Here is a 72,089-nt window from a genome sequence, read left to right on the forward strand (position 1 = left end):
AAGCTTTATTTAGGTGTCTGGATATGAATATGAGAGACGGTACACAGTCCAGATATAAACTATGCTATGCAGTTGGAAAAAGTAATATGACTGTGTTAATCTGACTTCTTACATAGGCTATTGGTTCCTGAAGACAATACTTCTGATTGTATGACACTGTTTTTTTAGATACATCCTTCATTTTAGAATGGGAAAACAGTACATGGAATGTACTGTACAGATGTACTGTACACATGTAAAGGTATATGTGTTTCCAAAGTTTACTTTTTTTTCTGAAAATCCATTTTAAAAATATTGATTCAGTGCAATTAAGACCTTTTTTCTAATATTAATGTTGGTCTTCTAAGGCACAGGTTACAGCAACCTACCTTTTTGTTAATGCTGAGAGGAGTTATCAATTGCTGAGAAAATACTGCAGACTGGCTAAAGCTATTTCACTAAGTCTTACTGCTTTAACATTAGTGCACTCTCTACAGGTTTAATCCAAATTTCTCATGCAGCCATCTTTGCTGCTACTTACTCACTTCTGTATACATACTTTAGTACCCTCTACTGGTCTTAAATTTACTGTGGTGTTCAGCTAGTCTGAGGAGGTAAAGGCAAACCCCTAACAGACATCTGAATGATGAATACTTTCCCTTCTTCTGTTTTGATCAGGAGGTCATGATCTCTGCTCCAGTTAAAGGCACGACATTACTCGGTAATGTGGGGTGGTTTCTATCTGTCCTACAGTTCATTAAAATTGTGCATAAAAGCACGGATAGTGGAATCAACAATAAACCAGCACTGCTGGAAAAGACATAAAATATTGCACAGCTAATCACAGAGAAAATATGGCCCCTATAACAGTTCTTTGTTCTCTACATTCTTGCTGTCATCTGTTGCACTGTTTTCAAGAATGTCAGATGTGAATTGATTGGCAACATCTTTGCTTGAGGGGAGCAAAGCTATTTAATGTATAGGGTTTTAAAAATTCTATAGCAGTCTATGAAATGCCCTGGAAATGTGTAAATTCAAATTTAGTTCTAGGATGAAGAAAAAAGAACAGTAACAAAAATGGTCCACAAGGAAAATATGGCTAAAAGGAGCACCATGGACAAGAAAGCACTGAATTTCTCAAAAGGCAGACAAGTAATTGTCCACATAAGGAGTCTCATGAGCCACTTTGTACAGTTTGGCAAAGTTATAGCAAATAATGCAATCACCAGATTCTACCAAAAAGCCCCACATTTTTCAATACATCAAATGACAATTTTGATCTTAAAGGCTCCTAACACAAATATTCCCAAAAGGTTTCTAAGTAAGTGGCATGAACTCAGGCATGAACATTAACCAATAAATAAAGCTATTTTAAACTACAGTTTCCAGAAAATGGAAAAAGGAGATAATTCTTATCCTGAGACTTTGAAACATCCATGCCAATATTTCCAGTTTAGCCACTGAATAGGATGCTGGACTTCAGTAATATTTAATATAGCTTGATATTGTGCACAGATCCTACAGTTCCCCACGGCTGAGATCCTCTAAAAATAATAAGTTCTGCTTTAACAATGGCACACGCTGATGAACTTTTGAAGCAAGAGGTTGATAGGGCTTTCCAGTGCTAGAGGATTCTTGGAACCCATAACTAGAGCTGCATCACCAGATACTGTCACCACCAGGTTCAGCTGAACCTAGTAAAGCATGAGCACTAAAAAAACTGCTGTAGGTGGAGGGAGAGCTACACTGCATGTTTCATTTGGATTCTTTTTCTCTCTCTTATTTGTTTGGTGTTTATAGACTGTTACTTTGCATGAAAGAAATACATCCAGAAACTTTTTTGGTTTGGGTTATTTTTACTGAGCAAATGTTCTATATAATACTAAAGCCCTTAAAGAGATTTTGTTTTTCTATTATGCTTAAGCTTGGTTACCCATGGACTTTCTCTCCCTTTGGTTTCATGCTTGGCCTTGTTACAAAGGATCACAAATTTTATGCACACCAAGGAAACCTTTGAACAGTAACAATAAATTAAGAGACTGGACGACTTATTCTGAATGCTTGTTTTTTCAATTGTAAAATGAGAAGAATGATCTTTCCAAGGGAAAAAATTAAAAAAGAAAATACTTTCTTTTTCTCTTGAAAAATGCTAAATTATTTCTAGCAACTTTTCTTATCTGACTAAGTGGAAATTACCTTAACTGATTTCCTCAACCTGATTCTCTGAGAAAGATCTAAATAATTTCTAAGATCTAAATAATTCCCATCTGCATGTCCATCTGAATGTGCCCCATCATTCTCTTTATTTCCCCTGTCCCCTTATCCAGTAACCTATTAAATTCTTAAGCCATTAAAGAATATGTTAGAGGGAGGTGAATTATCCAAACTCCAGTACGTTCTCCTATTGCCATGAAAATAAGAGGGTAAGAAGATTAGAGTTCCCTGTGTGCCCCTTGAAGGAAAAGGGAAGGAACATTAAAGAGGTAGTGGCTGGTAGGCCAGTCAGTAACATGCATCTCTAAACTACTGACTTGGCACACTACTTCTTGCTCAGCTAGAGAGCAATAAAATGTGCTTAGGGGTTATGGTACTAAGCTGAAAATACTGTGATTGCTTGGATCACATGAGGAAGCGAAGTATTGTGTTTTAAGCAGCAGGAAATGTAGGGAGAAGGGCTGTAAGAGGAGACTGGTTTGCTTAGTTCTGCTTCTCAGTGAGCCATTAGAGGATACTTTTAGTTGTTTGTAGTTTTATTTTTTTTTTAATTAGCCTGATTGCATCACATTTCTTTTCAAGCATGAATTAAAGATTATGAATATTTCATTTTCTATTTTATTTCCAGATTTGCCTGTTTGGATTGCACCTTAGACTAGCGGGTAAGGTATGTTATAAGGACAAACCAATTCATGTAAGAGGAAGAAACACCCTTTTCCCAGTTCTTTCTGAATAATCAGATACAGAAATCATAGAATCATTGAATGGTTTTGCTTGGAAGAAGCCTTAAAGATCACCAACTCTCCTGCTATAGGCAAGGACACCTTTCACTACACCAGTTTGCTCAAAGCCCCATCCAATCTGGCCTTGAGCATTTCCAGGGACAAGGAATCCCCAGCTGTTCTAGGCAATCTGTTCCAGGGTCTCATTACCCTCACAGAAATGAATTTCTCTCCAATATCTAATCTAATCCTACTCTTTTGTTTTAAAGCCATTACCCCTTGTCCTATCTCTATATGACCTTGTGAAATGTCCCTCTCCAGCTTTCTTATGGGCCTCCTTTAGGCACTGGAAGGCTGCTGTAAGGTCATCCTAGAGTCTTCTCCAGGCTGAGAATCCAACTCTCTCAGCCTGTCTTGATAGGAGAGGTGATCCAGGTGCTCCAGGCCTCAGATCATCTTCAACCTTTCTTACACGGAATAGAAGGGACACTCTTCCAGAAGTAAAGAATAGGGAAAATAAAGCTAGAGAATAAAGCTTGGGACAGAATTTCATTCAACCCACTGTACAAATCTAAGCCAAATTTAAAATATCTTTTAAACTATTATTTTAAAAGATATGTTTGTTGAATTAGTCTCAAATCTTTTGATGACAAGTATCCAGTTCCACAGTCTTTCCTACTGTATATATTACTTAATTCAGGAAAGAAGAACTGACTCTTCTTCAATACCTTCATATGGTTTATAAATAAAAACTTTTGCATTTTGGGTTCATCCCAAGTCTAATGTGGGATATTTAATACCTTCTTCTATGCTTCTACTAAAACAAAATAAAAACAGAACCAAGACAAACAGAGAGATAAATGGACAGATAAATGGCAAATGTTTTAGTTCAGATAAAAGTACAAAATAATAGATAAAAGAAAAGAGGACAAGGACATAAATTAAACTACCATCTGCTAGAAATAACTTCTGGGAATATAGCCGTCAAGTCCTTTAAATTCTAAACAGTACTACAATTGTGGGCATTTTTCTGCCTACATTGTGTGTCTACAACTCCCTGTGTGTTTCACAAACACATAAGAAAATTTTAATCTTAATTAAATCAAGAGAGCAAAATGAAAATCAAGTTCCAACTATGAATTCTGGGAAACAACTTGAGATAGAGATCATGCAGGGATGATTCATTTGACAAGTTATCTAATTTAAGTAAATATTCCTGGGTTGCAAAAGTAATTTTAAAGAAAATGCAGAGTTGATAGTTACAGTTGCCCTAGGGAAAATATATATGAGTGATATTGTCTTCATACTCCTACTCAGTCTACCCTTTGTGAAAATATTTTTATTGCCTGTTTTTCAGTCTTGGTTCACATGATATATTTTTACTGTATTTTGTTGAAAATAATGTATTTTACAAAATATGTGGAACATATACACTTTAATTCACAAATATATACATATATGTGTAGATATTTTTACACAGAGATATAAAGAAGAAAAAGAGTGAATATGTGTTACGAAAGCAAAGACAATCAGCTTCCCTGGCTGATTGTTGTTGTTTCATTGGAATGGAAACAGCAGAAACATATTTTATCCTGAGGTCTGAAAAAAGTCTTCCTCCAGTTATTAATGTCTCAGCTGACTGTTTTCTGTGAATGAATGAATGAATGAATGAATGAATGAATGAATGAATGCCTAAACCGGGCAGAACCATAGGAAATTTAAACAGCTATTATAAACTGTCATGTGTAAAAATAGTTGAGATTATACATGGGTGGAAGATTCAACTTGACTACTATATCATAATTGACGCCCATCTTAACGCATCCACTTGGTAATGATTTTGTTTCTTATCAAATGTTTATATTTTATTTACTGCCCATCCCTTTTCCCTGTCTCCCACGAGAGCCATATCAAGTTTCAGGTGCTGAAACAGTTTCAGAAATTGCAGAAACTGTCCACATATAAAAAATGTGACAGAACTGTGACCTCTGAGAAAGAGAATTTATTTATGCTGATATTTAGCTTTTTTCAATCCCTTATTTCCCTTTTCATTCTCTGGAAATGATACTTTACAAATTTTAGATTGAGTCATCAATTTCAGCATCTGTATAAGAAACAAAGGATCTTTCAATCCAGCACTTGTAATAGAATCACAGAATTAATGAATTTGTAAGTGAACAACATATAATGCAAATAAACCTAAAAAGCATTTTTGTTAGGCTTATTTTTTCTATGCTGGTTCTGGCTAGTCAAAAAAAAGCTTAGATAGAAAACACTGTGCTATTGTTTCTATGATAGAAACTCTATTATTTTCAGAAGTTTATAACAGAATTATAATAAATTAATAATTCTGTTTACAAATTACACTGCAATTATTTGGTTTTTTTTAAATATAATAATCTTCAGGGCAAGAGATAGGATTACTCTAGGATACCATAAGTAAAGAATGGAAGAATCCCAAGTTGGTATGTATTTGAATCATTTTAAATGGCACAAAATCTCTACAAGACATGAACATTAACTTCATTTAATTAAATGATAATATTTGTATAATCAGCATGCCAAGGTAACTCAAACTGCTCTATTGTGTGGGCCCCATGGCCCTTTCATTCTGGTTGGGTCAAAAAGCTATAGACTATATTTTCTTTGAAAAGAAAATATAGTTTTATTTGATGAAACAAACAAATGTCGTTTTGTTTGATGAAAACTGTCCCAAAGCAATTAGTGTCACAGCTTCAAAAGAATCATAAGTAAAAATTGAAAAAGCAAAGGGAAAAGCAGCATTTATAAATCTGCCTCTTATGCCCATAAACCAGTGCAACGCCAAGTGTCCTGATCCAGTGAAGTAATCTTGTTGGAGGAGATCCTCACAGCAGAAGAGTGATTTCTGTCATGAAGCTACAAGCCTGCCTCCCTGGGGTACATGTGCCCAGACTGCCCAGTCTTTAACGTGGTTGTATAAATATGGAAAAAAATAGTGTTAGCATAGTGCTGGGCATGAGCTAACGTGCCCAGGCTTTTAATTCCAGGTTGCTCTACCTGGCTGTCCCAGGGCATGGGCAAAACAGATGCGTAACTGCCTCCAGCTGCTCGTGAACATATCCTGTATGTGAATTTCAGTGAAGGAGGGGGAAAAGGAGGAGAACACACCCTTCTCAGCAAAATTTGGCTGTAACCAATTTGCTTTGATTATCAGATCCCCTGTTCAAAATAGCTATCTAGGCAGGTCGGCGTTTGGGCAATACAAATTTGCACATCAGGCTAAGACCAGAAGCCTCAAGGGAGGCCCTGTTGCCACAGACCCAAGTTCCAGAAATGTGATGCCACCAGAATGCTTCTCATTAAAAACTACATAGCCTTGTATGCTGCCTGTTTCTAACATTCTAAGGCAAATAGATTAATATATTTAAAACGTTCCAGTCTTTCTAATCTTCTAAAAAAATATATCCTGGAATAGACAAGGTTTAATGTTTGATACAGGTACACCCATTCAGGGCTTTCATCTCAGACTAATTCTCCTAGAAGGAGGACATTTGGCAGAAAAGTCATGACTGTGTGCTCAAAAAGACTGAGGAAAAAAAAATCATTTTATTTTCACTTTGCTTTTGACAGCAACTATTTTTACAGATAATCCCTGTTCTGTGGTGCTCCCCATCAAACAGAAAAAGACATGTAGCTGGCAGCATTGGTCAAACTGAAAAGCAGAGTAAGCTTCAAAGTGCACATGAAGAAGGGAGGTTGCTGTAGGATAGGACAGGAGAAAACAGGAAAAGGTAGTGAAGGCAAGGCAAGTCATAGTCTGTTCTTTAATGTAAGTTATATTAGATGTCTACTTCCCACATTATTGTAATATACATTCCATCTTCCATTTGCAGTAAAAACTAAATTGCTTAGTTAATTTATTTCATATGAAATGCATTTCTATTGGAAAAAAAAAAAATTGTCAGGTTCATAGCTATGAATCTGACTTACCTAAGTGGCTGACAATTATGCCACTAACTTGAGTGGATAAAGAACCAGATCCTTATTAACATGTGCTTTCTTATTGACTCACTGCATTTAAATTGTGTCTGTTAGTGCCATCTATAAAATTGTTCTGAGGGCATTTTGTGATGCTATGTCACACTATTGCTTACAAATTGCTGCAAAAGTTATACTAAAGAGCAATATTAGGAAACAGTAGTAATATGTACCAAATAAAATCCAGACTGTATGCTAGAGAACTGCTTTCTTATTGTGAGACTAGTTTTTCCTCACAAGGAAACTAAAAAAGTCCAAAAAGTGGCCTAACCACAGTGCAGTTCTCAAGAAAGTCATAACACAGGGAGTTAATATACCTTGGAAGAAAACAATGTGTAATTCCACAACCCTCTGCATCTCATCTAGATAATTTAACTCTTTGTCTGACAATCAAGGAATGACACAATGAATCACTAAGATGGTTGATTGCTTTATAAAGTAGTTTATTTCTGGTGTATTACCTCTAGATACTTGGATAAAAATATTTCTTACTGAAATTATAATGCACCGCTGCATGGCCCACTGTTCCCAGATCCAGTGTACTTACAACACAGGAGCAAGACTTTGATCCACCACTTTATGGTGCCAAGTGGAGGTGTAGAGGAAACAAAAGTGTTTTTCCTCTACCCTCCTGTCAGCAGTGCACAGAGAGCAATCAAAGCTGGGTGCTGCACGTAAATATCACATGGAGGGTGAGTCTAGATTGGGAAAAAATGTGCAGGTTTTGCATCACAGTCCAAGTGCTGCCAGAAGTGGGTACCATGGAAGAGAGAATGCAAAATACCACTGTGATATCATTCAACAGAAAACCATGAGAAGATAATTACCTGATGTATGTCAAAATTTGATTCAGTTATTCCCCATATTTCAGCAATGTTCAATAAACACCCAGTGGTATCCTTAAACTTCATAATTCCTGATACTAAGCTTATTTTGGTTTCCATTAAATTTATGGGCTATTCACCTTTCCTATGCTGCCATCCCCTTGAAAAAGAGCATTAAATGTTAAAAAATCACAGCTGCACCCCTGTCATTTGTCTTTTTAATGTACATGTGTTTGAATGCAGCTTCCTTTCTTCCCCTACACTTCCCCATTGCCCAGTTTCCTCTCAGATAATGTATATTTCCTAAAACCATGAATCTGTACCTAACTAGACAGAAAAAGAGAAAAGGCTGACTGGATTGGATCCATCTGATCACTCATATTATGGCTACCTGTATTAAATGTTGAATTTAATCATTATACATACATTATACATATGAGAACACTGCAGCATTAAGCAATAGAAGAGATACACAGGAAGATCATTGAACAGATATTCCACAAGCATGGGTTTGTTGACAAGCTTAATCATGCCTATTATACCTGAACTGTATTCCCTTTTTTCTTTATTAAGATTAAAAATACCACAAAACCAGAAGTTGGGAGCTATTCAGCCATAACAACCACAAATCCTTAATTAAGTGAGGTGATCCTGGATGTATTGAAGTCATAATTGAATTTTTATTGACTTTAATGGGGACAAGATTTCACCAGCAAACATTCAGAAATCTGTAAGAGTTAAAAAAAAAAATTAAAATGAAGAAACTCAAGCTTCTTACACTCTTGAGTATTAAATAAAAGCAAACCATGATGCTAATCAGGTTTGACTTTTAAAATGTAGTGTTTATGGAAAGAAGTTTTGAGAACTTTGAGTAATCCACAATGGGGACTATTGTCTAACTAAAATACTTTATGAAGTTTTAATTACTTTGGGTTTGGTTATGATTTTGGCTTTTTTCTCAGGACTGTCAGCTGCAGTAGTGATGGATACTGCATAGCTGATAGCTCCCTCAGGATGAGGATGTGGAAGTAGGGAATGACTGATTTTTCTATATCACAAAAATATTTTAAGTGTTCTAAACATTACAGTTTGACTTTTCATTTCTGAACCATATCTCTTGAATAAAAAAATGGTACTTGACAAGGCAAGGAAATGGATTTACAAGTCCAAGAAAAAATACTGATTTTTTTTCCACAAATTTTCCAGTACCAATTTATAATAGCCAAAGGCTTTATGTTGCAGGTGGGCTGCGATAAGCCTGGTGAGCTTTGGACCTTTAATTGCTCTCAGAAACTCCAGAATAAAAAACCCCTGACATATTATCAAGTAAGCTGCAAAATCAAAGAAGTTTGGGGAAATTAGACCTCTCAAGGCTTCCATGTTTTTGGCTCATAAATATCCCTCCAGGTGCTCTGCTGATGATCCTGTAGCTTGAAGGAGGGACTCTACTAAGAAGCCAGGCAGGGCAATTTTAATCCATGAAATATGTCTTCATTCCTGCAGTTTCAGCAAATCAACATGTTTCATGGAAGCAATATTCCCTTAAAAAATTTCCAGTCATTCAGAATGCTGCTCTCACGTTGCAATGCAAAATCACATGGACGATTGTTGTCCTGCTGCTGTACACGTCTTTCTTCTCCATTTCTATGTTCTTTTTCCAATTTTGGTGAGTTTAAACTCATAATAGAATATACTCAGGTTTTATATTCTGTTTATTCTCCTTGAATATTATTCTTTACTGTCTCTGTCTCCAAACTTCTTAATCCAGTGTTTTGACAGAAAAAATTCTACAGACTTGGAATTTTGGTTATGTTTTAGTAAGATTCTTAGTTTCAGCATCCCTGAACTGCACTACCTCCTAACAGTAGTGTATTCTACCAGTATTTTCTTTACATTCACCGTATTGTCCAAAAATACCTGCTGTATTAAGGTACTTAATACAGTACCTTGCAAGTACTTGCAAGATACTCTAACAAAGGTTCAACTAAGTTGGCATGCAAGAAACTATGCCCATTTTTCCATACTGCCACTGGCATGTACCTTGGGCATCAGAAATGGAAACACCAGAAGCTTTATAAAAATCTTTGAAAATAGCTTTTTAAAGTTTTTTTTTTTCAGTTGTTCATAATAACTACATTATTAAATTTCAATCCTGTGCTTCATTAAACTACAGCGGTATTTCAATTACTTCTATGAAAGCTATTTGTGAACAACAAATTTATTGCTGGTTGGCCAAAATTGTTCCCCAGCTTTCCGAACCTCCATGAGAAAACTGTCAATATTTCTGAACAGGAAAATGTTAATTGACTCAGTTGTTGAGAGCATGGTGCTAATAACGCTGATCTTATGGGTTCAATCCCCACATGGGCCATTCACTTGAAAGTTAGGCTTGATGATCCTTGTGGGTCCCACCCCACTCTGAATGTCCTGTGATTCTGTGAAAAACTGAACAGAACAATGAAAAATAATGTGCTCATTAATTTACAAAAAGAACTTCATTCAGACAGCTTCAGTATGTTTTCCAACTTAGAGGAGACTGTTTAATACCTACATCATAGAAATTGTGTTTCTGTTAGAATCAAAAACAACCAAACAATTAAAATATCAGCTGTGAAAGAAAATCCACAGCTTCAGACATTGATGGTGTGAAGCTCCCAATCCAAAATGCTGTGTATCTGGTTTTCAAAAAAGGCTGAAGTCCAAAGATTTCCTTAGTTCAAAGTGGAAATCAACCTTAAAAAATGGGTTTAATTTCATCTGAATGTCTAAATATGACTTAAAAGCCTTGGCCAAATGTTTTTCCACTATGGAGACACTATAAGACATCTAACTTCTCTTCGTATATTTTAATATGCTAGAGACTATTTGATCCCTGGGCAGCAGCATGGAGCTCCTTTCAGTCACAAAAATTGGAAAGCACTAATGCTAGGCACCCCTGCTCCAGGCAAGAAACTTTGATATCAGGTCAAAATCCATCAATTCTTTATTAGCTCTTCTTTAAAAAAGAAACTCATTAGAAAGAAACAGTTCTTATGAAAATCTTAAAATACAACAAGCCTGTTTGGCAGCAAGGGCTCCTCAGAAGTGACTTCTATACTTGATATTGACAAGATGTGGAGTCGTTTTACTTCACAGCTAAAACTCATTAGACCCACAGGTCAAGCCCATTTCTCTCTTCAAAATTATTTTATTAGTTGACTAGTTTTTGTACTCTCTCTTCATTTTCTTTTAAGGAACTCAGTGAGCTTGATACACTCAACTGTTGATAGCTGGTTATCTAAAGCAAAGGTCACTTTTCAGTCCTCTTTTCTGTTGAGATAAAGTCAGTTTCTTTGCAAACATCTGAGGTCAGTCTTACCTTGCATTTTTTGCTGAACTTCACAGTCACATTGTCCTTGCCCATCTTCTCTCATTTTAAGGGTTTATTGGTCAGCTACAATCAGTAAGGTGACTTAAAAGCATTTGTATATTATTGTTTCAGTAGCTAAAGGTTATAAAATACAGCGATACCAGAAAGCTCCTTCTTTGCTCCAGGTGCAACTTAGTGTGTGCCAAGAGGAAGCAATTCAGTAGGCCAAGTGGGCTTCACCACCTTACTTAACTAGCACTGTAAAGAGGCAAAATTCTGATTTAAAGACACCTAACTGCCTCTAGGGCTAATTTTGTACCCTTGGAAAAGAGTTAGTTCCATGCCCCTGGGTTGTTTAGGCTCTACAATCCATAAAATAACTTGACAAGCTTTTGACAAAATTTTCACATTCCCCAAGTGTGTAGAAGTTATTCTTCACGCAGTCTTCAAACAAGCTGACACAAGAGAAGCCTGCTGGGGTTGGCTCAGTTTATCTGTAATGAGCCGAAAAAGACAGAAGCCAATATTCCACTCTATAACTGGAATCAGCAGCTTATCTCATTAACTACTCACAGTGGAGCTGCTATGCTTGAGGAAGCTGGATAATTCTCCCTTTCTTTAGGTGAAAACGTTACTCAAGCATTGTGAAGCTACAACTTACCCTTAGTGCAAGCCTGCCATGAAGTAACTACTTTACTATTTAGAAAAAAACTCACGACCACTTAGAGTTTTTATGGCATTTTTAGCTAAAAATGATTCTAACATTCCAAAACATATTGTGATGATTTCCATTTGCTAGTCAAAGGTATTTTAAATCTTTACAATGTCTGAAAGCATGGATAAAACTCTCAAGGCACATCTGTAAGTTCAAAAAGCCACATTGAAATCAAACTAGCAATAAGTGTTCCTTGACTGATATCTTAGATGCCAAATTGTATTCTGGAAGCAGTTTTATAACCAGATTCTAAACTTTGAAATAGGGTTTTAGGTTTATAACAGAAACAATTACAAAAGCAAGGCCAAGCCCCTGCATCTGGATTCAATGGTCGCGCCATTGGTCTTGGAAGTTCGAAATCTAAGTCTGTACAAATACATGTTAAGAACTTCTGTAGCGTAGATAAAGTGGAGGTATATTGTTTTTTTCTTTAAGAAAATAAAAGTAAGTGGTAGAAATAAGTAAGAAATATTCTAAAATGTATCTACCTTCCCAGTAGGAAAAATATATTTGTATTTCATTTTTCGGAACACATTTCTGAAAAGGTTACCCTAGTACTTTCAACTCAGCTTTACATCTCTGTTAACCCTTCTCCTAAATATGGCCTCTAAGTGTAATTTGTAGCAGAAAGGCTAGGTTTTGCTATGTCTGCCTATCAGAGCAGCCATATTAAAAACACTGATTTCTAATATTATGGCCATTAGATTTCATTTAGCCATTCAGATCACACAGACCTGTCTAATGCTGCACTACTAAAAACATTATAAAACTCAATAAAATACAGCAAAACATAATCTAAATCTGTACTTATCTGTCCGACATGCTAAGCATTAGGAAAACATATATTATCTTTGAACACATGCTGTTATGCTACTTACCAGCTCAGATACAAAACAATTACATTCTGCAAATCTACACATGAGTAAATCAAAAAAACCGTTCATTGCTAAAATCCTCTAATCTCTAAAATGATACATTGTTTTTGCTGTGTCCAGTTCAGTTCTTATGGAGGGCATTAAGGTATCTGTGGCCTATAGGAATATTTAAAAGATAAAGCAGAACACATCTCATGATTTCTCCAGGGTTTGTGGCATGTTTTGTTAACATTCCTAGAGTTTTGTTAATTACCTGGCACCAGCTATACAAAGCCCCTTTCAGTACGGCTAGTCTTACTGCTGAAATACATTCAGTGTCAAGTCACCTGGGCATCCTCTTCAGGATTAAAGTTTGCCTTTCACTATGTAAAATCCAGAGACTCTGAAGTGTTTCTCTGTTAGTTTTTGATGGAGAAATACACAGTGTGAGAATACCAAGAAGGGTAGGAGAAGCACTTGTTTCAGTCAAGAGAGTGTTTCTGAAAGCAGGGATAGATAAAAAATGGAGCTGGAATAGCTGCCTGGTGAAAGAGGGAAAATATCTCTAATAAGTGTTCCTGAGGATCTTGTTAAGTTTCTGGAAATAGCTGTACATCAGGACAGCCTCTGTTATTAGGAGGCTAAGTTCATTGGCTTAGAAGTCATACGTGCTTCCTAGTGAGGTAACAAGAAGTGACAACACATTGCAGTGTTTCAAGTGTGCACCATGAAAAGTGTAGGAAGTCTTGGAGCTTAAAGGGAAGAGCCAAGTATTTGGGGTCTAAGTTTTATTGGCAGACAGGACTTGAACAGCTGAGCAGGAGTTCGGCACCATTCTTAGGACAGAATTTGTTCTTCAACTTGAAATGTTGTTCTTCAGTATAAAAGGAACAACAGTGGCTGAGAAGGTTAAAACTGAGGAAGTGGAGAAACTTTTTGTAATTTTCAATGCCAAATAATATAGTGTAAACCACAGTAAAGTAAAGGAGACTCCAGTGGAGAATATTTCCTGCCCATTGCTTCAGGTTATTCTTTTTTTTTTTTTTTTTTTTTTTTTTAATAATACTGTAATAAAAGTTGAATTCTTAGCTGAGGAAAGAAAGCAAATGAGATAAAGTTCTCATCACCTCTTTTATTTCAGCTCTTTTTTTGAAGAAAGGGAAATATGTTTCTTTCCTTGGCTAATTCTTTAGCTGACAACAGAAAGCAGAAAATTTGGTTCATTTTATTATGAAATTATGCTTCATTTTAAAGATCTGGAAGTGGCATAGAAAATGCCCAACAACAGTTTCCGTGTTATTATTCCCACGTTATTAACTGGATGATAGAAGTAACCTATGCAGTTAAAAGAATAACTTATTCTTCACAACATTTCACTGGGAAAACAGAAATAAAATAAGAGAAATAAAGAGACAGAGGAGGAGGGGTATCACACAGTCAGAGGAAACTAAACCTATTTCTTCTAGCGGTATCTCTTATTACAGATTGAAGTAGATTCTTTCATTCATCCTTTTAATCACAGTACCTCTTTATTCCATCACTTGTTAATACTTTAAGAGGCTACACCATTTCCTGCCCTTTTGCTTTGTCATTTAGAACAAAGGTAAGGCAGCACTGAATCTCTCGAGGTAACAAGAGGAACAAACTTGCCCCATGGGTTTTCATCCAAGTCACCCCTCAGATAAGCCAAGTACAAATGGGCTACACTGGTTTGGGGGAAACTGAAGAGCCCTGTGTAGCTGTGGCAGTGTATGCAGCACTTGTCTGTCCTGTGCTCAAAGGTCTCCGGATGCAAGTCAATCCAGAGATACGTGATGGGCAGAAGTGTCAGCCCAGCGCTGTGCTCAAGCAAACAAACTCTGCGCAAAGGCAGACATGGGATCAAGCTAACACAGCTATACAATCCCCGTCTGGAGCTGCCCTGCAGACACAGCCAGTGGGCTCCAGCCACCCACCAGACATGCCCAAAGGCACTGGAAGCAAGGACAGCCGTGTGACATTTTTGTTTGCACTGGCACAAGAAACAGTTCTCTTTTGCTGATGGCAGCCTGAGGGCCCACCAAGGCTGTGGCAGCCCCTAACACCCTCTGTTACTAACTCCCTGACTCCTCTGTTGCCTGTGTTTGCTACATACCTCAGTGAGCCTTGACCTATCATTGTTTTCCCTCCCACACTGCTGACCCTCATTTTTTCTTCATTTCTTGTTAATCAGCATTTACTCCAATTAGTTTGTGATATAACTTGTCAGGCATTATAGTTCAAACACATGAAAGATCAAAAGTAAATAAAGGAAATACTGACACTGGCAGTAGACCCAGCATGCTGTCCCAATACAAATACTCAGAGCCTGAAGACAAGTAGAGAACAAGTCATGACAGCACACGGGTATTATTTCTGTAAGCTAACAGTTTGTTTTTCTGCATCATAAAGTTGAATGCAGTCCATCAACTTTTCTAGAACTCTTCATTTTTCTGCTGGAAGTTAAACAAGGTCCTAATTCATCTGCAAAAAATTTATTCCCCATTTGCTGCCAAGTGGTAAAAGCAATAGTTAATTTATTACCAGCTCCAACAGAAGGCATTCAAAAACTGCTGCTTTTTCATGTGTGTCACTCATGGGATTTTCAGTCTTCTGGGCTCCTTCTTTCTGCTCTTTTGGAGACAGCTGTCAGGAAAGTCAACCTGTCCATCAAGTTTATTCATCAGCAAGACTGTGATGGTCTATTCCTCTCTTTTTTAAATCATAGCAAATAAAAAAAATCAGTTTCAACTTCAAAAAATTTGTCTTGTTTAATAAACAGAATCACGGTGCTCTCTCTCCTTCCTGCATGAGGCTGCTTGACAAGAGAAACTGAGAGAGAATCCCAACTCACTGCTATGAGAAGGATGGTGCTGGGCAGAGATAATAGGGGAGGAAAGAAGACTGGAAGTTTAATTCCACATACAGCTATTCTTTCAGCAAGAACCATGGGATAAAGCGGTACACTTGGATAGGCCAAGAAGCAAAACCTGGGGCAAGAAGGATAATCATAGAATAATAAAACAGGTTGAGTTAGAAGGGACCTTAAAGATTATCCTTCTACCAGACCACTTTACTCAGAGCCCCATAAAACCTGGCCTTAAAATCACATAATAGAATCATCAAATCATCAAGGCTGAGAAACACCTCCAAGACCATCAAGTCCAACCTTTGACCGAACACCACCATGCCAACTAAACCATAGCACTTAGTGCCGTGTCCAGTCATTTCTTGAAGACTTCCCAGACTCTATCACCTCCCAGGGCATTCTGTTCCAAAGTTCCTCATGTTCAACCAGGTGTTGACCAGCACCCCCAGGCCCTTTTTCATTGGGCAGCTTTCCAGACACTCTGCCCCCAGCCTCTAGTGCTGCATGGAGTTGCTGTGCCTTGAACACTTCCAGGGATGGAGTGTCAACAACTTCTCTGGGCAACCTGTTCCAGTGCATCATCACCCTCACAGTGAAGAATTTCTTCCTAATATCCAATCTAAATCTACTCTCTCTCAGCCTAAAACCATTAAGAGCAGCTAAACCATGTAAAAAAAAAAAAACCCAAAGAGGAAAACCTGAAGGCAAGGAGGAGAAAAGTTGTCTGAAGAAGGGTATAGAGAAGAGCCCTTGCAAAGGGTAGTAACATACTGGCACTGCAGCTGCAAAGAGAGAAGCAGATAACTGGCTCCCAGAAAACCCAAAACTTCATTTCTGCGAGAGCAGTCATGCTACAATAGTTTGCCAAAACCGTGCTTTGATGTTGGCTCTTACTGAAGGTTGAAGGTAACTTCTCAGCCTGTGAGCTAAGTGACCACAAGGACAGTGGTAGTGATGGAATTTTCCCTGAAACACTGCCAATCTGAACAAAGTGAAGGTATTTCACAATTAGTGAAGTTCAGTGAAAATAAGACAGTTCTCTCTAATTGTACCATTTCTCAAACTTTCATGCTTGACTTACCCTTAGCTTCCCCTCAGTCCTGTCAAAAAGCCTGTCATTTGCTGCTACCTACAACAAACAGGTTCTTGTTCATGTGAACAGCCTCTTACCTTCAGACTAAATTTCAGAAATGATTGTATCAGAAACTCACTCAGTGCTCCCTACAGTTCAAGTACTTCTACTTGGTTTCCCTTGTTCCTTTGAAATATTTTCCTACCACTTTGTAAATTCTGTGTAAACAGCAGGTACCACAGCCGAAATGGCAAATATCAGTGACATGGATGATTTCCTTCACCATTTATTTGCTCTGCCTGTCCCTACACACAGTATAAAAACTTGAAACAGTTTGCAAATATGTTTTCCAACCATTTACTGTACCAGATGCCAGACAACCTAGCATCAGAGAAATTATATTGCTGCAGCAGCTGTCTATCTAGATACCAGTAAATGCCTCCTCTTGAAATATAGCTGAATCCTCAAAGTAAAAAACTAAAAAAATACTGTGACCACAGGGCTGTCCAAGCATATTTAGCATCTATAAGTTCAATATCACGGACAATATTTACTGCTAACTCCCTAACTGTAAGTACTACACATCAGTTAAAAAAATCCTCTCCTTAATACTTTTCATTCCCATAATTTACTTTTAAAAAATTGTAAAACTTTCCAATAAAGTAAACATATATATTAGAGCTGGATGTTCTTCATTGTCAAAGTAGTGTGGTTTTTACCCTGTGAACTGTTGATGCATTTACTGTTAATACAGAGTCGATACAACAATATGGGTTGGTATTGGCTTTGCTTGGCTGAAAAAAAATTATGAAGATAGTGAACATCATGTTAGTGGTGCTATTTCTAAATGTCTGCAATACTTTATTCTGGCATTTATTTAAGTGTAGCTTATATAGCACTGTGTTTTAAATTTGTGACCAAAGCAGTGTGAAAAACACAAGGATGCTTTATCTTACTGCTGATCAAGGCTGGTGTGCTGTTTGGGTGTTTTCTGCTTCTCACACTATCTCGCCAAGAGAGCAGGCTGGGAATGCACAAGGAGCTGGTAGGGGACACAGCTGGGACTGCTCCTTGGATCAGTCCCCAGCTGATCTAAGGGATATCCACCATATGGTGGTGTCATGTTCGGCATATAAAGCTGGGGCAGGAAAGCAAAAAGGGGGGGGATGTTTGGAGTTACAGCATTTGCCTTCACAAGTCACTTTTGTTCATGATGAAATCCAGCTTTCCTGGAGGTGGCAGAACACCTGCCTGCCCATGGGAAGTAGTGAATTAATTCCTTGTTTTGCTTTTATTATGCTTCACCTATCAAACTGTCTTTACCTCAACCCGTGATTTTTCAAACTTTCCCCCTTCCAATTCCCTCCCCCATATCAAACTGGGTGAGGAAGAGGCTGTGTGGAGCTAAGCTGCCCACCACAACACAAAAAAGGTTCTGCAGCTAAAAGCATGGATAATAAGATTTTCTTTTGAAAGTGAAACTTTATTAATGCATTTGGAAGATATTACTTGTCCAGACTCTGACAACAGCTTATTGCTAACAGTTTTTTGCCCACCAACCCAGTTGATAATCACACCTCTCACATGTTTCAAAATAAAAAATGGCCAATCGATTAGGATTCTGATTATTTTTATTAATTTGGTGATGATCCACTTGCCACAATTTTACAGCCTTGGACATAATGCCATTCACTATATTTACTTACCTTGGAGATGGAATTTGAAAGTTCCATACCAAAACTCAGAGGCATTCTTATGACTCAAGATGCATCCATGCTCATTTCTGCAATTATTTTGTGCCTTCAAAGAATGAGTTCTTTGGCTTTTTAGAACAGATGAGGGGAAGAGCCACACTGGCCATCTACGGAACAGAAAATTGTGCATATCAAAAAACCACACAGTGGAACCAATTAGACACTAGTGCACGGTCTTCTGAATGCATTTTTCACTGGACTAGACATAGGCTTACTTTTGTGTACTGAAACAATTGCTAATACCAGAGAGAAATTGAGAAGAGGGATGTCAATTATTTAATGACTTTCAACTAAAGTTTGCTTCTCTCATGGATTTTAAAGGTAAAAAGCAATTAATGACCAGGTCTACATTCAGTCTGGTTAGTTACCGGTTCCTGTCTTTTCCTCTATTGTTGTAATTTTCTCTCTATTTCAGTTCTGAGATTTTCTGTTCACATGCATTTATTGGAGTGTCTGTCCTTGAGTATGATTGTAGATACCAAATTCCCACATCCAGACAGGATACAGGTCTCTGCAGCAGAATTGTGCCAGTATGAAGTATAAGGATCAATGTCAGATTGGTCCTTTGTGTTGTGATGGGAGATCTATACCAAAGAACTACAGAATCTTTAAGGCTGGAAAAGATCTCAAGATCATCGAGTCCAACCATTAACCCCGCACTGCCAAGCCCACCACTACACCATGTCTTTAAGCACCACTATGGGAAGAGAAAGAAACCCAAACTAGTCGGTACATTTTAGGAATTATGTGCTGAACTCCTGTGTGTATACGTGTGTGCGAGCGCACAAGATGCAAAGCAGCACGTCTCAGTGCTTCAACAGCGCTGGCTGTGCCCAGGTCCCAGAGACAAACTTTCCGTAAGCTTCAGGTGCCGAACCCACGCGAAGCCGCAACTGCCACGACCCCTGTCCGCCGGCTCCGGAGCCTGTTTTACCCACCCCCGCCCCTGGCGCGGGCCCGCCCGCAGCCGCCCCCTCCCCGGAGGAGCCGCCCACCGCGCAAGAGGAGCCGCTGCTCTGCGCCCTCCCCCTGCACAGCGCCCGGCGCGGGGAGGCGGGCGGAGCGCGGCGCCCCGGCACCCGCATCCCTCGTCCCCATGCGGCGGTGGGCGGCGGGACGCTGCCGCCGCGGGAAGAGCTGCGCGCCCAGGCAGCCCGTCCGGCGGCGCCGAGCCGCCCGCATCGCCCGCCCGCCCGCTGGCCCACGGAGGTCCCGGAGCGACGCGCTGGGCTCCCGCCGGGACTGAGGGCTTGAGGCGTCCTGACTTTCCACGGGGTCGTGGGGCACCCGGAGAAGGGGAGCGCTCGGAAACAACAGCAGTCAATACAAACCAGCACCCGGCGGTGTCTGCCCGGCTGCCGCGCATCGCTTATGCTTGTTCGGGGACACCCAGCCGCGGCGGCGGATCCCGCAGGATGACGGGTGATGAGGAGTCCTAAGCCGGCGTCGAGGCGGGCCACCGCAGGCAGCGATGAGCCTCGGCGAGCCGGTGCCGGAGGGGAGGCCGGGGTCCAGGTGACCGCCGGCCCCACGCCGCCGGCCGCCCACAACCTCCCGAAGCATCGGAAGCGGCGGGCAGCGCCTGCCGAGAGCGCCTCGCCCAGCCGCAGGTACGGAGCGGCGCACGGCCACCGCTGCCGGAGCACGGTCGGGTGCGGGGCGGGTTGGGTTTTGGGGTTCCCCGGCAGAGGAGCGGGGGGGCGGCTGGGCTCCCCGGCTGGCGGCCGTCGGGCATCCCGTAGCCGGTGTCGCTGTGTGTCGGCGCCCGCCCTCAGCCCGAGCGCTCCCGTCGTCCGGTCCGGCGGCGACGTTCTTCCCTAATGAGAAGCATCTGTCCTCCGGTAGGGCAGAAAGAAACACGGGGGCGAGGGGGACGAGGGAGACTAGGGCTCCCCGCAGCCCCCTCCGCCCAGCCGCTGCTGGCGCACGGCCCGGGCCGCGCGGCACCGGCCGCGCCCTCCCGCCGACCGCCCCGCCAGGCGCCGCGCGGGCCGCGCCGCCGCTCGGGGCTCCGCCCGCGCCCCGCCTCCCGGGGCGGAGCCGCAGCCCATTGGCCGGCACGCTGCGCGGGGCGGTGCAGGCAGCCAATGGCGGAGGGGGTGGCTGAGAGCGCCCCCGTGCGGCGGGGCGGCGCGGTGCGAGCTGCTGCGGCAGATGCCGGAGGGGCGGGGCCCGGCCGTGCCTCCCTCTGACACGGGCGGAGCGCGGTGAGTCCCGCCGGCCCTTCCCCAGCCCCTCCCAAGTCACTGCAGCCTCCTCTTCACCTCAGTGAGCATGTCCTGAAAGGGACCTCTCACAAAAGGAATGTAAATGGGTAGGCTGTTTTGTAGGAGGAATTTTCATTAATGAGAATATAAGGAAAACAGCACCTGAAAATTCTTAAACAAATTACAAGCTATTTGTCTTGTAAAGAATGCTAAGCGTTCCATTAACTTGACCACAGATATTTGGGGAAACTCTTCATTCCAATGAGCCTCTCCTTTGAACTGTAATAGTTTGCACATGGTAATCTTAGGGAAAAAATGTGCATCTTGTTGCTTGCAGATCTAAGACAATCTGACTTTTATACTGCAAGCAAATAACTAATGGAACTAATAACACCTGATACAAGTGAATTCTGTCATTGTCACAGTGTTGTATAAATGGAAATATTAAATGTTTATTTCCAATAACAGCCTGTATTCTTGTATGGCTTTAATTTGAAAAGCTTTCAAATTATTCTGTTGGTAGGAATAAGAATAGAAGTGTTTTAAACTCACTTGTCCAGAGTTATGGTGCTTAATTGGTATTAAGACATTACATAACTTACTTGATTTTCAGAAATTATTAGTGCTCAAGGTCAATAACAGTTGTGTTTTCTTGTCTGTGCTTCTTTAAATGACTCTCCATGGTTATAGCCATTCAGACTTCGACACATGGTTCCAAAACCTTGAACTTGAGTATTGGTAGACATACTATAAACTTTTCCTCTGAGGTTTGTGCTTACCCTTTTAAACAAATTGTGTAGTTTTATCATTTCTGATCGATCATAATACCTGTTTGGTTTATATTGCAATGTTACAGTATATCCAACATCACAAAGCAACCCATGGTAAAGGATGACAGAGTCTAGATCTATGGCCGACCAATTCTTTCTTTCACTTTCTATCTCAACCATTCCCCATATCTCTTATGAATGAGAGTCGTTTAGCCACATTTTACCCTACCAAATGTTAATAGCCTGTCTAAAAGTTAGGCAGCTAGGTGAGGTGAATTTGCTAATTTGGGACCTAATGAAGCTCAGTTGTACTATTTCTAGTTATCTGATGAGGTACATAACTGATATTATTAGTCTTCAGGTGATTATGGCTCTTTTGTTTTTTCTTTTCATTGACTGTAGAGGGAACCCTGGCAATTTGCTTGAGCTAGATATGTCCCTAAAAATTTTCTAGTTTTTCTGTGAGATGAGTACTATTCTTGGTGTTCAGAATAAACCTATAAAAGTTATTACCATAGGGAGATAGATACCTTTTTAGGATAGGTATTTAGTAGAAGTGAGTAATGGGGGAAAAATGACACTGAAATAGAAAACGACATGAAATAAAGAAAATGGCTTTCCAACTGAACTTGGCCTTGATTGTCTACAGACTTTCTAGACAGTGCAGGTAATCACTAGGTATAGAAAGGGTTTAAAATATATAAAGAGTATACAAAAGTTTTAAAAATCATAATTATTTCTTTCTTTTCTTCCTTCCTGCCCCACAACAACGTAGGAGGAGCCAGGCGAGGGGAGGCGACAAGATGGGGGAGCGGGTGGCAGCTGGAGCGCTGTCCGTGGTGCTGATGCTGGGGCTGGGGCTGCCTCTGGGCGCCCTGGGCTGCCCCCAGCCCTGCGCCTGCTACCTCCCCACCGAGGTCCACTGCACCTTCCGCTCCCTGGCAGCCGTGCCGGCACGTATCCCTAAACATGTGGAAAGAATCAACTTCGGGTTCGTATGGCAGCTTGGAGCAAACACTTTTATGCTCTTAGTGCGGAAGCCTGGAATGCTTCACACACGTGTGGCAAACCAGGATCTCTGTGTGAACTTCTTGAGTAGAATTGCAGAGATGGGTACTTACTTACCCATTGATGCTGTATTTCAAACACTACAGCTGCTGGCATGGAGGAATTAGCTTAGCCTTTTTGTTTCAAACAAAAGTTACTCTTATTTTCAAATAAATATTTATACCACGGTGTGAGTTCTTTTTTTGGCAAATAGAACATTTAGTCTTTTAGAGTGTATAAGGAAAGGTATTTAATTAAATCTGTTATGAGATTTCTACAAAATATAGTAGGAGTAAAATTCTATGATGTTACCCAGTAGCATTTTGGAGAACAATGAGATATAGCATATCTTAAATGAATACAGTTGAAAGAAATTTGATCCATTGGCTTTGGAGTTGTGGTTTGTCTGCCTTTGGTGTTGCAGTTTTTTTCAAGCAACTAAGCGCAATATAAGCATATTTTGGGACGGGATTGCTCAGACTCCAACTCACTGTCCTCTGCCAGGATATTGCCAACTCACATCTTTCAGATTTTAAGACAAGAGGGCAAGGACTATTGGTAGCCTTATATCATAAAAGTACCTTGTTGGGTCATTGTGTGACACGGAAGAATGCAAGAGTCGCAGTCCACTTCTCCTCGGTATCAGGGCTGCCCCACTACCCCTGATGAACTCACCCTGACAACTTCAAGACCTGTAAGCTGCAACTGATCATGCAATGACTGGCAGTAGTGACCTTGATTAGGTTTTATTTTTTGCTTCTCTATAGTTAAAATTTTTATCCACCAACATTTTATCCACCTAAAGCCTAATTTTGTTCTCAAAATGCTCTTGTGCTCAGTAAAGCTATATAAAAGAAATACGTACTCCAATCCCTAAATTGCTTTTGAAAATGGGATGTAGGCTTCTAAGTTACTGAGGTGTTTGGGCTGTTTTTTTAGTAAAGTACAGTATTTGATATAGTGTTAGCATAAAAAAACATTTCCTCCCTTTGTATTTCATCACTACAAATGACATTTTCTGAGTTGTGTCCTTTCCCAGGAAGAAACAGTCTTAACTGTATGTTGTTGCACTTTCACTTTGAAAGAGTGCCTTTATCATATTGCTGTTTTAAGTGTGATGCATTTAGAAGGTGAAGAGTATTTTTCTAACTGATAATTATTCAGGAAATTTTTTTTTTTTTAGATAAGTTAATATTTTTTTTCAAATGACTGATTTTGAAATAAGGAATTTTGATAAGATGTTTGCTATAAGCTTAATGGATCTGGAGAAGGACTAAGAATTATTAATACAGTGTTATAAAATTTTAGTCAATTAAGGATCTTTAGATAGATAACATGGTGAAGATCCAAAAGTATTTTCTCCATATTCAAAGTATTTTTATTTCATGCTGTGTCTTCCCTTGCTTTCTAGAAAATACCAAGAAACTGGAAAAAATCTCTAAAATTCTATGCTTAGTTTTAAGATTTCATGCCTAGATTAGAGAATACATTTAATTTTCTGTATACATATGAAAAACACAAATGTAGAGCTAGGCCACCAAATGTAACTCTTCCAAACTGGCAAATAAAGCCTGATTTGCTTGTCCAAAGAAAAACTGATTCATTTTCAAAGAGTAGATTTTTCTGTATTCCTTATCTAAGAGGAGTTTCAGGGCTCAAATGATGTAATTGGAAGGTCAATTCCTAGATCTTATGTATTTACTTAAAGTAGCCAATTATATGTTGTAACAGTAAGTGAAGCAGGATGTGACTTACTGCTTCTTGTGCTGTTTGGAAGATAACCCATTTTTAATGTTTACTCTCCAAATCTCTATGTATTTATTTTTAAATGCTGCTTTGGCAACACTGCAGCTTGTCTAGTTTGCCAGGCTCCATAGCATCATGGTTTGGCCAAAGGCCATTAATTTATTTCCATTCTATAAACTGAGCTGCATGGAAAAATATACTGACAACTATTAGAACTTCAACGCCTATTTATTACTTTTACTCCTAATTTATGGCTGAAGTGCCACAAAGTGAGTTAAAAGAAATCTTAATGTAAACATGAACTAAGTATGCTTGGGCCTTGTAAGAGTCTTTCAGTAACTTCTGGCCTTTTGACAATGCATTAAGGTCCCTTCAGTTTTTCCTGAAAGTTAGGTTACATTTTACATTTTACATTTTTTACATTTTACATTTGCAGTCTGTGACAGTGTATAAATTGTAACTGCATGTGTGATTTTTTTCCCCAGGTTCAACAGTATACAGTCTATATACGAAAACTCCTTTGCAGGACTTACAAAATTGGAATTGCTCATGATACATGGAAATGACATTCAAAATATTCCTAATGGTGCTTTGAAAGATCTTGTGTCTCTACAGGTAATGCTTATGTTTTCCTAAATTTCAAAACTACCACGAACAACAGAAAACAAAAATAAGTGTTATTTATAGTGCCTTTTTAGCATTACCATACCATTTTACCCCAAAATACATTGGATATCTATTAGCTGTGCCTATGTCTAACTTGATAATGCCAACTAACACTCAGTTTAATTCTACCTCTGACCAGCATATCATTTTTTAGTGGTGCAAAAGATTTGAATGTGGGAGGAAAATGTTTGCTTGATTGCTATTCTATTTGGATTTAGATTAAAAAATAATCTCTGGTTCTTTTTTTATGGTTGATGTTGGTTTTGTTTTTTGTTTTTTTGTTTAGGTTTTCAAAATTAGTTACAACAAATTGAAAGCCATAACTGGCCAAACTCTCCAAGGACTTTCAAGTTTAATGAGACTACACATGGACCACAACAGAATTGAGTTTATTCATCCAAATGCTTTTAATGGTTTAACCTCTCTAAGACTTGTCCACCTAGAAGGAAATTTGCTCCAGCAGCTTCACCCCAACACCTTTTCAACGTTTATGATCCTTGATTATTTCAAATTGTCAACAGTAAGACATCTCTACCTATCTGAAAATGCCCTTAGGACCTTGCCTGCAGGGATGTTTCAAGGCATGCCACTGCTGGAAAATCTTTACCTTCATGGAAATCCATGGGACTGTGACTGCAGTTTGAAATGGCTCCTTGAATGGAATGAAGTTTCTGGAGGTAGGAGCATAAGCTACCAGTGTTTATTGAACTCCTAATGTTGATTTTTTTTCCTGTTCTGTGTGTTGATGGTTTTGTTATTTCCTAAGTATTGTTAACCTACATGATGACTAAGTGCAGTCTTAAATTCTGTTACTGTTCAATAAATGTGTGTATTTAAAAAACACTGTAAAAAGCAAGCAGTTCTGTTTAATTAGATAAAAATATGTATTTAACAGCAAAGAAATTAGCCATTACATTTGGGATGATGGAAGTGGTAGTGAAGTTTATAACTGGAAAGGGGTTATAACCTTTTACTGCATTTTCTTGCACAGCAGTATACCTTTGGCTAAGGGCTGCCAATTGTCCTCAACCAACAAAGCTACTGACTGTATCCTCCCATGGAAGGTGGTAACATTGGATTTGAACTTGTTTGTCCCAGGAGGGAAGGAAATCAGTTACCAAATTCCTGGTTAAGCCCTCTGACTTTGAATCTATTAACATTAAGGCTGTAGTATGCATTCTTCATGTCCATCCCTGTTTGTTTATTGACCATAACTTCCTTTTATGATGGAGCAAATCTATTTTAAGTATTTTCAAGTGCTTGTAATGTATTTATTTTCAACCATGTAATTTTTTCATTAAATGGCTGGTCTATCTTTGTTCAGGCTTAGAAATAAGTATCACAATGCCTAGGCTAGAATGCTTCTGATTGTGTGCTGAAGCAAAAAAGAGAGTTTTATAATGCCTCTGTATCAGGAATACACTAAATGAGGAAGGATTTGAGTGTCAGTTTTCAGTTTGGGCATCTCAGTGCAGCAGAGGAACTGGTGTCACACCAGAGCTACTGCTAAAATACTAAGAGGGCATTTAATTGTAACTGAAGATGTCTCAAATGAGTGATGGAGTCCCAAGGTTTATATCATGATTTTGGAGCATGTATCGTGAATGATGGTGGGTCTTGTCATCTTAGAATACGTAATTCATTGTAATTTTGCACTTGACTGTATGACAGTGCTTTTTAGGAATGTGTGATGCTTGAATGAGTAATATAAGTCTTCCTGACTAAACAGATACTTGAGTCATCTAATGGAAATACTGTATTTCACTAGCTTACATTTTAATATTCTTACATTCTGTTCTTGATCCAAATTGTGTGTGTATGTGTAATGGGTGTACTTAAGTTTTACTGTAAGTTATAATAATGAGATATTAGTTTAACTTTCCTTCCTTAGTGCAGTGTTGTCTTGCTAGCATTTTTATTCAGTTAGGTTACCTCTTTTTGCTAAAACAGTAGTGATTTTTGGAGGGAGGAATAATTTATCCATGCCATTTTCATGTATAACAGATTTTGTATCTGTATATGACTATAACATTAACTTCTTTGGGAATTCTGTCTAGAAAGAGTTATTAAATTTCTTCAGACCAGTGTAGCCACTGCCAAGTTGATTGTGGGCCAGTTTTTCCTTATCTTTTTAAACATCCAGATTGAATCTGCAAGTGACAAACTGCATATATATGTATTTCATTTGTAACACCTTTTCAAGGAAACTGATTTTTCAGATTAGCAAAGCATATATTTTCAATTAGAATAATGGTATGAAAATTTGCTGTGCATTTCCCTTTCTCCTGACATTGTGCCTTAAAACCCACCAGTATATTGTTCATTCTTTCAAAGATCCTCATTCTTCAGGATGATACTTATTCCTAGAATAACTGTAATACATTTTATTTACTGTATGATTCCAAACTAAATACCTAAGGTACATTTGACATTTGAGTGAGCAGAACAATGTAATAAATATATGATTGTTACTTCGCAGAAAACAATCTGCATTGACAGAAGAGAGGAGTCAAGACTGTAATTTCCTGGTCTAGCTCTCCTTCTCTGTCTTAGCTTTTTTGTATTATTACAAAGTTTGCAGTTGTTTTAGAGGTCAGGGTAGAAGTAGCACTTTTTTTTATTTTCCCTGCTGATAAATAGCTTGTAAGTGCAAAAACTAGTCAGCCCATTTTGGTAGCTACAGTAAAATGTTTTGTGTACTGCTAATACTGTTCTTAATCAATAGAGAAAAATAAAAAGCTTCCTGCATTATTTAATGAGAAAGTCCAGCATTTCTCTGGTAAATGCTTTATTTTTGAAAGCTGAAAGGTCCCACTCCTCTTCATATTAGATCCACAAGTTAAGCTGTCACTACAAATGCAGTCTTTTTCACAGAGTAGTTTGTTACTGATTTAAATGTTACCCTGCACACTTCGGTTTCTAGGCATTTAATTCAGAGGCAGTGAATCTAATTTTCAGAAGGATGGAGAATTCAATCCTCTCATTAAAGTCAGGAGAAATCGTGGTCAGATTGAGAATTGGGTGCCCATTCAGCTGTAAAACAAAGAGGTGCCATTCTGTGAGTCTTGCCTTATGTGTCATGTGACATAATGCAATCCTCATGAAGTTTAGTTCATATTTCTGAGAGTTGTCTAACTCTAGAACACTTTTTCAGCTTATTTATCTCTTTTCCCTTTTCTTTCTTCCTTTTTTTTTTTTTTTTTTTTTGCAGGTGTTTTAAAATGCAAAAAGGACAAAGCCTATGAAGGGGGACAGCTCTGTGCTAAGTGCAGCAGCCCAAAACAACTGCAGAAAGAAGATATTCAAAACTTGAAAGATATTTCCTGCAGGAAGCCTGTAATTCAGTCCTCACTGAGGCAAAATAGCAGTACTCAGAATGAGGAAGATGGTGACAGTTACGAACTGCCTCTGGAAGAACTTCAGTCCTTGCCATGGAACATTACTCTAAATATGACTGATGAGCATGGCAATATAGTCCACCTGAATTGTGAAATCAAAAAACCAACAGGTTCTACCAAAATTCAGTGGAATCAAATCCAGACTCAGGACATAGACATAAATGCCACAATTGCACTGGATTTTGAATGTCCAATGAATCGAGAAAACTATGAAAAACTATGGAAGCTTATAGCTTACTACAGTGAAGTACCTGTCAAATTAGAGAGGGAACTTATGCTCAGAAAAGAGCCTAAAATGAGCTATCAGTACAGGCAAGGCTCAGATTATGATGCTCTTTACTACACAGGTGTAAAAGCTCAAATACTGGCTGAGCCTTCCTGGGTGATGCAGCCTCTTATAAATATCCAATTAAACAGGCGCCAGAGTACAGGGAAAAAAGTAGTGCTATCTTTTTTTACTGTGTTTTCTCAGACAATTCATACCAAAACCTCCAGGCAGCAGAGAAACTGGGTAATGATAGAGCAAAATCAGAGCACAAGGACAGCACAGATTGTGGTGGAAGGGTCAGAGTGTCAGCTGAGCTGCAGTGTGAAAGCTTCTGAGAGCCCCTCCATTCAGTGGCTTTTTCCAGATGGAACTAAACTGCAGGCACCTTTTAATGAGAAAGACAATAGGTTTTCCATTCTCAGTAGTGGCCAACTAATAATCAAAGCAGTGAGTTACACTGATGGAGGTGTGTACCACTGCATTGCCCAAGTGAGAGATGATATGGACATAATGGCTTACAGACTTGTTGTGCAGCCTGCAGCTATTCAGGTAACTGATTCAGATGTAGTGAGAGTTGAAAAAAATGTTGGAGATCCAATAGCTTTGCCATGCAATGCAATTGCTATCCCAGACCCACAATTGAGCTGGATTCTTCCAAACAGTCAGGTACTCAATGATTTATCAAACTCTTCAAAAGGCTATATGCTAACCAATGGTACTTTGCTTATTCCAAAGAGCCATGTCACTGATAGTGGCCATTACAGATGTGTGGCTGTCAATCAGCAGGGATCAGATCAGATTGTTGTAAGGGTCACAGTAAATAAAATGGTGTCTGACAGGTCATTTAAACGAATAAAACTTAAGAAGCGCCCAGGCTCAAAAGGTTTGTCAAAAACAAGAGGGCGGGTCATAGACGATGAAGAGGGATCAGGGGCAGGAGGGGTGGAGGAGTTCCCACGAAGAAAGAACCACCTAAAAGACTGGGAAATACCTTTTAAACAGAAAAGTGACCAAGTGCCAGAGGCTCAAATTAAAAAGGGGAAGAAGGGCAGAAGGAAAATGAAAATCTGGAAAAGTACTGATGGAACCCAAGACAGCAATGTTGCAGAAGGCCGGAGAGTATTTGAATCTCGAAGGAGAATTAATGTGGCTAGCAAACAGATTAATCCACAGCATTGGGCTGACATTTTGGCGAAGGTCCGTGGGAAGAATCTTCCTAGAATGACAGCTACAACCATCTCTGTTACAACTTCATTGGCATCAGTCATGCAGGAAACTACTCCTGCCCCTTACCCCTTAGCCAGCCCTCCATCTTCAGAGACAGGAGCTGATGTGGTGGATTCCTCTGCTGATGCATCACCTGTGGGTGAAAATGAACAATTCTCGGTCACTGTTTCACAGAACATGGAAGTCTTTTCAGTCCAGCCTGTATTAATAAGGTCAGAAACTGAACCATTCTCGAATCACAGGGCTTTAGAAACACCTGCAAGTATGGACACTGTAGAAATTGCTTTGTCAGGTCCATATTTGGCTCCTGTCTCTGCAACTCCACAACCACAAGGGGAGCAGCATCTTGATGTCAGGACGGATGATTCAGTTGCCTTGACTGAAGAACCTCTAGCCAAAAAAATTGTAACAAACTTTCCTGATGTTCAGAGCAGTTTATTCACCGTGGAAAATACTGTATCTTCTATATCTGAAGAAAATTCTGCTTTTGCTGAGCTACCACTTGATGCTACTCTCCTTGCTGAGTCTCAGACTGTGGATCTTCATAGCACCTTGGAGAAAAACTTGAAGTTAAATGAAATGGGCCCAATTAGTGTTGACACCCTAACTTCAGCCCCTTCTCAGTTTGATGAGACCATCCCAACAGGTTCTGTAGGCACTACTACTGTTCCTTCATCTACTTTTCCATTTGTTAGAGAAAAGAGCAATGATGCAAGATACCAGCACAAAAAAATATCCACAAGTCATACAAAAATGGCAGACTTAAGCAGCAGTTTTCTAGCTGTCACGCCCATCAGGGTTCAGAGCGAAGAAGAACCTGAAACCCAGAGGAATACAGTGACTCAAGAAAGCATATCCAGCAGTAATGCAGACAGTTCTCAGACAGAGGAAAACAGAAACCTAGCTATTCCAAAACAAGGTCCCATATTCATTTTGCATAGTGCTAATGCTCCTCATAAAACAGCAGAGGGGTTAGAAACAGCTTCTTCCATGAGTAGATTGACCTCTGTGGCCACCACAACTCCGAATAGAAAGACCATGCCTTCACTTATTACTCAGCATGGTAGAAAAAGGCCTTATGGGAGAAGGAGAAGGCCAAACAGAATCCGACAGAGACCAAAGCCTTTGCCCCGCGTTGTTTTAACCACAGAGGCAATGCCTGTAATTCCAAGGACACCTGAAATTGAAGCTGTTACCAAAACTTTTGCAACTCTTACAAGTCCTGATCTTAACACCAAAATACAGGCTAGGAAAGAGGAGCGTATGGAATCCACTCCTTCATTAATTCCTGATTTGGGTGTCACAGAGAAAATTACAAAAATCAGAGATGTGATCACAACTTTCTCTTTTAGGCCTACTACTTCTTCACCTGGAGCCAAACGTGTGACACACCCTACTAGCCCTGAAACCTTGGAACTTCCAGTGACTGAACCCATCACAATTTTATCATCGTATGCTGTACATGATGCGCTTCCCACAGAAGAGTCAAGTGCACCTCTGAAACCAGAGCAAAGTAAAGTGCCAGCATACCACTCATTAGACAATGTCTCTGTGAAGAAGGACATGAAAGCAGATTCTAAAACTGTGGATCATAAGGCAGAACAGTCAATGTCCACAACTTCTCCTGCATATAGAAACAGCTCAATACTATCAACAAAACCAAAATCTCAAGAAGAGCCTAACCTATTTGACTTAGAAGTTGTAGTTAATGAAACAACTGCTGGAACATTCCAGTTGGCATATCCCACTATGAGTGACTTAAGTATTCCTGTTGGCACAGTTGAAGTTTTTAAGGACCTCTCAGTTTCAAAGGAGCCAAGGAAGCCCACAGTATCTATAGAAACACCAGGAAAAGCTGAGCCACCTCAGCAATATGAGATAATTACTTTATCCTCCTCTTTCAGCACTGCAGAAACTCAGACTTTTCCAGTTAGGGAGACAAAGAAATCTGTTACTTCCCAGGCTGGGACAGAGCCATCTTCCTTGGACAGAAAGGAATCTATGTTACATGTGTTTTATCATTCACAGACGACTGAAAAGCCTCCTACTACGTCCACTGCTTTTGTTCCATTTATAAAACCTGTCACTCTTCCCCCTTCCATTTCAAGCACTTCACATCCTTCTCTTCATTATACCACCAAGGAGAGTAATGCCTTTAATCAAGAAAGATTCCCAGAAGCAAAACAAGTTGGAGCAGGTGGTGACAAAATAGTGATGACCTCAAAACAGAATGTTCACCCTACTCTGTCCTCTAACCAGAACAGGATTAGCATACAGTCCAAAGAGCAGCAATTCAATGAGTTGTACAGTAGCAAGTCAAACAACAGTTTACTGCTAAGTCCAAATCTTCCCCAATCACCTGCTGGAATGATACCAAGCATAAACCAAAGACTACCTGTTGTGCCTCCAAAGCACATTCCAGTAAGAGGCACAATGAAGCTTCCTGTAACACAGGGCCCACTTCGCTATTTTATAACACATCAGCCTCTTCACTACACAAACAAACCAGAGATAACAGCGTATGCAGCACATACCATCCAGGACAGAAAAACTTCTGTTTTCCCAACTACCCCAACACAAGCCTCTCCATTTCACAAAACAAGTCCATTAGCCGAAAGCAAGTTCAGTAACCAGGGTCAGAACAGATACAATCTTAATTCAAGGTTTTTTGGAAATAACCATGTTCCAGATAACAGAGGCACAGCTGGGAGACAACCAAGTCAAGGGATCCCCTATTACCCCAGTTCCAGAATACCATTTCTTTTCAACAGAACAAGGATATTCCCTCACTTAAATATGCATCCTAAACCAGATGTTCCTAGTCAACTAGTGCCAAAAGACACAAATGCAAAGAAGGTTGCTCAGGTCTTACCTACTGGGATTACAGTGCAGAAAGCTACAGCTATTCCAGTGCCTCCAATGCCACATGCCACAACGACCACATCACCACGGGTGATTTTAAAGATCACCCCTCCAGCCTTCCTCTCTCAGCACACTAAACCACAAATAACCACTACAGTTCATCCTTTTAAAAATGTCTATTATCGTAATCAAAAATTTCTATCTGTTCCTTACATGGGAGGCATTATGCCACACAATTCAACTATAATTCAGTCTTCCACTAATTTTAGGGTACACGGAGAAAGACCTAAAATTATCACAAAAGCATCTCAGACCATATCCATCCTTGCTGAAATGGATGCTTTTATCCCTTGTGATGCAGTTGGGGAACCCAAGCCTTTTATTACTTGGACAAAAGTCTCTACAGGTAAGACATAAAAAATGCGTTCTTCTGCATGGTTTTTAGGGGTATTGCACAGAAGTGCAACATGATCACAAGAGTAGTTCAAAATACTGAAAAAATACTTCCTGTCACTTACAATCATTGTAGAGAAAATGATTAATTGCAACTAATCATTACAAGTAATAATAATATGCAGTATTTCTTGTAGTAAAAGAAAACCTCTACCATTTAATGAGTTTGTTTTTGAAGAGTAATTTTAGGCTGTGAAAAGCATCCAACTCTGCTGATTCATAGCAGTTAGAATTTATTACATCAATACTTGTGAGTATGGACTTGTTAACATTGATACCATAAATATTGATGTGTGGGTCATCTCCATATGCAAAAGTAACAGAAAAGTTGCATAAAGATTTAAGAGGGATCCTAAAACAAGGCCTTCAAAAATTTCCACGCTGTCCATGTTTGCAAGCTAGTAGTAAGTTCTGCAATAGGAACAAAGACTAATTTGTGCTATGGAGAGTGTCAGAAGATCTCATGTGGGCCCTCTGAAGTTTTAATTGGTGTCGAGTAAACCTAAAATCTCACTTAAGACTTCTTTATTGCAATAATGTACACTTTGACTTCTTTCTTTCCTCTCACCTTCACAGGAGCTCTAATGACAGCCAACAGCAAGTTACAGAGGTTTGAAGTCTGGAAAAATGGTACTCTCCTTATCCGAAATGCTCAGCTTCAGGATCGTGGGCAGTATTTATGCACAGCTCAGAACCTGCATGGAGAAGATAAAATGATTGTTGTGCTCACAGTTGTAGCCCACCAGCCCAAAATTTTACTTTCCCGCTATCGAGATGTCACGGTCTACTTTGGAGATACCATAGCAATGGAGTGTCAGGCTAGTGGGACTCCAAGCCCATTAATTTCATGGATTTTCCCAGATAGGAAGATTTTGCAGGCAGTCACAACCACAGAAAGCAGGATAATGCTTCATGAAAATCGAACCTTGTCTATCAAGCAAGCAACTTTTTCAGACCGCGGAGTTTACAAATGTGTAGCAAGCAATGCTGCAGGAGCTGACAGCATTGCAGTGAGGCTGCACATTGCAGCTTTACCTCCCATCATCCAGCAGGAAAAGCAAGAGAACATTTCCTTGCCCCTTGGTAGCAGTATTAACATCCACTGCACTGCCAAAGCAGCACCTTCTCCCAACATCCGCTGGGTGGTCTTTGATGGCACGCAAATCCGACCTTCTCAGTTTGTCAATGGGAATTTATTTGTTTTTCCTAATGGGACTCTTTACATTCGCAATGTCTCCCCCAAGGACAGTGGGACCTATGAGTGCATTGCTGCTAACATGGTGGGAGCTGCCAGGAGAACAGTGCAACTCCATGTGAAGAAGCATGCATCTAATGCTAAGATCACTGGGAGCTCTCCTCAGAGAACAGATGTTACATACGGTGGCATCCTGCGTTTGGACTGTAGTGCTTCTGGTGACCCTTGGCCTCGGATATTATGGAGGTTGCCTTCCAAAAGGATGATTGATTCCCTTCACAGGTAAATTACTGTTTGGTGTGTTGCAGGTAAATTGCAGTTCAAATGAACTTAGAGAAAAGCCCACTCATATATGTACAAGTTTCATTCCTGACTTCTGTGGGTTTTGAATGATCCTCCCAATCCTTAAGAAGGATTTTAAAATTATATAAAAAAATATAAATCATATCTTAGCATAATTTTCTTGAAAGCAGTATTACTCTTGAAAAGTTAGCTTCAAGTTTTTAGGATAAGCTGCCACTATTTGTCTTTTACAGCCACTTGTAAAAATAGCAAAAAGTCCAGATATACAGCTTGTTCCAATGTGCTTAGTCTGAATAATATTGCACAGGTGCCTGCTTTTCCCCAGGAGAAAAGGGATCTTTGAATTTTATCTTTCAGGCAAATCATTACACATAGTTTGGGCAAATAAATCAACTTATAATTACTTAAACAAACACAATCATTTTAATGTCATATATAAACAAATGTTACCACACAATAAGGTCTGTGCAAACCTGGTTGTATATAAATGCCTAAAACAATACATTCTCAAATATTTGCAATATCAATTAAAATGCCACTTCTACAAACTTAAAATAACTGTCCTAACACTTGGCTGAAAACAAATTTCTGTGCTGTAAATTATTCATAGCTCAGCTTAGAGCACTATAAAGAGACAACAAATTCACTGTAATTGAAATGCATAATTGGGAACAACTTTTTTCACAGCTGAACATAGTCATAATTTTTTTATATTGACAAAAATATATTTAGGTAACCTATATAGCACAAAATCCAGATTGCATTTTATGCCTCATAGTGGTAGCAAAAAAAATACTGTGTTTCTTTTTCATTTTCTCTCATGATCTTTATGTGGGCTGCTTTTCAAATACTGGAGATCTTCTTTGGGGAGAAAACTGTGGCTACTGAGGAAGTTGGTTTTGACCACAGTACACCAATTCCATAGTGAAGTGGAAAGGAATAATAGTTTTTTTAGTGTACTGGAAATTTTTTTCCCTTAAAAAAAGGAAAGCTTAGCAACATTTTGCTTCTTTGTGACTCTTCTAAAGGTTTAGTATTTATACCCTATGTATATGTATACCCTATGTATATGTATTACCCATTTAGTAATGCCACCCTATGCCAGAGGAAGTTCCTCATCTTTATTTGTTTTCAGCTGAAGACCCAGGTACCAAACTCTATTATGGTCCATATAGCCTCGTGTGGATTATATAATTCAGAGATATATAATTCAGAGATCTCATATTTCAATGTTATAGAATAATGTATAAGTAGTCAGAAGCATCAAAACCACCATAATTTGTTATTTAGTGGATGTTACTGGTCAAAAACAGAATTAAAGTCATTAAACACAACAAAATTACTTGGTTACAAGTGAGTAGAATTATCTTTTTCCATTTGCTTTTTGGTGGTGAATATCCTGGAAATTTCTGACTATCTAATTGTTTAACAATAGCAATTTTCCTCTCCTATTCTTTTTTTTTTCTTTTGATACTGTTGAGTGGTTATTCCCCCACAGATTTCTCTCAGTAGTTAATACCCAAAATGTGATTTTGTAGCTCATGTTAGATTCTTTTTTCTTTCCTTACAGCACTTTGGAGACTAGAATCAAAGTATTCAGCAATGGGACTTTGGTTGTTCATTCAGTTACAGACAAAGATGCAGGAGACTATTTGTGTGTGGCCCGCAATAAGATAGGGGATGACTACGTGGTCCTCAAAGTGAACGTGATGATGAAGCCAGCAAAAATAGAACATAAGAATGAGAATAACCACAAGGTCAAGTATGGAGGGGACCTGAAAGTTGATTGTGTAGCCACAGGTCTGCCAAACCCAGAGATCTCCTGGGGTCTTCCAGATGGCAGCATGATCAATACTTTCATGCAGTCGGATGACAGCGGCAGCCGGACGAAGCGATACGTGGTCTTTGATAATGGAACCCTGTATTTCAATGATGTTGGACTGAGAGAGGAAGGGGACTACACCTGCTATGCTGAAAACCAGATTGGGAAGGATGAAATGAAGGTGCGGGTCAAAGTGGTGGCAGAGCCTGCAACCATCAGGAACAAAACGTACATCACTATTAACGTACCTTATGGCGATGTTGTCACAGTAGCATGTGAAGCCAAAGGAGAGCCCACTCCCAAAGTGACCTGGCTTTCCCCAACCAACAGGCCTATTCCTGCCCTATCTGATAAATATCAGATATACAGAGATGGCACCCTCCTCATCCAAAAGGCCCAAAGGTCTGACAGTGGTAACTATACTTGTGTAGCACGGAACAGTGCTGGAGAAGATCGGAAGATTGTTTGGATCCATGTTGACGTTCAGCCTCCCAGAATCAATGGTCATCTCAGTGCAATAACATCTGTGAGGGAGACAGCCATCAGAGACAGCCGCAAACTTATTGACTGCAAAGCTGAGGGCATCCCTGCTCCGCGTGTCCTATGGGCTTTTCCAGAAGGAGTAATCTTACCGGCTCCCTACTATGGGAACAGGATCACTGTGCATCGCAATGGTACACTGGACATCAGAGGAGTGAGACAGACAGACGCTGTGCAGCTCGTATGCATCGGGCGGAACGAAGGTGGTGAAGCGAGACTGCTTGTGCAGCTCCTCATCACAGACCATTTGGAGAAACCCTCCTTCAGAGACCCTGTCAGTGAAAGGATCACTGCCATTGCTGGGCACAGCATCAATCTGAACTGCTCAGTTCAGGGGAACCCCAAACCCAGCACAAGCTGGATTCTTCCCAACGGCTCTGAAGTGCTGAGTGGCAGTCGCCTGCACAGATTTTACCATAAGAGGGATGGGATCTTACATATCAGCAGCTTATCTGCTGGGGATGCTGGAACCTACCGCTGTACAGCCAGAAACCCAGGAGGTTATATGGAACGAGTAGTCTTCTTGAAGGTGGGACTCAGGCCAGAAATTAGCAACCAGTACAACAACCTGGTGAGCATCATCAATGGAGAAACTCTGCAGCTTCACTGCATCACCCAGGCAAGCCATCAGGCGCAGATCTCTTGGACACTGCCCAATGGTATGGTTATGGATGCCCCCCAGGCTGTGGGTCGCTTTTCCCTGATGGAGAATGGCTCATTGACAGTGCGTGAGGCTTCTGTATTTGACAGGGGCACTTACCTGTGCAAAGTGTCAACAGAGTATGGGACTTCTGTTATGACTGTGCCTGTCATTGTGATCGCCTATCCGCCTCGGATCACCAGCGAGCCAGCACCTGTCATTTATGCCAGACCTGGAAATTCAGTTAAACTGAACTGCATGGCCATTGGGATTCCTAAAGCAGAAATAACATGGGAACTTCCAGATAAATCACATCTGACAACAGGAGCTCAATCCCGTTTGTATGGAAACAAATTCCTCCATCCTCAGGGGTCATTAGTCATCCAGCAGTCCACTCAAAGGGATGCAGGCTTCTATAAATGCACTGCTAAAAATATACTAGGCAGTGATTCTAAAACAACCTACATACACATATTCTAACATTAAAACAAGTGCCTTTGACTGGATACTGGTGTTAAGTCACTGCCAAACATGTGCAATGAGGAAAGTACTGCTTGCAACAATGGCTAACGAGAACAAGAAGGAATTAATCTGCATTTCTTTTGTACTCAATATGGCAGTAAGTCTGGAACTAAGACTAACATGTTGAAAAAGGTCTTCGAATTGTTAAGACAGTGTAATGTGGGTTTTCATGCTATCCAATAGCATCTGAGACATAAAGTACTTTATTGTTAATAGTCCAAAGCTATTTCTTGTTCTAACAAGCACCTTAAAAATACCAAAGAAGTATTAACTGTTAATAAGTGAGCTGCAATGATAGAAGTACTTTTGTAAAACATAATTTTCTTTATACCCTACAGTGCCTTTTCATAATCTAGGCTTATAGAATATGATTATTAACCTTTCTGTTCATGCTTCTATCAGCTCTTCAAAATCAAAGACTAAATTAGCAAATAAGAGTGATCTATTTTAATAAAAATACATGCAGAGATTAGCTACCTTAACATATGAACATACATTTGCCAGCTACTAAGGATGCTATGGTCAATTAATTCATTATATATTTTATATATATTTTTTAATCTGACTATGAGACTAGAAAGAGTAGCAGTGAAATTGGTCTCATTTTATAAATTATTGGTCTTTACAAGACTCTGATACATTACAGTGTTTTATAATATTAAGGTCAATATACTGTACATTTTATAATAAAAAAATATTTTCCAAAGAATGTATTCACTGGTTTTCTTTTTTTTTTTTTTTCTTTCAGAAAATAAGGAACTCCAAACAGTGGGAGTATGGAGTTAGGTCAAAAAACCTGAAGTAATGTAGTGTTATATGTACTTGTATTTGAACCAATTTCTGTTTGTTTCATTTATAGATGCTTTAGAGAAGACAAATTAGTATAATTGTTTATCTTTTTAAAAGTGATTTATTAATAGAAATTTATGTATATTTCAGCATATATTTGCAATGTCAATACTTTTTCTGCAGTCAAGGATTGTTTTCTGGATACTGTCCATAATTTTATGAAAATTTATCTCTTGTGCTATAGAAGTATTTGGTGCAAGGTGCTGACTATGCCCATGTTTTAACATAGTATAACAATCAGAATTTTACAAATGTTAACTTACCTTTCAACATGTGGATTCTCTCAGTCATTCCTGAATTCTTAAAGTTCTGCTTATTCATAAAACTTATGCTCATGTTTTAGACTATGGTTAGAATAAAAGTTTTATTTTTATTTTCTATGTTGATCAAAACATGTCAGTAGTGTAAAGTGTCTTGCTAATATTTACATTTTGCAAAAGCTGAAAGCAAAGGTTTCCTGCCCCACAAGTTTATCCAGTTTAGAAAATAGTAAGCTGTTGCAAAATGTATACTTATCGTAATGGTAAACAGAACTGAGCTACTTAAAGTAAAAGGTATTTTTTTAGAACAAGAATATAGAATTAAATGAGAAGGGCATTACTGAAGATACAATTTATATTATAGAATATTTTATAAAACTTATTTTTAAAAAATTCAGTGCAGGCTAAAAATCTGTGGTTTGTACACAACTTCATTAAAGTTGTGGATATGTTGCCTAATTAAACAGCACTTAAATATATCTTAGTTTCTTTTTTATGGTTTAAACCCTTGGGCCTTAAACCACTAAGCAGAGCTCAAGGGGAAGCATGTCCCTAAATACCTGGCAGGAATGTAGCTGCTTGTGAAAATAGTTAATGAAGAAAGAGAAGAGGCATTTAAGATTTTTAACTAGATTGCCCATGTGGTACTTTCTAATCTGGCTATTTTCCTTGAACATATCAGATACATCTTTAGATCCTTTACTTTTAACTTTATAGTAGTTTTCCAATTTGGAAAATGGTCATACAATATTTAATAATAATAATACATCTTGTAAAAGAGTCTGAAGTCAGCATTTGGCATTGTAGTAGGAGTCAAGCACTTTTAATCATTTGTCCAGCCTTCACTTAACAGTTATAGGAATTTAGAGATATTCTTGGGTACTGAATTACTTCTGTATATTTCTATTAAGTAGATTTCTTTTTATGTTAAGGGAAGAAAACAGAATCCAAATCCAAATTCAAACATTTGATCTTTTAGGATCAAAGCATCAGATCATGTTTTATTCCTCAGTCCAGAATTTTCACAGCTACCAATGGAAGTTTTGGAGGTTAAGAAATGAAAGATTTCACTCTAGACATTTTCTTAAGTCAAAACTTGCATGCCTGCAAAATTCCTTCAAAAGGGGACTTACAATTTTTTAATGTGTTATGATTTCCATTATGTTTGCCTTTACCCCTTTTATGAAAATATACTCCCAATGAGAGACTTATAAAATATAATTTTCTTCCAAAATAAATGTAACCACAACTTAAAAATATCAAATGAATGCTTTTTACACTCAAGCAGTATTGGGCCATATGTTGGGTCTGTCATACTCTTTCTGTGCTGATATGCCTGTTGTCCAGGATTTCTGTCTTGAGTCCCTTTTGTAGAAATAAAGACATTCACAGGGAAACAAAGACTGTTCTAAGACTTATATTCTTGGGCCTGAGTCTGCATGTCACTCTATGTGCTGAATCATCCATCAAACGAAGGCAGTCAGGCAAGTAGGACAATGAGTTTAAATAATAATTTCTTTCTTTATTTCCAGGTAATTATCTGCAAGTTGTGTTAAATAAGTAAATGACAAATTTACATTACTTCAAGGATGCAACACTTCATTCTTTTTTTTTCTTCAAAAGTCTTCATTCCTTTTTCAGACCAAGCAGGACCCATGCATTCAAAGGTTCAAAGGCAATGTAGTTTGTTTTTTTCTGATTTGGGGAATGCTGGAAAATTAGGTGCTTGCTCATGGTTTGAGGAGGTTTCTACATTTTTACTTGATCAATCAAAGCAGGTTCTGGATAGTTTCCATGGAAAGTAAAAACATTCCTTGCTTTTGCTTTGTAAATGGAGAAGAAAGATTTGTTTGTCTTCTATTTGCAGAAGCAGAATAACAAGGTGACTTATTACAACTGTGCAGATTGAAAATTACTGCAGTTGTCAATACATTTTTTGCAATGGCCTTCACAAAAAGAGATTCACTTTGACCATATCCAGAACACAACTAGCAACTAGTAACAGAAATTGATGTAGGAATATAGATCAGAAAAGCAATAAACAGGGAATTTAATTAGGGTATTCATGTCTAGATCTGATAAAATTCATAAAACACTATTGAGTTCACTTGCATGTTTTATTGATTATCTTCAAAAGCTCTTGAAGTCCAATTGTGGTACAAGAAGACTGGAAAAAAATACCAAAGCTGTAGTTGAGAAAACATGGATCAACAAAACTCTGGTATTAAGAGAGGTACTTTGTTTAACTCATTATTAAACAATCAATTTAAGAGCATCTGTAGAAAAACAGAGTGATAGGAAGCAGCTGCTCTGCCTGTTTCTGTAACAAATTGTATAACAATCTAGTTACGTTCTCACACAAGTAGTTAGTTCTGAGTATGGGAAGAGAGGATTTGTTAATGGCTATCAGGTATAGAGAAGACATTTCAAAAATATGTCAATATTATTAAATTGAAAAATATTAAAGTACATAGGACCAAGTTGCAATTCTGAGGGATCTTTCTAGATGGGTGAAATGATTGGAAATAAAAAATAATCACTCTCCCCCCACCAATAAATATAAATGTGAGAATTATATTCAAAAGAAAAACTATGAATACCCATACAGTAAACAGTGAAGAGTGAAGAAGGTGTAGGAGTTGCACAAGTTAAGAACATGACATTCCAAACAAAACCTTATTGTGTTGAAATCTATTCAAGAGGGCTGTGTGAATGAACATAATGGACATACTCTTCTTGCAGTCAGGCTCAAAAACAAAGAAATTGGAAAGAATCCAAGGAAGTGATTTAGAAAAGATAACTTATAATGCTAATTGAAATTAGATGAGCTTGTTCTGCCTAAGAAAAAAAAAGGCCAAATATTAAATTCAACAATTAAGAAAATATGTAATCCTTATCAAAACGGTGATGAGTTGTTTTTCAGGCTGAGGGTAGTATGAGAATCTTACTCCGAGCAAGCTCTAGGCTAGATACTAAAACTTTGTTACTGTAAGAACAGTTGAACAGTGTATTATTTTTTTTGAGAAAATTTTGAAATTCCCATCTTTGGAGACAGTTAAAAACAGTTTAGTCTGATAGCTGAAACAGGTAATCAACATCCTTGCCCAAGAAACTGAGAAATCTTGGGGTTTCTTTACATTTACGGGGGGGGTTATTACATTTATTTGGGGTTTCATTACAATCCTATCTTTCCTAGATTTTCCTATTAGTTAGATGCATTTGTAAAAGAAAGATTTGTTTGCTAGCTGTAGTCTGGGCTTGTGATTTTTATCTATGTTATCTTCATGATAATCTGTGGGGTTGTTAACCATTTAGTACATAACAGATATGGGAACATGACAAATAGATCCACTGTGACCACATCTTTATGGTGGAAATCTCGTGGAGAGATTTCTAGGAGCAGTTATGTCATAGGATCTTTTTTTCATTCAAGTATTTTGGTTTACAAAGGAATCTCACAGCACATCATTCACAACCTTGCCCAGAGCAGAAATAAGGAACTGCAAGGACTTTATGTATTTCTTTCACTTAGCCTGGGTTTTATTTATCTGTATGTTTTCAAAAATGCATTTGCAATCTTTCAGTGTAGCCAGCTACCATGAAGATTTCCTAAAAGCTGTACAACTATATGTATAGCTTTTAATATAATTTCTTCTCTTTTATTGTTTGCAAATTGACCACAGCAGGGTTTGAATGATAAAAGGCAGAGTAAATCCTCACAGAGAACATTTAACACTCTATTAATCAACCCTCAATCATGTTTCCTGAAAAAGATGATAAGACAGAAGCCACTGCACACAGTGAGGAAACACATTAAGTAGATTGTGACAGATTATCATCCTGCAGAAGAAATAGTGATTTGTTAGAGCTGTTGCAATTTCTTGATGTATAAAGTTAAAAATTTATTTGTTTGCCCCAAAGGTGTGTATACTTTTTGCAGGTATTGCTCTTGGCCTAAGAAAAGATACTGTTTTTTTCCTGAAAACCTTTTCTTTCTGGTTCAGTCCAGTAGCACCAGCATGGAGCCGTTAGCAGAAATTCTAATAGCTTTTGTAATTATCTGAGTTAGAATCTCACGTGCCATAAACCAGTTGAGCCTGGCTCAAGAGCCACCCAAAATGTTCATCCATTCTGTGAGCACCTTTGTACTTGAAAGAAAGTTGAGTTTCATAGGTGATATAATAGTGAGTGAGAGTGCAAGCAATAAAGAGTCAGGGTAGGGGTAATTGAGAGCACTCCTATTTTTCAAGAGTCTTTAGCACATAGGAAATTCTGACCCTCTGCTTACTCTTTTGAATAAGCAAACTTTTCTTTGCCTGGGAGGTAGACCTCTCCTGTTTCTTTCTTTCCCATATGCAAGACCCACTGTTACTCTCATATATGGTGAGAGTAATGCTTCTGACACATGGGGTAATGCAACAAGAAAAATGCTATCACGTTGGACTGTGGATGTTATGACGTTGAACTGCAGCTGTGTACCACCTACTAAGCACTTCTTTGAATGTGGGACCTCCACAAAGGGAAATGCATGTTGGCAGCAGTACTGCTGCTTATTCCCTTCTCCATGACCCCATTCATCAAGCACAGCTGGCTGTTATATCAAAGAATTCACAGACTGGCCAGGTCTGATGTGCCAGATCACTGAGTGGTTAAGAGGCATAAATATATGATGTCTCACAGCTGCCAGGACTGGAGATGGCAGCCAGCAGTGTGAGTCTTGACAAGTGAGGGGTAGAATGACTTGAGATGGATAGTCAAATTATAAAATTAAAAGAACAAGTGATGCTGTCACGCCTAAGTACCTCCTGTGGTGCTTTGTATTATTCAAAGCACACTTGATATCATATGTATGTTCTATAACCCTTGAATTAGCAACACATATATGGGTTTCCCTGTTACCTTTATTCCCAGTGTTAAAAAATAATTCAGGCTCTGAATCAAAATTAGATTTTTTTTTCCTTGCTTCTACCACAAAGGATCAATGGATTAAGCTGCTGTACTCGCCTACTAAGAACTGCTCTGTTCTTTTATGAGCTTCTTTGGAATATTACAATAACAGACAAAATGAGGAACATTTTAATAAAACCCTATTTACTAACCTGGGAAAAAAACCCTGGTAATCATGGATGACAAATGCATGCAGCTCCTTTGAAGCTAGCAAAGCAAACATCTCTCTGAAATCAGTGGGAAAGTTCCTGGACTCCAAATTGTCTAGACAAAGAAATTCTTAACTGTTTCTTAACTGAATCATCTTTTTCAGTAAAGTGAGTCTGGGAACTGATAAGGAAATTAAAAATTTGAGTATTTTGAAAAAGCAAAGAGAAAGTATGGCAATTGGGACTTGAATAAGTGATGCAAAGGGCCTTTCTTATATAAAAATGTAGGTTAACATCTAATTGTATACTTTTAGAAAGCTAACATCTTGTCAAAGCTTTTTCTTACAGTGTGCAAAAAGGGCATTACTATCCTGATCAGTTGCTTTTAAAAATTCTGCTAGTATCTTGCTTAAAATCTGAATAAGAAATGTTACTAGGCAGTCCTAGTGACAATATTACCATGCTGTTATTACAGCAAATGTGCATAAACAAATATATGTAGTTATAAGAAAACTATAACAGGCATCTTATGCTACATTCTTCGTATTGTAAACTGCAACAGTGATATAATTAAAATTTATTTCTCTTCATCTTTGGGTCTCACATCTGTAACACAAGATGGGGGGCAGTGGGTGTGTGGATAAGAAGATTGCTTACAATGCAGTTAGGCAAGGTGGTGTTAGCTGATGTATTATTTGTTTTCATGAAGCATATATACCTTCATAACTGCAGGTCATGACACTGACAAGCAGATCACTGTAGCTGGGGAGTTGGTGACCCACATCACAACTTACCCGAGCAGCTGCAGACCTGTGCAGAGCTTGCACTGCTGTGTGACGCATACAGCATGGCCTTCAGACCCATCTTGTGCTCTTCACATCCCTTGACTGTAAAATAAACTCGCATAGTAATTATAAAAGAGAAGTCTGCAGTCAGCTCCCACTCAGTGGGATTTACACTGCCTGCATGGCTTTGCCTTTATCTCACAGTGTGAGTTCACACGTGCATATCTTCTTTGCTTGACAGTAGAAATGATGAGTAGGGTTGTTTACTTTTTAAAAATAGTTCAAATTACCAAACTGGGGCAACTGTGCCATGGGTGGGCTCTGCCCAGCATTCCTCATCCTGATTAGAGGCCTGTTTGGCACCGCACAACTCAAAGTTTCCAGGACCAGAAGGGAAGAAAAGTTGTCTATATCACCCTCTCTTTATAATGCTAGCTCTATTAAATGCTGGTTTAAAATACCCTTTATTGAGTGCCTTTCTTACTGCAATCATAATGAAGCAGTACCTCCTGGTGAATGTACAGTGCATTCATTCCTCTTGATTGCATTATAGCTGTGTATTCTAATAATCATTCTAGGGGAGAAGTGTTTTCTTTATAAAAGGTAGTATTGGAAAGAAAGAAAATTCAGGCAAAATCTCTTATACAAAAATTTTTATTGTTTTTCACAAACTTCTGTAAAGGAGGAACTCTTTCAAATGAATTTTTAGTTGCTTTCTAAGGCCACAGGAATTTGCACAGTTTTCTCTGTCTTCTGTCTTCAAGGACATCTTGAAGACTTGCCCTCAAACACCATATCCTCAACTTTCTCATAACCTTGCAGAACAAAAGGAACATTAATCTACTCCCTAGTCACCTCAACACACTGACAGAAAATTGTGCTTCTTAACGGCCATGAAGCCAACAATAATGAGAAAAGCAAGGGTCTCATTCCTTTTCCCCTCATTAATGAACATTTTGTGTACCCTGGGAAGCACTGTAAGACACACACTTACAACAAAGGTCTGCTTGGCCCCATGAACTTATGCTATATGTCAAGCTGTTCCATTAATCATAGTGTTTTGACTTATATAAATGGATTCTTGCTGTGTCAAGAGAAATACATATAAAGGGTTAAAAATAGAAGAGGCATGAGGCAACCCTCTGGATATATGACACCCCATCACCAAAATTATCTGCAAGAAAAGGTTTGAGGGACTGAGTTTTGAGTTTTCTTTATTGTGACTTTTTTTGGTATTTCAGAATTCACTTTGGAATGTATTTGGAATATGTTGTGCCAAGCCTTTAAAACAAAATATATCCTGTTACGGTTTTTTTTTACAGCCTTCAGTTCCATTCTTAAACTGCTGGACAATGTTTAAGAGTATTCAGCTTACCCGGTTGAACTTTTATAAAAGACCTATTATTAAAATAAAAAAAGTTCTGGTGATTCATTCAACATGTCAGTGAATCTGAGGGAGATTCCCAGCTCATAAAAAATAAAACAAATAAGAAACAGGCTGTTTTTGCATAATCACACACAGCAAATGGTGACAGGCTTAATATTTGTTAGCTAACAGAATCAGAAAAGTTGTGGTATTTTTCTGTCTGATTAGCCTCACATAAAACATGGTAACACATGGATACATAACATTTGAAAATATAGGAAACAAAACTACTTGATCATGGGAGACTTACTCAGCAGACCATCTTGAGCCGTCCCTCATTAGAGATTTCTTCATACAGGCTGATGTAACCAATCGGCCAAATTCAATTACTGAAGATTAGAATTGTGCTTCCTGACATCGTATGTGGTTCCACCAACTGGCGGAAAACAAAAACTTGGAGTAATTAGAGATGTCAGCCCACTCCTGAGAGCAAAATGTAGCTTAGAGTAATTTCTTTTACTGAGTCATACAGACACTGTTCTAGCTTTTCCCACTCTTATTATGACCTGCCTGTAAAATTTAACTGTAGTTGATAAACATACATATGCAGGAAGGTATTAATAATTTGAGGCTGAAATGTGAAATTTTGCTCCCAGGTATGGGGAAACAAAATGGCTAAAGTCTGCTTCCTGTTCAACAATGTCCAGCTGCTTTGTGCCATCTCCCTGTTGCAGCTGTTCTTTGAGTTTAAGTACCCGTGGAAAAAAAATGGGAGTTGAGATGCTGTTACTTACGGCCAGTTTCTGATAGCTTGGGTCATAGTGACTTACTCCAAAAGCAATCCTGTGGCATGCTGTTCAGTGTGGCTGTCTGTATCATCATTTGCTTTCAATCTTCACTTAGACCAAACAGCCGAATAGAAACCCCAGGATTATACCATTGTATCAAGTTAATTCTAAATTAAGTGTAACATTTTGCAGATATATCCATTTTCTCCAAAGGTGCAGATCCTTATATGTGTACATATGTTTGTGTGTCTTTCCTTCTTTTTTTAGCTAGATATGTCTGTCTTTGTGCATGCATGTATTTTATGTTTCCATACATATGTTCTCTTTGTATATATGTGTATATCTGGATGTGCATATATAAATATTTAAGTTCACTCTGCCCTTTCTCTGTACATAAAGGAGGGAAATAAATTGTAGAGGTGTATGGAATAAATTTATTTGGCCTGATAAGAAAAAAACACATGCTTTTTCTTTACTTCTGAGCATGAAGTACTCCACTGTCATGTGGAATGAAATCTTAGATTTGAGGAAGACCAGCCAGTGCTCCAAAAGTTTGAAATATCACACTAGCTAGTTGAGGGAACATTTTTTATTATTTTGGAAGTACCCAGATATTCCACCTCACTCAGATGCTCACTTATTGCTTTTCCTGGCAGGGGAGTATCTTCCAGCTCATCTTTGAATAGCCTTTTTTTGCTCTTCTCAGCCAGCATGAGATGCTTTGGAAATTGATGACCCAGCTGCAGATGCTACAGTGAAACAGCAAATTTTGCAGTGCTTTGATGATCTCAGGAAAACTCTCAGCTCTGGAACACTTTTATCTTATATTCTGCCAGCATGAGCCATAGAAGACACTAGCAGTAGCTAGCAATAACTAGCATCTGCTAATGGAATATGAATGAGATTTACAATCTAAATAAAGCAAATAGATTTTTAAAAATTCTATTGTGATTTTCCTTCGCTTAGTAATAACACAAATGAGCAGGAGGATTACACTACATATTTAAAAATACATATATTAAAATTGTATTGATGAAGCTTTTAATTTAATGTTTTCTTAGTCTTGCAACATTCTCTTAGAAGTTTTCAAGGCTGCCAAAGTCTATATCCAGCACAGCAAGAGAGAAACAGTGTCTGCTGAACTCAAGCATGCTTGGATGGTGGTGTATATTTATACAACACTTCCTATTTAACCTTTCCCTCTACTTTTGTACTAATCTGCAAGACATGCTGAGAAAGATAATAAGCAAGATTACAAGATACAACAGGCAAGACATGCAGAAGTTATCAAAAGAACTATTGCTGTTATAGGCAGTCTGACAGGGAATGGAGGCAAGTGAATAAATGCTGCTTTGTTTCATATTGCTATAATCCTTTTGACTTTGATGAGATTAGATAGTTAAAAATTAGGAAAGATTTTAGCCTGTGTTCAGCTCTGATACATGAACATAGCTCAATCCTTGGCAACAATTTCTCCATTGAAGGAAAACTAAGATGACACAGAAACCTAAGGATTCTCAGATATCAGGCAGCAAGATTTTTTGGGGGGTTGACAGTTACTTTTTGTTATGATTATTATAGTATCAAGACTATACTCTCAGGTTTTAGTTCAGGGAATGTATGAAACAATCATTATCATTATGTTTGGCACCAATTTTCAAATCACAGGACAGCAGCTGGCAGGTCTTTGTGTAAGAACAGTAAATTAAAAACAAGTACTGAAAATTTTGGGAAGAATTTTAAGAACTAGAGAACTGAACATAGAAGATGGACAAGAATAGTGACAGAAACCACTGGATTGTTTGAATCAAGTTAAACTTTGAAATATTTATTTGCACAGTAGTTCGGAAGTGAACTATCCAAACAGCCTGTTCTTGCCAGTGTCTGATTATTTTACTTCATGTGTTCATTAGATTAGAACAATACTCAGACAGATTAGAAATAAGACACTGAGTCTTATTTTTTACATTATCTGAGTCTAAAGGAGTTTAAATAGAAACCATCAACTAAGTAATCCTGTAACTGCGACCTTTTAATTTTTGGAAGGGCAAGGGCAAGGTATTGTGTTATAGGCATAGCAAGTAGCAATGTCTAAATTAAGACTGTCTAACTCAATAGAAACAGGAAAAGCTTTAGCTCACAGATATTTATAACTTGGTTAAACTAATTGCTGGGTTTATATTTTCCATACTTGTCCTTTGCTTATGATGCAGGATTTATGGTGTTTTCAGTTTTTTGTGTTTCTTTTTTCTTTGTAATTCTTAAAGGGTATTGCTGAAAAAGGCCCAGTTGTTTCCAAAAATGAAGCTAAGGAAAAAGTTTCTGCCAATATCGCAAACACTTTCCAACTATTTCATTGAAGTGTTTGGTGAAGACTAGGATGATTGGAAGAAAATAATTCTAGGATCAAAGGAGGTGTGTGTGTGTGTGTTTGCTGTTTTAAATCTCAATCTCAGATGTCTTCTTCTTACCACAAATGATGTGGATATGGGTTGAACATCACATTGGTTAATATGACTCCCAGCAAGAAAATGCTGTAAAGTAAATTCTCAGTGGTGCCTCCACATCCTGTAAGGATGACAGACTCCATCTTGGGGAATCAGAACCTAAAATTAAGTTGCCACACTTACAGATGTTCAGCACCTTTCAGAATGGGCTGGGCTTCTTCACTGTGCTGAAACAAACTTCAGGTTAAATTGAATAAGGATTTGATCTCTTTATGAAGTATAGGAAACTTTGATAATGAAGAACTGAATTCTAAGAAAAGGAAAAAAACTACCACCACCACCACCAAAGCCAACAAAACCCACGCATTGACTTGGGAAATCAAGATGAATCCATGACAGCACAGGAACTGAGTTTTTAAACTACTTGACTTGACTACTTGACTTTGATGACTATAGTTTTATTGAAATCAACTTTTAGGACATTGCTGGTAAAGAGGTCATCAGATTAAAAACCATCAAACAATATCTGAGTAAAACAGAGATACAGGCAAGTACGAGGAGACCAAAGCCTTTGACAAAATGTCCTACATCTACATGAAAATGAGTGTGATTCAGTAATTATTTTATCCAGCAGCCCTGGAAACCTCATATTGGGACAACAAAATGAAATAAAGGCTTTAGGTCCCCAAATAGTGTACTAATTAATTATAAACACATATTGCCATGTTGTAAAATTCTGGGTAAGGATGATATGCCTTGAGAGCATATTTGTTATTTTCAGACATTTGAGAAGTAATTATTTTGGCAGAATATCTCTTTTTTATGATTTTATGTCTTCTTTCAGGAAAATGCAACCAACTATATGTCAACTGCGATCTTCTTCCTCTGCCCCACTTTGATTTCCAGAGGGTTTGAGGGCTCAGAAATGAAGAAGAACTACTAGAGTGATCAAATCCCTCTTGCTTTATAAAACAATGTGCAATTGAAAAAAATAAATTCATTGTCTAGACTTACCTGCTGGGATGCACTGCAGTGAAAACCACAGCTCTGTTTCCTGGTCTTCCAGCTCAGACATCTGCCAGGGATCCCTGTGAGCTCACATGTCCTGGCTTCTTTTTATAAAAGAGACTTGAATATGGAGAAGAAAAGTGGATGACATGCCAATATCTTGCCTCAATATGAATACAGGATACTGGGAAATTGGAATGCTTTCTAGGCTCAGTAATATAAATAAATGTGTTCATTGCCCAACAGACTTAGAGAATATTGTTCTTTCTGGGTTTTTTGTTTTTTTTTTTTTTTTTTTTTAATTTCTTGACTTAAGATAGCACCATATTGTAAAAAAACGATGTATTACATTAACCCAGTCAGTCAAATTGCACTTTTTCTGGGATTCCTGATGACGTATTTCTATTGTAGATTCTTAGTTGAGCATCTTTACCACATAGCAATGAATGGGGCAGTCATTACCGAATTGGGCTTGTATTTTCACCAATTGGTTTAAGAAGAGTCAAGAAATATTGCTGACTATATTTATATAGTATATATAGCAGAAATACTGCTGAAAAATTGCAGAGTTTTAATGAAGACCATTTAAATTTTGAATTGAGGTCTTACTGTCTTTGGGACTTGAATGTAATCACCTGGTTTACCACCACTGAGACAATATTAGACACAGGCAGCCAGAGACTGAAATGACATGACATTCTCAAAGTATGGCCTCACTTGTATACTTAAAGCATGCATTTGTTTATGTTGTACAGCTTCCTGAGCATTTGTCACCTTAGCAGTTCAGCCCTGCTGTCAGCACTTTTGAAGTATTTGCTATTTTATACACTGTGAACTCCTCTGGGCTTTTCCTCCATTTATTTTCCATTGAAACAATCCTTGAAGCTTTCATTTAAATTTATTTTGACTGCTCCTACTGTATCTGATGAAAGTGGTGTCACATTTGGTTATTTTGTTTACTGCCATAAAAATGTCCCTGACATTACATTTCAAGGGGATTGATGCATTTTTTTATGAAACTTTTGTTTCCTTTCACAATATAAGAAAGGGTTTTAATAATGAGTATAATCATTGCGAGGGTCTCTTCTGCTATAAGCAAGAATTGATTATGCAAAATCATATTAGGGTTTAAAATGCTACCATAAATAAAGGTAAAAAGAATGTGTGTTGTTCAGCCACAGCAATAGGGAAAAATTCTTTCTTTAGTTTTCTGGGCTTTTGTCTTCAGCCTAGTTCTGAGAAAAAATTTCAGATTATCGTCCTTGGAAAAATAATTATGAGTTATTAGTTATTAACTCATAACTTTAGGTAGGTGTCTAGTCAACCATTGCAAAGAGGGTATCCACACACTTAAGTGCTTTTCTGGATTGGGGCCCTAAGCATTTTTCAAATAATCTGCCAGAAATGTATTTAATTCACGGCAATGCAATAACCTTCCTAGGCTGAGCTATCCTTCCTTGACTTGGAAAAAATCCCTTTCTTTCCAGCTTTCCTTGGCAGAGTCAAACTTTTCAGTTCTTACCTCTATAGATCTCTAGGCAAACTAGTGGTCTCCCCAGAACTTGTCTGCTTGGTTTGTGTCAGGTTGTGCTATCATTTCACCAATTACTCGGGCCAATAGTCTTAACAAGCTTGCAGTCCTCTTTTGAATTTGTCTCCTATTCCAGAACAAAAAGCAAATTTTGTGAAGGAAATCAGACATTTTTTATTTAAAAGAGAAAAAACATCTAAATGCAAGCAAAATCAGAGCCAGCTTAATGCTTAATGAACTTTTACATCTTTACATTTTAAGGCAAACTTTCTCAAACTGCAGACTAGATCTACTGAAGGATTTAGTATATAGTCCTAACTCATATTTTGCATTACTTCATGGCTAGCCTGCAGCTGAGGGGATGAAAATTTGGTATCAGGATCCATTTCTAATCTATGTTTGAGAAAATGGTTTTTCCCTAGTTGACAGAAATTCTGTCCAGAGAAAATTCAACATGAGAAATTTTGTGCAGTTACAGTCTGACTCAATTCTAGTCCCAAATCAAAGCCCAATGTGCTTGCTCTGAAGACAAATACTCATTGAAGTCTACACAAAGCCTAAGGAAAAAAAATGAGATGGTATCCTTGCATCCATCGTCCCTTCACTCCCTCTCCTTCTTTTACCTTTCAGTGAAAATACCTGTAATTAATACTTTAGTCAAGGCAATTCTCTGTCTCACAAATAGGATGCTTGGTTCAGTTTTTCTGTCTCACAAAATAGGATTACCAGTATGTCTTACAGAAGGGCTCTGATTCAGGTCTGCTAGGAAAAGGTGACTTTGTGTCCCTCTTAGAGCTACTCTAATTGATATTAAGAAAGTTAGATATTTAGGAATCTCAATTAAAGCAGGTTCTACTGCAATATCCTAAAATGTGTACTGTTCACTTTTCAACTGGATTTTGCTCGTGTTGTCTTATGGGGAGGATGTTTACACATTTCAATACTCATGGTTAGAAGGCTGCTAACATCTATCCCATTATATGTTCTTCATCAGTTTATACATGATATTCTCTTTTCAAGATTATTCTTTATAAAACTCATGTTGGAGATAATTAATAAACACACATTTGTTCATCTCTAAATGTTACCTCTGAAAGTTTTTGGGTTTTCAAAGGGCTTATTCAATTAAAATTTCCACTATTTTCTTTCCTTAAACTTTTTATTTCCCTAAAAAGAAGATTTCTTTCATGAGTAGTTTGCACCTTGTTGCCTCATTTGATAGAACCCTCTCTTATACCTATATTCTTTCTTCAGTAACTTTTAAGACAGTTCTGTAAAAAACTCTTCCCTAGCAAAGTTTTCCTGTAATTTGAATACAACTTCAAATAGAGGAGTTTCTCTCTTTTTTTTTCAAGTCACTGGTGCACAAACTATGATGTACCCCATATAGATCCCTGATTTTTATCTTCTGTCCAATTTTATTAACTATTCTCACAGTTTACCAATGCTTAATAAAAAAAAAGTTAGATTACTTATATTAAATTATTTTAAATACTGAATATCAAATATTTAAATATTTATTATTGAAGCTTAGATACTTTTGTAATTGGGGAGGATTTTGGCTTATATACTTTTGTAATTGGGGAGGATTTTGGTTTGTTTAGGGTTTTTTTTGTTGTTGTTGTTGGGGTTTTTTTTACTTTTTTGGTTTGGTTTTTTTTTTTTTTTTTTTTTAATTGCCTCTGGGGTTTTGTTTTTTATTCCATTTAAACTCCATTGTCTTTCTAGGGTCCCATACAAAATTACTTTGTACACTGTTTCTGTACTGTGTCTTCACTACTTTCCAACAAATCTCAAACAGCTTCATTTCTTCCCAGATGTGTAAGTGATGAAGATATTTATTATTTCCTTTACAAACATTACTATTATTATTTGCTTCTGAGAAATTTCTCTAGCAAGAGTTGAGAAACATGCTGACTTCCAACCCAGGGGAAGTAAAACAAATTTCCATATCAAGCTTTGTTTATACTCAACTTTGAGCCAATTAGTTTAGTTTTTCATGTTATCTGTTTATATCCCCAGATAAGACTCATGGCATAAATGTTATTTTTTACATTTTTTTGTATTTAAAAAAAATTCTTTTGACCTGTTCTATGAAGACAGAACCTACATTGACTGTTAATTATGTTTGGTTTAGTTTTAAATCCTGAAGTATCTAGGATATTATTGACTGTTTGATTTCTTTATAATTATCTCTTCATCAAAAGAAATTATGAAAATTTTTGTTTAAAAGGAGATAACTCTCATAAAGTGAGCAAACTTCCTGGCTATGGCATAAATTTTACATTCTTTCTATCTTCTACTTCTTTCTGCTAGATGTAGATTATGCTTTCTCTTGTTCTTGCTCAAGATATCCTAAACATCAGCCTCTTTCTCCTTGGAGTCCCATCTCTATTACCTTCATATCATGGTTCTTTCTTTCTTATGGCAGTAGATGCCCTCTCTGCTTTACATCTACATCTTTCATTTCCTTTCTGTATCCATTAGTATTACCAGAACCTTTCTGCCACTCAGTTCCCCACTTCTGTGACTTCTGTGCCCTTATCATCCATATGTCAGTGTGATTGTTCAGGTAACATAACCCTCTGCTCATCTCATTCAAGAGATGTCTGCAAATCCTTCTGGCCAGCTCATTCATCAGACTTCTTTCAATCCTGCTTCATTTTTCAGATCTCTATTCTATATGTTCTGTTAATGAAGTAAAACATGCAAATATTGTTAGAAGATTTGCATATAGCATCTAGTCCCTTTTGACATCTCTTTATTCTTCAGAATCTCTCATTACTGCTCATGACTATCTCCTTTGAAAAAGTGGGAACTGAATGTATATGACTGTGTTTCCTGCTCTCAGGATGCTGGTGCTTTCATTGTTTGAACCTTTCCCATTGGGTAGTCCTGCTGTCTGAAGACCTTTGAAATTAATGACAAAGCAATAGTGATGCCAGAGGGCTTCATTCAAGTGTTGAGCTTCAGGATCTCTGTCACAAAAGACAAAATCCCCAAGCAGACAACAAAGTAATAAACTGTTCATAAACTGCATCCCTTGTAAACTGCATCAAACAAAATATCTTTGGACAGACAATTCATTTATTGCTAAGATTACAACAAACACTCTTGTCTTTCCCCTTCAAAAGCTTTTACTATTTTAAACATGTGCAGGAGAGAAATATCTATGATTATCACTTATACAAATATTTTACATGTTAATACTTGAACTGGACAACAATACACCTTGCCTTGCTTTCCCTATCCCCTGGAGTCAACGTCATCACTTCTCTTGCTACTTCCTCTGGGACCTAGAGATTATGGGAACAGTCTTTGATTAGATGTACAAGTTTGTGTCACACATCATGGTCACAGGGCACAGATCACTGATCCAAGGCAAATGTGACCAGGAGATTTGAATATGTTTAGACTAACATTTTAAACCATATTGAGGATCATCTGGTCATGCACATCCCAGCTGGGACCAAGGAACACAACTAGCTTAAGCTCCTTATCTGACAATATAGATAATTTGTCAGTGCTTAAATGTTGGCATGTGCTTACATCATGACCTGGATTGTATTTGTGCTCATGGGTTGTGCAGGGTGAGGGGGAACACTGGCTGGGAAATTCCAGTCTGTTCATGCAAGGAGAAGCAACTTCAGCGGGTGGGAAGGAGAATATTCTCCCTAGTCCTAAACCATATTGGCTCAATTCAACAGTCTTCCCAGAGTGGTTTGGCACACCACATTTTTTCTCTTTCAGTGTTTTTAGGAACCAGAAAATACTCCCAAAAAGCAAGACAGCAGCAGTCAGCAGCTGGAAACAGCTGGCTCTCACAAATGTCTCTCAGTAATGTACTGGCTGCTGGATCTGCTGAATATCATTGAGAACAAGTCTGTCTTTGGTCCCACTGCCTTTGTTGATGACCCTGCTCTATTTCAGAGTTTTTCTCAGAAAAACTGAGCATATAGGCATAGAGATGCATGGAAGGAGAACTGGATCAAGTATTTCATACCTTCCTCCATGTGTTTTGTTAGGAGGGACAGAAGGTTATGCCTCTCTAGCGCTAAGGTCTCTAACGGCAAATGATGGGTCAAGACAAATCCCAAGGGAAGGAATGATAGCGGGAAATAATCAAATTTCATATTTAGAGTGAGACTCAGAATGCACAGCTGTCTTCATCAGGATCTGATGGTTTCTTTAGGAAAATTGTATTCTTGGCTTTGGTGGTTCTTTAAATTTATACAGAACATCTAGTTATCTCATATAGGGCTTTGATTCTGCTGCTCAGGATAAGTCCATTTGTGCATGGAAGTCTGCTTGCCTGATATAGAAATGTAAATAAAAATTAACTTGACTGCACTTTTTTATGCATCTCAGAAGTATTTGACTTTTCTGACTCGTCAACAACTATCAGAAAACATAAATGGATTATGATAAAATAAAACACTTTTCTGTCAACATTTCTTTGCAGGTTTTCTGACCATGGAAGCCTATTTCTGCACTTTTGGTAATCAGGAAAATAAACCTCTCTTTTTTTTTTTTTTTTTTTTTGTAATTTAAACCTTTTGGACAAATTGTTTTACATATCATATCTATCATATGTAAGACAAATTTCTTACTGCATGTGTATCATTTCTATTAGGTGAATTTAATTAACATCTCACATATTTGAATTTGATAGGTTACCTTAAAAATCATATGGCGATTATAAAATTTCATTTGACATGAGTAAGAAGTTTGGTATGTACACTATAGCAGGCAATTCCCTACATCCCTCACAAGAGCTAATGAAATCACTCCATATTCTGGCCTTCACCAATGGATTGGCTGCCATATACTGAGCCAGTGTTCTTGGCACCACTTTTATAGGGCTGTCGTCGCCAGATTTCAGCTGGCAATGTTTTAGGGCTGGTTAGACACCTGAAGCAGAAGATTTTATCCAAATATAAAATAGGCATCTTCCCTCTTGCCCACCCCAAGCCAATGATTTTAAAAAATGCTTCGTCAGTTTGGGGTTAGACAAAAGAGAGAGAGAGATGTTAGTTTTTGTTTTATACAGGACTGAATAGTTAATTGAATTGACATAGTGCAAACCTTGAGCGTGTGGCATGGCAATCACATGAGCTCAGCTGACCTTGACCTTTCATGTGCTAGTGAATTCCAAAATTAGGCTAAGGTGTGAGGAATCAAAAACCCTTATCCTAGCTCCCTGTGAGAATTAGTTTGGATTCGACCCAAGGTAAGACTCCAGCTGTGCCTCCCTATTCCCATCAGACAGGAAACTCAGAAATCTCAGTTAATCTTGACTAAGCACAATCTAATCTATATCATAGTTATATATTAAAAGCTATGCCTTTGTAAAGAGATTTATTTTATTAACCAAACAAGATCTTAGTTAATTAGTCTTGTATGAAACATTTTCCTGTTGTCTATAAAGTGTCTTTGTGTTCTGCAGATATGTGTATTAAGCATATCAACATAGGCTCTCTCTTTGAAGCTGTACTATGTAAAGGAACAATTTTATAATACATTTAAGACAAATTACCTGTCAAACTTTCCTTTGGCTTTTTGTGCAATCAGAAAAAGAAACATTTCAAATTCTTTACATAGTGGTAAAATATCCCATTCTGTCATTCTAAAATTATCTGTGGCTATGGTAAATATTACCATGTGTAGGAGGAAACATCAACCACAGCCACAGTCAGTATGTTGCATCCTGGGGTTCGGGTTTAGATTAAGGTTTCTGAGGTGGGTAGTGTTTGGACAGATGGAATAAACCACAAAAAAAAGAGGCAGGGAACTAAACATTGTAGGAGAGGCTGCTCTACCAGCAATCTACCAGCAGTCTGTCAGGAATCCATGTCTTTCAAAGAAACTTGTTGCAAGGTTCAGCAGGAGAGGAAAAGAAAAGAAAAAAGACACACAGATAAACATTCAAAGCAAACTTTACAATCCTGGGAAGCTTACTTGTCTCAAAACTCCAAGGGCACAGTCCTATTCCTATTTTCAAATGGAAAATACAGCTCTTCCACCTCAGAAAAGCTGCAGAGTATGCATCCCACCACCTGCTGCAACTGGCTGCTGGACAGTTGCCACAGTGCAATTCTTGTCTTACTTGTGTAGCAGGGAAACACCATGTGGTTCCCAATGGGTTTTCCATACAAGATATTCCATTGGTACATGCCTTGCCATTATTAAAGCTGTGATCCCTCTATTTCCAGCTGTTCTGCAGTTCCACCCTTGCTTTCAGAGCTTAATAGCTCTGTCTCAAAAAAAGTCTTCACAGGGTCAGTTTTAGCAAATAAAGTCTCAACACAAGTAAACACTGCAACATGAACTTTAAAGTATCATCGTGTTTATCTTCCATTATTTGGATGAGGTATTTATTGTTTCTACTTTCCTAAAGAAGCAAGTCCAAATTTTAAATGGTGAACTTTACTTTTACAAAATGACCAGTGGTAAACATGCAAAAAAAAATATGAGCTCTTCTCATGTAGTGTTGTAACTTCCTTTTATTTATTTTGGGACTTATTATGTACATTGCTATCTGAACAAAGAGTTTTCTATTCTGAAGTTCTGTTAGGGTTAGTCATTTGCAACAGCAGCAATATTATACTAAAATACATATTATTGCATGTAGATTTGGATTTATATAGACATTTCTGTCCTTCTCTAAAATTTGTTTTGTTGCCCTGATTATCATCAAACTCTCTATATTACAGCATTCCCATGTGTATTGTGGTCATACTTCTATTGCCCTTTGACCCTTGAATTGCTATCTGGCAAAAAGAAGTGCATTTTAGAACCCAATATATGTTTCATAAAACTCAGTTTTAGATATTATAGCTTTATAGTTTTGGGTTTTTTTTTTAATGTTATCTTTTACAATTATCTTCAAACACTAATCTTATATTCACATATAATCCAGGAAGATACCTGAGCCTGTTCAAAAGAAATCTGGTTGAATGAATAAATTACAAGGATATATTTCTGTCACTTCATAAGTTATAGAGAATGAATGTCTGATGCATATATTGAAGCATTTATGATTTTTTTTTCCATAGAAACACAGATTTTTTAGACATGTAAAGAAAATTGTACAGAGCCTACAAGAAGGATGCAGAGAGCCCAATTTACAAGAGCATGTAGTGACAGGGGGAATGGATTCAAACTGAAAGAGAGTAGGTTTAGATTAGATATCAGAAAAAAAAATCATTACTGTGAGGGTGGTGATGCATTGGAACAGGTTGCCCAAAGAAATTGTGGACACTCCATCTCTGGAAGGCCAGAAAAGGTTGGAAAAGGCTCTGGGCAACCTGGTCTAGTGAAAGGTGTCCCTGCCCATGGCATGGGAGTTGGAACTGGCTAATCTTTAAGGTCCCAAAATAATTATGTTTTCTGTATTAAACATTAATTAATTAATCAATAAGCTACAATTTTTATTATAAAAAGTTTAGATAATCAAAACTATTGAGAAATTGTTCTGTTTACTGGTCTGTTTGAACTTAAAATTTCATCATATACCTATAGACATCCTTTGAGTAAGGCCCTAGATATTTTCTCTCCATTGCCACAGGATTTTTCTTTTGCTCCCTGATTAGTAGAGCCAAACTCTACAGCTGTTCCACCCACAGTAAATTTTGGTTCCCTGTTTATTGGAACGCATTTTGAGACAAAATCATGACTTACAGATTTGGAATCTGCTGTCTGAAAACATTCATATGAACAAAAGTTTTCTCAGATTATTCACAAATGTTAGTGTACAATAAAACTCTCTACACAGACTGAAGCCACACCCAGAATCTATTTAGGAAACGTTTCTTAAAATTCTTTCTACTATTTCACAACTTCTAATCCAACATATTGTGTTTTCTCTCTCTTTTCTATGTAGTTTCTTAATCCATGTGTTTTATTAACATGGTTCATCTTAAAATGCTTTCTCCCTTTGAACTATTTTGTGTTTTGCTATTTAGATCTGCTGAGTTTAAATGCATTAAAAAGAAATCGCAGCAAATGTAAGGAGGAGAAAGGTGTGACTTTTAGACTCAGGTTTGTATGATAAAGCAGTTTTTAAGGGAATCACACACATCTTTCCTAGATCATATCCTGTCTACATCAGCTCTTTCATATTCCATCAGCCTAGTTTACATCACAGAAGTCATATAAAAAAGGGTGGAAAGATTTCCTGCAAATCATGCAAGTAGCAGCCTACTGTTGTGTTTCATGGACTACCTGTCCCATATCACTGAGAATAATTTCATTTTAAATAAATTTAAATTAAAGTACGATCAAGACAAAAGAGCTTATTTAACCAACATCTGGATGGCATCAAGATGAGAGGCATTTTTTTCCCTTTAACAGAAATGTTTACTATCATCAGTAAATAGAAAATAACAGGTTCAAGTTTTTTGGTTGCTTATTCAGATTGTAGATTTTCAAGTTCTCTATAAAAAGCATTCCATGCTTTGTGTTTCAGTGTATTTTTCAGCATTCCTTCCCTCAATGGGGAACATAGAAGTATTTAAGATAAATAATTCTCAATTTTTTAAAGAATATTGTAGATATATATATAACAATGAAACACCCTTTGTTTCCTCAAGCTTTCTTTCAAATCTTTAAATTTTTTGGAGTTAATTTATTTCCAATATATTTGGTTTAAACAAGATGTACTCAGAGCTAAGGACATCCAGATTGTCCCCACTGGCATGAAGTATAAATAACAGCTATAAGCATTGATGCTTGCTGCTATTTTTAAGAGGTTGAGAATCATGTCTGATAAAGATATTTTACTTTACTAATTTATTGTGGATTTTCTTGTTTTCTTTTTAATTTTGTCCTCAGGACAAGTTAAGAAGACTTACATTTTTTTCTATTTTTAACTCCCGCTTCAATTAATTAATTTAAACCCCATTTCTCATGTATCTTTGCTCAATAGACAAACATATATCTAAATTCCACTACTTGGGAAAAGGATATGAATATGAGCTACTATGAATATGAGCTTCATGCTTGGTTCTGGCTGACTAAGCATCCAAGGGTGGACAAGGGCCAGAATATCCTTAGGGGTACATTGAAAGCATAATCATATATTGTATAGAACATCTGCCATAACACAGTCCCCATCTGGGGGTTTTTATGTGCCATCAAAGAACAAACAAAAAAAAAAAAGAAAAAAAAAAAAAGCAAAACTATTTGACCAGTATCACCTCCATGCAGTCACAGAACACAGATATGATGTCCAGAGTAATGAACATGACAGCGTTCATTCACAGATGATCATCTCAGGTTATTGCCAACTATTCTATCAGGGGAATAGGTGGGTTATAAAGTTTTATTTCAAACCAGATGTCATGGATTTTCCTCTCAAAACTTATATTCTCCTGTCAAAAACAAAGTAAAGACTGGAAATCAGTGATCACATAGATGTTAGGCTTAAATTTGATTGCCTCCATGACCTGGAATTTACTTGTGAAATTTGCATGCATTGTAATTTTCACTTCTGAAATTGAAAATGAGGAAACTACAAAATTTCTCTGTCTGAGATGACAGTTTGGAGTAAGGGCAGCTATATTTGAAGGATGCTTATATTTAATGAGTGCATGCCTGCTGATGTTTTAAAGCCAAATTACATGGGACCAAGCTTAAAGAAAGGAGGTATGAACAAGATATTTGTGTAAGGCATCTAAAATATTCTTGAGCTTCTTTTAAGTTGTTGAAGCAACTTTCTTCATGTTCCCAGTATCATTAGAGTTCATTTGACAGATTTCGTTAACAATTTTAAACGATAAGAGGGTTCTTATTTTTAAGGGGAAGGTCAAGACTTTCAGTCTGAGTAGAGCACCATTCCACAATATTTAAACATTGACACCAGAGAAAAATGGACACATCTTGAATTACTTTATCCAAGCACTTGCATCTGCAAAACTACCCTGAAAGCTTCAGGACCAATGATGACAATGGTGTCTATGGATTCTTTGCTCCAATTTGTCTGGAAGTGCTGCCAGAAATACCATGGTGCTCCCGTGTTTATATTTCTACACCAAAATTCACCCAGGAACTGCTTCACAAGAAAGAAAAAGACAGACAACTCAACATGAAAAGGAATCCTACACCATACAAATGCAGACTTGATAATTTTATTTAACATTGATGTAAATATTATCTTTGGGGGAAGCAATAAATTATTATTATTAATCATCTCACTCCCTCCTTTTGGTCTAAACCACATTCTTTAAGAGTGAGTACTTATTCTTTTAGTAAACAGTAAATTGGAAATTTATTTGTCTTATGTAAGCAATGTGAGAGATCAGATGTGAAAGATAAATGAGTATACAAGAGTCCAAGAAGTGTAAACAATGCTTTTTGAAACAAGTAGAAATACTGTGAGCAATACTAGCAGTAACAATACAAATATTTTGAGGCAACTGTTTGTTTCTAAAAAGTTTATGTGTCTTGAGCCAACTCCATTCCTTGTGTATACATACTCACACAGACTTGTTCTAAAAAATAGTAAAACCATTGCTAGAAAAAGCTCCACAGCAGACTCCTGATAAGGACCATTATTCAGTATAGTTTTTACCCTGTGTGCTAACTTTTTGACTAGAGATAAGATCATTAATTTTTTTTTACATGGAAATGTCTTCAAAGCAAATTTTCTATGCTATAAATTCACAAATGTTAAACAGATCACTGAAAGAAACTGAAAAGTAGGTTTGTTAATGAAGTAACAAATAGCACATGTCACTGTATAGCAACATGCTGCATGCTAAGCCAGAAATTTTAATCACTTTTCAGACTAATTTAAAAAGAAATTATGCACATTTATATCAAGATGGAGGATTTAACCAGAGTATACAAAGCCACACACATAAAGTACAAATATGCTTAAGGATCCTATTCACATGACTCTTTATCTGAATTCTTTTAAAGAGGTAGTGTTATGATCACAGCTTCTTCACAAATTTCCTGGAACTGGTCTTAACATCAGGGATCCATTGACCCCTGAATGGATCTACTCTAACTGTGTACTTGGTGACAGAAACAGCAGTAAACTTGGCTGCGACATAAGGCAAATGGATCATAGAGAAGACCTATACAATTCACTGTATACCAAAAATGAACAGATGTGTATCTGGATTTTCGGCTGTGCTGAGTAAATTTGTCCCCCTGAGGACAGTTTTTAAATATTTATTTTAACTCTAAGATGAAGAAGGGCTGTAATTACAAGTAGAGAATACTAAAAATGCAACCAAGTTGCTGCTATAGTGGAAGCAAAAGTAAAATTCCACTAATGTAACCTACAGAACCTATAGAACTACAGAACTATATAATACATATTGGTCATTAGTACATATACCTAAAATAATAGCTGACAGATTGAAAATACGTGAAGTTACAGCTGTAACTGACTTTGTACCAGTATAAGCAACTCTTAAGTAAGATATAGGGAAGAAGAGAAATGATCCAACATTAAATATGAAAAAAAACCTCTTCCCCATCTGATAGCAAGATGAACTGAGCTGTCTGTAAACAGCAGAAAAAGTCTCACTGATATAAACTAAGGTAGGTCTCAAGTGAAAAAAAAAAATTGTTCATTGTTTCGGAGTTAAAGTGACTTAGTCAAATACAATACCTTTGAAATAATAATATATTAGGGCCCAAGATGCCCCTAAGAACCTGGTCCTTGGCACTCACCCCAGACTCATGAACTGCACTGGCATGCCAGGACAACAATCCCTAGAGAAGTAAAACTTAAGCTGTCCCAGCTGATATTCAGTCTTCCTCTTTCTCTGTTGGAAAAGACTTGAAGGCAGTTATGTATGGCCTAAAAGTAACATAGAGAGCATTTTTAGTGACGTTAGATATCTACCTTGCTAAAGTTCATAGAGATAGCTAAGTAAGAACAATATTTGCCTAAGAATTAGCCATTTTTTCCATTGTCATATTATTTCTTAATGTAAGCCAGTTCTCTAGTTCTGTGGCAAAATATAATATCCAGATCTGAGCAGCCTCAATGTTCTCAGGTTGAAAAATCTATACTACTGGGAGGAGCTGTACCTTGCTTTCAACTTCAGATAGTTTTAACTGAAAGTGCCTATGCATCTGCAACAAAACACTTTTACAAATAAAAATATCTGAGGGAGTGGTAGGGATCCTTAACCTGTATAAGAAGCCCACAAAGCAGTGCAGGCATTCCCATAAACTCATGACAGTGTAGATGCTTTAATAGGTGGGAATAGAATCATAGACGTCTTTGCTAGTCTGTTAAATCCACTTCTTTAATAATAGTCGCAGAAATAGAGCTAAAATGACTACATGTTATGTATTAAATGGATAAAACTATTTAATTGATTTTTCTAATTGGGTCATTGGACAAAACTACACTTAAGTTAAATTTTGTCATCAAAAGTGTTTGAATTTTGTCAAGGGAGACCCAAATCCATTGTAGAATTACTATCACCAGTACTCTGGTACATCTGAATAGAAGGCAAAACCAGTGAGAAATGCACTCTATCCTTTCCCTTCCCCCTCACCTTCCTCCCATTAAAACCTTGTTCTGCAATGTTTGCTGCACAGACCAATCTAGAACCTCACTCTGGTGTCCTTAGAAGTGTATAAAGAGACTTAATAGGTAACATGGCCAGTAGCACAGTGGAATGCCAGTGTGGATTTATCTTAATGCTCAACATCCTGGGCCTATCCAGTCAACAAACTGCTCCCAGACAAAGCCTATTACACCGTGGCTTATCTGGCTTAAAAAACCAAACCAAAACAAACCAGACCAAAACAGGAGCACATAGCATTCCATCAGCTTTTTTCATTGCGGCAAAGAGCTGAAAGTTTATATGTGCATAAATGAAAGGGGAAATGTCCTAACTCTGTCAAAAAATTTGAAAGGTGAAATTCAAGTCTCCTTTTCACAACTACATTTCCGTGGGAAGAAAAGAAGGCTCGCTCTCTCAGTCTCTTTCTGCCAGACATTTTAAGCCACTGAAAACCAGGTATAAGAGGAATTTAAAAAAAAATTTGTTCCAATATGGAAATGAAACCTTATAGTTATTTTGAAACTTCTATCTTGAAAAAAAAAATTAAATTAATTCTCTAATGTTTTTTTTAAAGTTGCTGTGGTTTGCTAGACTTTTGTTTTTATTTCACTCTGCTCTGCCTTGCAAGGACACAAGAACTGATGGATTTTCTTCATTAAAGAGGCCAGATTTTCCTCCTTTAAAATGAGAGTAAGAAATCTGAGTTTCTCTCATTCTTCCTAGGATATGGCTTTGCATTTTAAATAATAACCATTACAAATGATCATATGTAAGACTCCATGTGCTATGATCTTACATGATGTACCCAAGTCAAATTTCTACAATGTAATGGGACTGGAAAGGAGAGCTGAAAGGTGCTGTTAGCAGCCTTTAGCTTTCCAAATTTTTCTGAAAAGGGTTTTCTAATGAGATTCACTCAGCTGGCTAGACCCTAAAACACCAATCTTACTTTTCAGTTGATACAGGGGTTTCTTCCTACAAAGTCTTGTCTGGGTTGTATTACCTGCATTAATCCTCTCCTTACGAGGCAGACAGCAAGGGATGATTTGGTTCCTGACATCTGCCCCTCAAATAGGCACCTGTGTGGGGATGAGCTGAATCCAGACCTCATCAAGTAATACGGTGGAGAATTGCTGATCTAGCAGAAGTCTGTAGTCATTGCAAATTTTAAAAATCCATCCTAGAATTAACTTCACCTACTAGATCATTTTAATCTGCAGCTTTTTAAGATTTAAGTTAGTTTGGGTTTTTTTTCACTTTTCCTCTTTTATTATTTTACAGGGAAACAAACTCCTACTAAATATTTGTGTGAGTTTGTTGTTAACTTCAATGTGCATGTAACTTGTTGAGGTTTGAGCAAAGGGTTTTGTTTAGCAGGCTTTGCTTTTGGTAGGAGGATGAGGGAGACAAGAAGAGAAGAGGAAACCTAGTAAAATGTACAATAGATCTGATGACCTGAAAATTGTAACCAATGGACAAACGAGAGAATAAATTCTGAACATGCGTTGGAGAGAGAAAATCACCTTCCCATCTGCTCTTTCATGTCCGGAACAAGCTAGAGATGTGTAATAAAGGAAACATCTGGGTTAGAAAATAAAATTCCCAAATTAGATCACCACAAATCAGTGGTTAATGAAACACTAGGCTCTCCTCCGTGTTGGAAAAAATTAATAATTTCCATCTAAATTGTGGGATAATCTTTTCTCAACTGAATGGAATGTTTTGCAATATTTATTTGTTTTATTTGCATTTATTTGCTTTATCTAGCTAAACTTTTATCCAGATTGAATTAAATAGTAAATGCAAGTAAGTTAATTTCAGTGTGCTCCTTGGAAGTTCACTTAAACTACAGATAATAAGATATAATTTTAAAATAATGTAATGGTAATGCTTAGGCACTTGTACATATCTCATAAATTCTGTATCATGGCACTGACAGTGTACATGCCAGTTCCTTACCTGTTGTAGTCTGTTTACAGAATCACAGAATGAGTCAGGTTGAGAGGGACCACAGGGGTTCATCTGGTCCAACCTCCGTGCTCGAGCAGGGTCATTCCAGAGCACATGGCACAGGATTGTATTTAGATGATTCTCGAATATCTCTGGTGAGGGAAACTCCACAATCTCTCTGGGAAACCTGTTCCAGTGCATGGTCTCCAGCACAGTAAAGAAGTTCTTCCTCATGCTGAAACTTCCTGTGCCTCAGTTTCTGCTCATTGTAGTTTGTCTTGCTTGTCACTGTTGAGAAGAACATGGCTCAATTCTCTTGACACTCTTCCTTCAGATATTTCTATACTGATTCTTCTTTATGGATCAGGTCCCCTCTCAGTTGTCTCTTCTTGAGGTTGAACAGGCCCAGCTCCTTCAGTCTTTCCTCATAAGAGAGATACTCCACTCCCCTATTCATCTTTGTTGTTCCCCACTGGACCTGCTCCAGGTTCTCCACATCTCTCTAGTTCTGAGGATGCCAGAGCTGGACACAACACTCCAGACATGCCTCACCAGGGCTGAGTAGAGGGGCAGGATCACATCTCTCAGCTTGCTGGTAATGTTCTTCCTGATGCCCCCCACGACACCATTGGTCTTCTTGGCCACAATGGGCACTGTTGGCTCATGGAAGCCTTGTTGTCCACCAGCACTCTTCAGTTTATGAGAGCTCCATCTGTCATGAAAATTTCTGTTGAATCTACTCTTAATCACTTGGAGACTTTAGGAACAACAGCACACTGTCTTACATATTTCCAGTTTGGAAGCAGTATAGACAAAGTTAAATTGTCCCATTTGTTTCAAGTAAGCAAAGTATACCAAACCATGTGGTTAAACACAGACTACTCAAGTATCAATGAGATAGAAAACAAACTGTCATGAATGGCATAAATAGCATAACAAAACCAAAACTCCCCAGCAGTAGCTGTTCTTAAATATTTGTTTCAGATTCTTCATATGATGCACATATTTCCTTTGCTAATTACTGATGAGCTTTTAATTGTGCTTGCCTAGAATAATCTTAGAATAATAGCACATTTTAAAAAAATCACATTAGTAAATATACTATTAGCAGCAGATACCTCACTTCTATGTTTTTTATAGAATACCAAATTACCATAGAAACGTTGCCATAAAGTTTTTGTCTAATTTATACCTCATTTCAGAAAAAAGACATATTTTTGAATGATTTCAGTGAGTTGCAGAGACCAAAAACTATTCTATCATACTATCTAAACCATCACAAACATTTCATAAGGCAATTGAATCTCTCCTTAATTTATCTCTAAGGGAGGTTATTAGTGTTGATCTGTGACCAAAGTATTGATTTTCTGCTGCTCTGAAGTAGCCAGAAAGTGAGTGACCAGATGGGATACTTAACATCCAGTATTGTTCCAGATCAAGTTCTCTCGTTACAAGAACAGCACTGAAAGAAAACTGTGAAGGTGATAATCATAATAGCCATCTTGGGAATGCATAGCTGCTGGAAAATTTACTTCAGTTAAGGAACTGGTCTATTGTCCCTATAATTGAAAATCAGTTACTTTAAAGACATTGAGGGAAGGTCTCCTCTCTTTTGTACAGAATTTAATGCCAGATACTATTGCGGTGAAAGAGGTGGTGTTGGCACCTGGAAAATTTCATATGTGAATTAATTGGTGACAGTGAGCTCTTTTTTTTTTTTTTTTTCCTTAAGATTTGGGGAGGTACTTCTGTAGGTTAAGTCACAGCTACAATGTGAGGAGGCCTTGTAAAAGTAAAGAGATCTGTTATCTAACAAATTAGTCAAGGAAAGTACAAAAGAAGACTGGAAATTACTTTTGAAAAATTATGAAGTATTAAAAATATATTCCATATAAACTATCAAGCTTAAAACTTTCTCCTGCATGAAATTATATATATAATATAAATACCATATGCTTAGGTTTTTAAGGTTTCATATCTTGAAACCAAGATACCACAGCAAGACAAATATTCTGCCTGTGCACCTGACTTGCTAATAACAATAAAGTAAGCAGACAAAAACCCACCAATATGTACATCTAAGTTCACATGCCTTTCCTCCCTTTCTATGTCCTCTGCTATTTTGAGTGCATAAAATCAAACTTATATTAGGCTCTTCAGAACATATTATTTAGACCTGAAACTGACTATGATTTGTGGAATGAATTATCTAACAGACATGACATATCTAATAGATATGTCATTACATTTCCATCTTCTAGTTATCATATTTGTGCTTAACTAAATGTTTATATTGTGTTTTTGGAAAAGATGAAAATTCTGGATAATAGATTAATATCCATTTCATTAATAATGTTCCTTAACTCCGTTTTTAATTTCTTTCTCCTGTCTTACAAGATCAAACATATTTTTAAAAAAATTTTACTAGCTAAAAGTTCTTTCTTGAAATAAATTCAGGGACAGGAAATGCTTCCTGGAAAAGGGAGATGAAGGAGGATTCCTTGTTACTCTTGCCTATACCCATGCTGCTTGGACTTGGTGTTTCCAATCAAGATCAAGGGGTGTTTCCTACTGTTTGGAGCCTGTATTAATTACTCTGTACATCTGTACCTCCCAAACAGTTATGGATGTTTATACAAAAAGCACAGATATGGATGTTTGTACAAAAGGCAAAAATGGTGTGGTCCACAAATATTTTCTTTATGTAGTTTTATTGCTCTCAGTAGGTAGACTACTTTACACTTCTCCATAAACTCTGCCCAAGCTAAAGACAATCAGGATCAGATCACAAGGGATTGTTCTTCCTCCCTCATGGAACTTTGACGTCTGAACTTTGCATTTTTCTTAAAATGACAGCATTCTCTGGTGAGCAATAACACAGATTACTTTCACTGAACTGTTACAAAACCACTTTCTAATCTCAGCCCTACAGTGAGTTAGTCATCTCAGTGTTGCAGATGATAAAATCCTTCTCATAATATTACAGTTGAGTCAGGCTGACCTGGTACACAAAGGAAATGAACAGAAACATATGCCTTATGTAATGGTTTCACATGTAATTAGTTTTCTACAGGCTGGATTTCAGCCACAATTTCATCATTCTCTCCATTTTTGTTGAATCCCTGTTGACATCTCAATAACTTTCTTCCATCACAGACAGATGCTTTTACCCTGGCTGGCTGGTGAAGTGGTATTAACAGTTTTCATGGGAGCTGTTGTATAGAAAAATGTGTGTACTGTTGAACACAAAAGCAAATAAAAGGCAGTTTTCTTCAAAATCAGAGATGTGTCAGAATCCATTTGTGCAACACTGTATGAGCCAATTTCACCCAGACTAAGATTACTGCTCAACAGCAAAGAGAAGATACATTTCCTGGACCAGCAAGCAGCCCCACTGTGACAGGATCCACCTTCAGTGGGGGCAGCTGAGATTCACTTTCCCCTTCTGCTTGGTCTATCTTACGAAATTTAGTTCAACTGAGCTGCAGGACACTGATTTTTATGACCTCAGAAAAATTTGTTAATTTTTGGGTAAATGGGTTTCTCCCCTCTTTTCTTACCTGTTTTCCTCTTTTTCTCTCTCAACAATTTCAAGTTGTTTGTTTTTTTTTTTTTTTTTCATGATGTAGATGAAGAAATCAACAAAAAAATCAATTGTAGAGAGATCTGTTCATCATCTTTGAAAGTCTAAAGATTTTCCTTCCGATTATTTGACACTAAAATCAGAAGAAAAAAGGAGAGGTTCATCAGAAGAGCTTCTAATATTCAACCCGTCTTTAATTTAAATTTTATTAATTCCATCACACAGGTCCAAGTAAGTTTTAGAAATTTAAGGCAAGGAAGAGGACTGCTAAATAATCAAATTACAGGTTTTCTACACAGTGTCCCACAGATGTTTAAGGCAGTGCCAAAGCATATCTATTGATCAGACCAGCAGAAGAGAGTTATTGCTGCAGGATGAGGCAGAGCAGAGCTACACAGCTGCTATGTGCCCAAACAATTTGCTGGGACACAGAACCACCTTAACAGAAAGGCATTTTTAGTACCTGAAATAGTTTAGGCACCTCCTACAATGTTATCCAGTATGGAAGGGGTCACAATCTGAGGAGCCTACAAATTTTGCATTCAGTAAAAGAGAAGAGATAGTGCTGCATAGAAAAGGTAATTTAACCTGACCCACTGAAAAAGGTGTAAGAAAGAATCAGTTGACAACTCCACTGTTTCTGTATTACTAAATAAAAATGCAAGCATTAGAAGCGGACCACCAACCAAAATGGAGAATATTTACATACCAGCCAGAGGCTGCAGTCTGACTGCGCTACAGTTTACTGGAAGGAGCTACTCCAGTCATCTCTAAGTTTGTGCAAGATTTCAAATAGCTTTCAGTACTTTAATAAGTTCAATGTGCAAAATTGAAAAATGGATCTTGATTTGCCACTACCTCAATCTCAAAAATCTCTTATTTGGCAATATTTTTACTCTTTGAAGGCATTAGGCAGTATCACTTTTGTTTAATGAAGAGGATATTATTTTTTACACAAATCTTACCAATAAAGGATGAGATGCAATGATGCAGCCGAAGATTCAGAAAACCTATTCTGCTTACAATTGAATGCCAGGGATTTTTTTCAGTAGTTTTCCTACTTTTAACAGCAAAAGAAGCCATGTTGTGTTTTTTTAGACAAACACTTCACATATTGTAACCCCAAAACTACTGTAAGAATACTGTCTCACATAGAATAAAAGATACCACATGCAGGAGCTGAGTAGCAAGAAAAATTATGCTAAAGGTCATGGGTTTTAACCTGGTGAAGTGTGAAAAATTTGGGGTTTTTTTCAGATGGTCTGTTCCACTGGATTCAGTAAGAACAGAGCCACTATAACTCACAAAAGGAGGAGCAGCACTGGATACTTTCTCTTGACAAGAATCTTCCCTGTGCAACAGAGCTCACTTTCAATATGTGCTTCAAAAGTGAACAAGCAAGAAAATAGTGTGACAGCATCTGAATAATGAGACCTTACCAGCCAACACTGGCCTGCTAACAATCTCATTACAAAAAATTATTTCAGGAGTTACTTCTTCCTCTACTCTTGCTATGCAAACAACAGAAAAGGGATAGTAAATTTGGATTATTTTCCTAGGTGATTGAATTTATTTTACCTAGGAACAAAATATACAGAGCATCACCATAGCTGGGGAAATATTTTACTTTGTGCTCATTTGCCTCAGTTACGTGTATAAATTTTAAAACATATTGTACAAAAGTCAGAGTAGGTAGCTGAGAGATCATTTCCTACCTTTCAGTATGAGTGGTGATGACTGAATTGTACTGTTAGTTTCATACACTACTTGAATTGATAAAATTGACTTATGACCAACAAAACCAGCACAGCATTGCTCTGATCATCAAAAGTAT

The 72,089-nt window shown here is 37.7% G+C and overlaps 1 protein-coding gene and 1 long non-coding RNA gene across 2 annotated transcripts; one reads left to right on the forward strand and one right to left on the reverse strand.

Annotated features, from left to right (window-relative positions):
- Positions 1-19,561: 19,561 nt before the first annotated feature.
- On the forward strand, positions 19,562-38,798 carry MXRA5 (matrix remodeling associated 5). Its single transcript, XM_053971433.1, has 7 exons — positions 19,562-20,000; positions 22,143-22,358; positions 24,646-24,775; positions 25,113-25,503; positions 28,038-32,987; positions 33,611-34,511; positions 36,103-38,798. Exons 1-7 carry the CDS (start codon positions 19,816-19,818, stop codon positions 38,012-38,014), a joined length of 8,685 nt encoding a protein of 2,894 aa, XP_053827408.1. The 5' UTR covers positions 19,562-19,815; the 3' UTR covers positions 38,015-38,798.
- Positions 27,647-36,548, reverse strand: LOC128804024 (uncharacterized). Its single transcript, XR_008435903.1, has 4 exons — positions 36,496-36,548; positions 33,603-33,729; positions 29,786-29,852; positions 27,647-27,859 (listed from the first exon to the last, which is right to left on the reverse strand). It is a non-coding gene; the product is annotated as an uncharacterized LOC128804024 (long non-coding RNA).
- Positions 38,799-72,089: the final 33,291 nt, after the last annotated feature.

The sequence above is a fragment of the Vidua macroura genome, chromosome 2, assembly GCF_024509145.1.
Source record: "Vidua macroura isolate BioBank_ID:100142 chromosome 2, ASM2450914v1, whole genome shotgun sequence".
NCBI lineage: Eukaryota > Metazoa > Chordata > Aves > Passeriformes > Viduidae > Vidua > Vidua macroura.

Excerpts from the sequence above, each read along its gene's own strand:
- MXRA5 (XM_053971433.1), top strand. The coding sequence starts at position 19,816 with ATGAGGAGTCCTAAGCCGGCGTCGAGGCGGGCCACCGCAGGCAGCGAT. Across the intron at positions 20,001-22,142 it reads AGCGCCTCGCCCAGCCGCAG|GAGGAGCCAGGCGAGGGGAG; the intron begins GTACGGAGCGGC and ends ACAACAACGTAG. Across the intron at positions 32,988-33,610 it reads TTGGACAAAAGTCTCTACAG|GAGCTCTAATGACAGCCAAC; the intron begins GTAAGACATAAA and ends TCACCTTCACAG.